At 43.2% G+C, this 53,767-nt stretch overlaps 1 protein-coding gene, 1 long non-coding RNA gene and 1 pseudogene across 2 annotated transcripts; 1 reads left to right on the forward strand and 2 right to left on the reverse strand.

The window, feature by feature from the left end:
- Nucleotides 1–9,117: 9,117 nt before the first annotated feature.
- LOC102371220 lies at nucleotides 9,118–11,291 on the forward strand. Its single transcript, XR_323968.2, has 3 exons — nucleotides 9,118–9,207; nucleotides 9,414–9,489; nucleotides 9,810–11,291. It is a non-coding gene; the product is annotated as an uncharacterized LOC102371220 (long non-coding RNA).
- Nucleotides 11,292–15,276: 3,985 nt separating this feature from the next.
- On the reverse strand, nucleotides 15,277–42,988 carry LGI2 (leucine rich repeat LGI family member 2). Its single transcript, XM_006024815.3, has 8 exons — nucleotides 42,792–42,988; nucleotides 41,722–41,793; nucleotides 38,112–38,183; nucleotides 33,313–33,384; nucleotides 32,576–32,647; nucleotides 30,790–30,959; nucleotides 22,133–22,297; nucleotides 15,277–17,127 (listed from the first exon to the last, which is right to left on the reverse strand). Exons 1-8 carry the CDS (start codon nucleotides 42,986–42,988, stop codon nucleotides 16,310–16,312), a joined length of 1,638 nt encoding a protein of 545 aa, XP_006024877.1. The 3' UTR covers nucleotides 15,277–16,309.
- Nucleotides 42,989–50,198: 7,210 nt separating this feature from the next.
- Nucleotides 50,199–52,304, reverse strand: LOC112547864 (annotated as a pseudogene).
- Nucleotides 52,305–53,767: the final 1,463 nt, after the last annotated feature.

Raw genomic sequence — 53,767 nt, forward strand, 5'->3', positions numbered from 1 at the left:
ATCCTCCAGTCTGGTCACACAAGAGGCATCCTGATTGTCCAACTTATTTGGCCCTGTGGGCCAGATCTGGACTTCACAGCATTTCACAGGTGAGACAACCAACCTGAAGTGGCAGAAAGCAGCTTGTTCGTGTGGCTGCCAGACCATCTTCTTTGGCTTGGTTCCAGAACCCAAAGGTTGAATGCTGCTGCTGCCACTTGCCCCTTGTTCCTTACTGCTGAGTTCAGTTGCCATTAAGCACTTTATTTCTCTATGGTTGTTTGGGCACGTGCCACTCATTCTTTTCCTGTTTGAATCACCTTGTTTAATTTTCCCAACAACTTTGTGTTAAGATAAGGCCTGCATGTCAAATAACAAACTAAAATTAAACTTCAAACAAATTATCTTTTAGGATTTAGAAGCATCTTATCTGGTTAGGAATTAATCCATCCTCCTTGTTTCAGAGCTTTAGTGGGCCATAGGGGATTCGCAAAAGGGAACATTTTTTTTCCAGTTTGCTGCACAGCTACAATGCACAATAACTGTAGCCACATGCGTAATCCTCTGACTGTGCTAAAAAAAATTGATGCCTAAATATCTGAAGTATAGCTCAAACTGATTGCAGGACAAATGCAGCTGCTGTACGTCATCAGCTGTCACTGTCAAAGCTGCAATCTTGTGACTAATGCCCCTGCTTGCTTCATTTTTGTTCATCAGTGCAATGCTTAAACAACTCGGTGAGCCTAGTGCTTCTTCCTAGGCTGTTTAGAAACTAGCCACTGCACCCGTGTGGTTGTGGGAGATGATGTTTTCTGAACTATTTTTCCTCCATAAAGAGGATTCTGCAACATACTCCCTGCTGAGCAAAGTGATGAGAGGAGCCACTGGAGCAGTGGGTCCCTGTGGGGCTAATTTTGTTAAAGAATGAGAGTTTAGCCCAGAGGTATCAGAAAGAAGCCTATGACAGAAGGTGTTTCTTAAAGGGAATGGACAGATACAGAATAAAGGGCTAGTGGCTTGGGGGCTACAGACCATGAGGGGCCAGCACGCAACCTGTGGCTCCCTGCAGCCACCCCTCCCAGTGTTGTATGGTAGAGGAAGGTCTGGGAAGGGACATGTGCTGCCAGTGCTGCCCACGTGACAGGGGAGGGGGAAGTCTAGGGACTATGCAGCATGTGGGAGAGAGAAGAGTCCTGGAGCCTCCCCCCACATCCTATGTGCAGCCATGAGCTAAAGCATGACTTGTCTGATACACCAACTAAAGGTGCAGGGACACTCAATTTATTTCAGAGAAAAAAATAGAGCAGAAACAGGATGCACAGGGACAGATCCAGAGGGGGTACCATGGCATTATCTTACCTCTGTTTCAGACCACACCCCAAAAGCAGCTTTTTTAAAGTCCCCGAAGCAGGTAAGAACCCCCCCCCCCCTAAATTCTCCATGCTCATATTCCCTTCCATGCTCCCCTCACACTCCCTCTTCCCCTGCCCACAGCTGTTGCTGCCCACATTGTCCCAACAGGCCCCAGGGGCAGAGGGAGCTCCAGAGCTGCTCCTGCCCCCTACGAGCTGGGGTCAGCAGCAACAGCAGCAATGGTAGCAGGCAGTTCCTCCTTCCTGCCCAATCTCCCTGGGTATTCTCTATCAGCCCAAGAGCAGGCAGGGACCAGGAACCTGCCACGACTGCTGTTGTCTGTGGTTGAGTCCAGCACCCCATAAAGTACAGATAGAGCAGGGCAGGAACAGCAACCCATATCCCAAGGTCAGTCAGGGAAAGTAGCAGTGGCAGGCAGGGGGAGAAAGGACATGAGAGGTAAAGGGTGGTGCTGCTGAGCATGGCAGGGAAGGAAGGGGGGACTGGCACAAGGGGCATACATGATACAAAAGTCCCAAGTACTGATACAAGGGGCATACATGATACAAAAGTCCCAAACTAAAGCTCCTGTGGCATGATCTGCAGGGGTAGGCTGGTGTGCAGCACCAGTCACTGCATCCACACTCCTCTCTACAAAGCCCTGGATCCACCCATACAAAAGTCACGGACACACAACATTCACACTGAAGGAAATGCTGCTCTCTGATGTTAAGATATTGCTGGGAAAGTTAGAAGCAAATTTACTCTGGACAATGTACTCTAGTATATGTGTCTTGTAACTCCAGTATACGTGTCTGGTGCTGCTGGCAGTTTCACTCCGGAGCCATTTTTTTGGTGGCTGCCCTGCTACCTCCTGGGCAGGCACCGTAACAGCATGAGCTGCATTCCAGAGTTCCAAAAGAATTGGCACTTGAAATCAGAGATCTAGAAGCAACTCTTTGTAATAAATCCAGCAGGGTGGAGGTGGTACCTGCTCACTGGAGACTATCAAATATAATACCTACACTTGAGAAAGTGAAAAAGCAACCTGGACAACTGGAGCCCTGCTAGTCTGTTGTCAACAATGACTACAAGCCACCAATGTTTATGCTGTTATGAAAAATACAAATGTGTTTTGCCAGGTAAGGCATTTCCAAGACCTCTTCAAGGCACTGAAAAGGGCTCATCTGGAATACTGTTCTGGTTACCCATTTTCAAGAAAGACACATTCCAAATGGCACAGGTGCACTGCATCCCTTGTATGATGGTGGTAATGGTGAGGCTCTGATGAGAGACCAAAATAGCTTGGCATAGTTAGTAAAACAAAATGAAGGCTGAGAAGATATATATTTGCTGTCCAGGGAAGGGGACATAGGCAGCGGAAGCAGGAGCTACGGGGGCTCAGCCCCCACAAATGCAGGGCAGCAAGTTTAGCTGCAGGGCAGCCCAGCCACAGGCTGCTGCATCAGGGGGGTAGCAGCCTGCACACTCAGATACCCTGTGCAGTCAGGATCTCAGCTTCGGTGTATGGCTGCCCAGCATGGCAAGTTTCAATCTACTTTCTTGAATGGGCTTGGGTGGGGGTAGATCGAGACCCCCAAAGTGCAGAAGGGAGTGGAGCAGGGGTGAATCATTCATCCCTGACCCTGCTCCACTCCCTCCTGCACTGTAGGGATTTTCCCATGACCTGGCCCAGCCGGGGCCTCATTCACCATGAATGAGACCCCAGGCGGGCCAGGTTGTAGGATAGTTAGAGTCCAGTGGCTCATCCAGGGATGCAGGGGCGAGGGGATGGTGTTCCTGCTGCTCAATGCACCATGGAGAAGCCAAGAGGTGGTCACATGCCCCCTTCCCCCCTGGATCTGTACACGGGGCAAGAGTGGGCTGCAACGCCACGTGTGTCCCACCGCTGGCATCATGCCACTTTGAAAGCAGTGGCAGCAAGGTACAGAGGCAGGGAGCAGAGCCCAGGCTGCAGCGCAAGCCTCTCCTTGCCCTGCACACAGATTGGGGGGGGGTATATGCCCCCCACTTGGCTCCCCCACAGTGCACGCAGCAGCAGGGCTCCCCCCTACCCCCCCCATGCCCCTGGACAAGCTGCCGAGTTCCAACTGTCCCACGACCCGGCCCAGTCAGGGCCCTATTTATGGTGAATGGGACTCTGGGCAGGCTGGGTTGTGGGACAATCACCACAGTGCAGGAGGGAGTGAGGCAGAGGTAGGGATGACTGATTCACCCCTGCTCCTGCCCCACTCCCTCCTGCATTGTAGGGGGTCTCGATCCCCAGCCCCAGCACCACTCCCTTCCTCACTGCCATGGGGAGGAGCAGATCAAGGCCCCTGCACGGAGGGAGTGGGGCACAGGCAGGAGCAGGGGCTGAGGTGGGTGGGGCCCTGACAGGGCTGGGTGGTGGGACAAGTGGAGGCCCGGGGGGCACATGCCCCCCCCCCCCCCAATCTGTGCGCAGGGTGGAGGTGGCTGCCACTTCATGCTGCATTTTGCTCCCTGCTGCAACTGCCCCAGGAAGAGTTGACACCACAAGCCTGCTGCCACTGGGCTGCACCGCACCCCTGCCCGCCCAACGGTGAGATGCACATGGCATTGCACGGCTCTCGGGGTAGCAGGGCTCAGAGTCCAGTGCACAGTGGCAGCTGCCTCCATCCTGTGCACAGATTGTGGGGGCACATGCCCCCTGGGTTTCCACTTGTCCCACCACCCAGCCCGGCCAGGGCCCCACTCACCCCAGGTCCCGCTCCTGCCTGTACCCCGCTCCCTCCCTCACCGCTGCGGCCTCAATCTGCACCCCTTCCCCCATGGCCCTTTCCCTTCCTCCTGCCACTTCCCCCACAGACTTACCTGCTGGGGGGAGGTGTGTACCCGTGCATGTGCGCACATGCACTCAGCCCCCTCAAATTATTTTTTCTCCCTCTGCCTATGGGAGGGGGAGAGCTATGGAAACTAAAAGACCATATAGTCATAGGAACAAATAATCTATAAAGGGACTGTGAATAATTTGAGCTGAAAATTAAGAGAAAGTTTCTTATCATTAGGGCAGTAACATTTTGGTACAGGTTTTTAAGGGCTAGTGGAGGCAAAAACCTATCTGGTTTTAAAATGTAGCAAGGTCAATTTATGAATGCAAGCTTAGGACATGGATGCCTGCACTGCAGGCCCTGCAGTACCAGAGGACTAGACTCAGTGACCTGGGAGTTCCTTTCTAATTGCCAATTACTTATGTTCATCCACTGATTACAAAATAGGCTACAAAACTTCCAACTTAAAGGAAGAGAAAGACAGATTACTCCAAGAGGACTTCCTCTGCTAGTCACACTAATGGCATCCAACTCACACTGGGAATTTCTGGTATCTTCTAAAGAGCAGCCTCCATAGATTCAACTGTCATGCACCAAGGCACAGGCCATCTCATCTGACTAATGATTTACACACACCATTAGCTGAAGGTCCAAGGGGTAGCCAGGGTCAAAACCAGAGGATCAGCATCCAAGCTAGGGCCAAAACACTAGGCATAGCAAGGTCAGGGAGCAAGCCAGATGCTATGAGGGCCAAATTCCAGCAATCCAAGACACAAGGCAGAGGCCCAAGAAGGGTCAGCAACAGGTGATCGCATCTCTATAAGCAGGGCACAGATGCAAGGAAACAATAGGGTGGTCCAAGGACAGCAGAAACCTTGCTTTCCAAACAGTTTCCTCAGAAACAGCTACCCTTATATAGGCAGGAGGATCCAATCAGGGGTCAACACTAGAAGGCCTTTCCCTGGCAGGGCTCCTCTCCCTGCCATTCTGCCTTCCTTCACAAGCTGTGGCCTGTTGAAGGGCTGAACTAGTTCTTAATCCCTGAGCCCCAGGATGGGAGGTTTGGGATCAGGTCTTGACATCAACTTGCTCCATACCTCTATCCCCTTCCCAAATACAGTAATCAAAAGGAGTGACCCCAGCTGTCTTTCACTTCCCCTGACCAAGGATGCAGTGAGCCAAGGTCAGTCACTTGCAATGCTCTGGATGCTTTCAGTGACACTTTGCTTTCTCATGTTTGCAGTGAATTGAACTGCCAGTTACTAAGTGAGGCTGGTTGGAAAATGCTGACTTACTAAACCCACTAAAACATCTTCATTCTGACAAACTTTCATTGACTGCAGGGCAGTGTTCCCACAGAATCCCACCTAGATCTTAAATGGACCCTGGGACGTTGGGGTCACTAGCTGTGGGACAGGAGGACTGCTCCAAGCCTAGGGCACCTGGGATTGCACAGTTTTTGGTTCCAAGGGAGCTAGCCACACCAGGACTTCCAGGCTTTCTGCCATGTAGCCAAGAACCAGAGACCTTGGGACACCAGGCAGCTGCTTGGTAAAATAAACAAGACTATCAGTTTTAGAGCTGGTATTAGCTGGAAAAGTGACAATAAAGCAGCTGCAGAGTCCGAGAGTGTTTGTTTTCACTGGAGAAACACTGTGTCAGTGTTTCAAAATTGACATTCTCCTGGAATTTCCAGTTGATGAGAACTCATGAAAATGTTTGGTTTTAATCAAATTAAAACTGAAATTAAACTTCCAAAACCAAAATTCTTGTGAACCTGAAATCCTGCTGTATAATACCTCTATTGCCGAGTTGACTTTTCTGTATTTATAGAGTCAGGAAAAAACAAGGGTATCCGCATCGCAGGGGTATCATCTGGGCCCAGAAGACTGAATGACACCTCAGACACATGCTGACAAAAGAAGTTATTCAAGCCCAGCTGACTAAGCTTAGCACTACGTACTGCCAGCATTACCCTGAGTCTATATATTCATCTGCACTAGAACACAACAGCAAGGTAGGACATCCTAAAGCAGAGGAAGTGGTTTCATCCCATGGTTTCCTGAAAAGGGTAATTATTACCCCACTGTCTCCTTTAATATTCAGCAAAGCAGAACCAGACAGCATTGCCAGTGGAGCAAGTCAGTGTCTCATCCTTAATTTGGTCAGCAAGTCATTGCTGATTTCTACAAGACACACTCTGTCCTTACCATGCCCAAAAGGAATATGTTACCTCAGCAACACTTCAAACATCTGTTGACTGGGAGAGTCAAACCAGAGGCAGAAACATAATTCTCTTGAATTTCCATCTAAATTTCCTTTACTGCTAGAAAAATAGTTTCTTATGTCTGATTCTAATGGATATTACTGATGAAAATCCAGAAATATTTATTGTATTTCATCACCACACACCACTGCCCCAGGAAGAGTCGACACCACAAGCCTGCTGCCGCTGGGCTGCACCGCACCCCCTGCCCGCCCAGCGGTGAGATGCACATGGCATTGCACGGCTCTCGGGGTAGCGGGGCTCAAAGTCCAGCGCACAGTGGCAGCTGCCTCCATCCTGTGCACAGATTGTGGGGGCATATTGTGAGGGGAGGAACAGCATATTGGTGTTAAATTCAAACACTCTTGTAACGATAAATACAGTCCAAAGCTTTGTATTTACTTCTAGGAACTTCAGTGAATATCCTGCAGTTTCTGTACTGGTAGGTTGCCCATAACCTTGTGTGTTATTGAGAAGAGCTTAAGTTTGGTTTGATCCTACATTTGCCATGACCCTAAATATTGTATTTCACCACACCTGCAGAAACTGATCTGATTTTTTATGTGCCTGCTTGATAAACAATCAACATCTGTGTGCAAAAGAGTGTGTGTTTTAGGAGAGAGGAGAAATGGTAAGTAACAAGGGGAGAAAGATACTTTTACTAAACATTTTGCTACTGATCTTCATGGTACTGTGATAGGAGAGAGCATCCGACAGTGAAACTGTCTGGGGAAAAAGTTAAACAGAGGATTTTTTATTTGATTTGCTGACACTAGAATAGAAGTTCAATCAGCAAAATGTGGTACAGGTCAGTCGCATCTTACACGGGGGTTAGGTGCTGAAGTCAGCGCGTAAAGCAAAAAATCGCATAAGGCAAAAATTGGTGACTATACGTTGGCGGGGCAGGGCTTGAGTTTGCACGCGGCGCCGTTTAAAGCTGTGTGGCTGGCAGCAGTAGCACAGTGCGGGGTGGTGGTGGGGATGGCTGTGTGCTGCCCGGCTACCACCACACTGCCGCTACCGCCCAGCAGCCAGCCACACAGCTCCGGGCACGGCTCCATGGCGACAGCGGGAGGTTTTGGAGGCAGTGGCCGTCACCGCCGTAATGGGCCTTCAGGTAAGCAGCAGTGCTGCGTGCAAGCTCAAGCCCTGCTCCCCCTCCCACCCCGCGTATAGTTGAATTCGCGCAAGTTAAATGCACGTATGATGTGACTGACCTGTAGTTATCAAAGTGAAAGACAGACCCCCATACCAAGGCTGTATGCTCCATATGAGGAGGGAGTAATAGGCAACTCTAACTTGTCAGCAGTGGGAGGCCTTTGGAGTCAGCCAAAATATGAAAACATATTTTCATATGTAAGTGTGCAACTGGATCAACCTAGATCAGGGGTGGACAACTTATAGCCTGCAAAGTAGTTGGATTCAGTTTGCAAAAGTCTAACCTGGCCTAGGATGACAAGGGATCGTGGCAGAACACCGCTGCTCCAAACTACCTGTCACCTCTGCAGTATCCCTCTCTGCAGCCCTCCCTGCTGCTGTCACCCTTGCTGAAGAGGGTATCTGCAGTGAGGGCAAGTACAAACCGCTTGTGGTGGGGAGAGGAACTGGGGGCATAGGTGACTGATAGGGGGTGCACATGCCCCCTGATGGGGCCAGTGCCACCCCTGATGGCCAACACTGATGCTGTCAATAGAGCTGGCACCCCACCTGACTGGGCCGGTGGCTTTTGCGAGTGCCCCCCATATTCAGGAGGCACCGGTCACTCATGGCTGGGGGCAGGGATTTGCAGCAAGGGGCTGTCACAAACTGGCTCACAGCGGAAAAAGGTTGTAGACAGCATCAGCAAAAGACAGACTACAGGAGAGCACCTTTATCATTAACCAGCTGCCCACTTCCCAGGGGAGAGAGAAACATAAATGCTTATTAGCTGCAGCAACACCTGCAAAGGCAGTTGTCTCACCTGTGTCAGTAGACTTCCTCTCATTTCCTACATGAAATATTTCCTTTTGTTTTGTTAAATTCTGCTTTGCTAGGAATTCAGCTCTCTATGGGTGCTCACTCAGTTGCAGTCCCTCTCCATGTAGGGGGAGCTACCTTAGTAGCTCTTGGTCTCTGGAGCAGCTCAGGAGATGAAAGGTGTTTGGTCCTTAACACCCTACCTGTTTGGGAGTCCCAAGTGTAGCTGGCTACTTCCAGAAGCAGATGCAGGATTTTACAAAGGGGGGCTCCTGAATCCCAAAGGCCTAATCAACTGTTGTCCTGCAGCTGACTATTCTGCAGCCCATTCATAAGTTAGGCATACCCCTCAGGATGCCTCTCTTTCCCCCTGCAGCTCCCAAAATTCTTCACTTGTAGACCAGGACAAAGAAGTAGGGAGCAGCCAGGCCAGTGACATAACTTGGGGGGGAGCAAAACAAAAAGTTGCTGGTTTATGCAGCAATGATCAGAAATTGCTGCTGCCCCATACCCTGGATGCTCTGCTGCACTGCTACGCTACTGAGCCAGTCCATGATTTATTTTTTTTTAAACAAGGAGATGCAGAAGAATGCAGAGCCATCCTAGGTAGCTGGATGCTTGCTCCCTCCCTCTTGTGAGAGTGGTATTTGCTCCTCCCTCTCTTCACTCCCTTACCTGCCAATTCCTCCAGCAGGGAGGGAGAGAGAGAAAATTGTGCCTGCGAGTATCATCCCCAGTTGCCTCGCCCCAAGAGGGAGAGAAATAAGGTTCTGGCCTTTTGGCTGCAATCAAGTGTCTCCGCCTCTTGTGGGCTAAGATGGGAGTATATGAAGTCCCAGGGTGAGAGTGAGACAGGATGTTTGCTAGTTGTAGCACCCTACATGGTGTTTACAATGATTGAGTTCTGCCTGCTCAGTCAATATGTTTTTTGGAACGATTGAGTTCTGCTCAGTCAATATGATTTGCAACTGATTTGACCTGGAACATGAAATCCTTTTATTTATGTTTTTTATTAATATATTTCCTCTTATGCCTTGTTTATGTAGGTGGGTGGAGACTTCTGTTAAGACTTTTATAAGTGCTCTTGGCACTATCAAGACATCAAGATGTAACCCCTGTACAGTGAGTATGCCCTGAAGTAACAAAGGCTTGAACCATTGTGATTACTCTGGCCTCCAAAACAAAAACCTCCTGCTTTCTTTCCACAAATGATATCAAGTGTAATTGGAAATCATTGTTACCCAAGTGCTAGGAGCTGCTGGGGATCCATCAAGACCCCTTCCTGATGAAATTGATGACAGTCACATGCCACTAGTCAGAAATATTGAGATAATTTCCAATCCTGCTAGTTGCTCCCTTTCTCCATGTTGTAATCATTATCTCAGTCTTAACTAGATTAAATGTAAACCCTCATTCATGCTCCTTTATCCATCCTACTCTAGCTGTGCTACTTCCCTGGACTGACAGGACTGGAAGGGATAACACAACAATCCACCCACCATCTCTCTATTGTACATGTAAAGTTTGGAGTCACGTCCTTGACCAGTAATGGATGGCGAGTACTTTATTAACCATTGAACTTGCATTCACCAGAATGAATTGGAGAAATAATTACAACACCTGCAACTGGAGGATGAGTCAACCCTTGATGAGACTCACTTGCTGAGTGAGTTAAAAGAACTGAAGCAGCCCTTAAAGTTAGCAAATCATCACTTCTGAAACAATCTAGTACTAATGTGCAAACAGTAAATAGAAATGATCTTCAGAACAACAGCCCATAACTGTAGATAAACAGAAATGCAGGCCACACTACAAAACTGTTTCAATGTGTTGTTGCCCCCCCACACACCCTTCAGAATGCAAATTGCAAACAATGTAATCAAAAGGGTATTTTGCTAAAGTGTGCAAATCTTGCATAGCTTAACTAAGCATAAACTAGCGTGATGCTAAAAAGAAGACTGATATGGATTCTGTTCTCTATATGACCTCAAAAAAGGATAGAGGCCACTTTAATTAATAGCTATTCAGTAATAATACTCAGTAGGCTCCATCTCCAGTTTCTGTCACTCTGGAACATTTATCCATATTTAAAAAATACATGCCCTGTATATTCCCCCCACATCTCCTTTCTTACCAAATCTTGTTTTTTCTTTCTACATATTTAGATAATCTGATCCTTTCTTTCTTTCCCATTGTGTATAGCCTATAGTTATCTACTAAAATAGCCTTCTCTCAGGTGTCCCTAAGACCCAGATCAGTACCACTCAATTTATCCAATGATTATCTTCTTGTCTACTAATCAAATCATGCTGCTTCACACTTGAAAGTTCTCTGGAGGTATCAAGTTTAAATATGCCATCCTGTCAAGCCTAGGAACAGCCTCTCAGAGCCCAGCTGTTCTGCCTTGGCATTTTACTCTAAGCAGTGGTGCTACCTGCAACAATTCCTTTGATTGCTTGTATCACTCTGAATTTGCCTATTCTCCCATAGCATCACTTCCAAGGTGTCCCACTCCCGCTACTCTTCATTTAGATATTTTTTGAAGGCTTGTTCCTCAGTGAGTAAATAAAGAAATTTAAAATATTAATTAAAAAAACCCTTTAAAGCAGAACAAATATGAATCTCTGCTTTAAAGATTGTTTTTTGGATATTTGTTCTGCCATCCATGATCTCACAGAACATGACACCCTCCTTTACAATTGTGATTGAACAGCATACTTGTGGAGATGACAGTGACATCGAGCAAAAACACTAGGAAAGTTTTTGTACTTCAGCATGGTGTACAGCTGCAAACAAAAAAGAGGCTCTAGCACTATGTGACCAGCTAGGCTGAAGGTCCAAAGGAATGATTTCATCGGCTACTCTGACCCTCACCCTTGGCAGACTGCTGTATCCTAGGGGCACGTTGGAAACCACTGATCAAGTACCTCTGATGGTAACTCTTCCTGCTAAGTTTCTTGGTATGGTTGGGACCTTCTGCACCAGTCAAATGAGAAGGCAATGAGGGACAAGAGAAAATGCTTTTGGAGGAAGGCTTGAGGAAACACCAGCCAACAGGACCTGGGTCTTCGGGAAAGAGCTGCTGAGGCTTGCAAGGAGCCAAAGCAGCTGTGGTGTACAGAAAAAGTTGGTTTGATTTAACCTGATGTTTGATCTGTGATGTTGTTTAAATAACCAGACCTTAAGAAATGGCAGAGTTTGACTTCCTAGGAGCTGGTTACAAATTATGATGCCCTAAGGGAAAATGAGGCAACAGGAGATCAATTAAGTCTGTTACCATAAAGGACATTTTTGACATTTTGAAACCTGTGATCATAAATGAACATAACTGGAAACCAAAAAGCGGGGGAAGGGGAACAATTCTACACCACTGAAAGCAAAGCTAGAGTTGTCAAGGATTAACAGTAAGATTTTTTGATAAAAGTTATTTAATGATGATCTACCAACATTTTCTCTTGTTATTTCTGAGAAATTTTGAAGATGAAGTAAAATTCAACATATCAGAGGGGAGTAGATTTCAGATCTAAATATCCAGGTAATTTTAGAATCAGTTACTACTTACCTCCATTATTTTTAAATTTAAGACATCTGCCTTTGGGTTTTATAGGTTGAAAAATCAGAAACTTAAAAAGGAGGATGAGTTCTTTTAATGTGAGCTGAATAGATCAAGAAATAGTAGCGGCAGTGTTCATATGATGACACTAGAGGGGGTGTGAGGAAAGAATGAAGAAAGAAGGAATAGAACAGAAAGACTTGAAGATCTTACTTAAGTAGCGTTCAGGTTTCTTGTACTGATTATATCAGTCAAAATAACCCCTTAGTGTTTTCTGCTTTATCCACAAAAAACCCGAACAAACCAAAACACCCTCCCCCTCAAAAAAACAAACAAACAACCTGAAATCAGTGGTGGAAAAGATCTATTAGATCATCTAGTCCATCCCCTTGAGAATAGAAGACAGTTCCCTATGGTCTCTTGATTTCTCCATTCTTGCTTTACATATTTTCAGTCCTAGTGTAGATGGGGCTAACAAGCCTCCCTTAAGGCATCTCTTATGCAAGGTCCGTTACATGCTTCTCAGCCCTGTGTATGCAAACAAAAGCAAGAAATAAATCTTTATTTTAAGAGCAATTGTCATCAGTTGCTCGGAGGTCTCCCGTCCATGTTTTTTCTGGCACATGCTCAGTTCGTCCATTCAAACATCATTATTTTGGGTCAGTTGTACTCAGAGACACAATGGAGGGTTTGGCCTCAAGGTCTGCAGTAGATGATGGTAGTAGGGAACAAAGAACTCTTTGGCTGATGTGAAGAATCACACAGAGGCTCTCTTCCCACTAAATCTGCAGAAACCCAACTTTTAGTTGGGAGTTCTCCTGTAAAATCTACCTAGGAGAGAGTTATTTCCACAGCTTTTAGTGGGTTATTCATCTTTCTGAGAAGAACAATCACCATTTTAACATACAATCAGAGTGCATCGTTATTTATCTCATTAACTACTTTTATTAATATACTTAAAGAGTACATATATGTGTTAGTAGCATAGATACTTCATTATCTCTTTACGAAAAAGAGTTTTATGTATATGCAGCCTCAAAATGCCTCCGCTGTAGCTTGCATTCTGTATTAAATGTCCTTTTATATAAATTACTGCATTTACATAAGTTTATGCATTTTAATACATAAAAACTGTACCAAATGGCATGTTATCTTTTGTCACTGTTCTTCCCAATTTCTGATAATTGCAGTGAAATTATGGGGTGTGCATAGTTCATTTACTACTCCAAAACAAAGTTACATTAAAGAGTACAAGCTAATAAGATAACACAGCTATAAATAATACAATAGCTGTATTTGGCTAGAAAGAAGAAAACTTGCATTGTAGTTTAACTAAGTTTTGCTCTTTATGTTTTAGATGCTTGATTACTTCACAATAACATTTAATGCCCTTTTTTCCCCCTGCCCATTCTTTTTTAATGTCAGTTGTCATGATTGTGCTACAGAGCAGTGCTTTTGGGTAGGGGTAATGGAGCTATGAATCATAAAGATCCTTTCCAGACATTGCCTTCATTTAATAAGGGGAGGCTTAATGTAACCCCCTTTCTTCAGCAACTGATTTTCTTTGACCTCCCTCCTAGTTGCTTTGATCTCATTACGTTGTTGGGCGCTACTCAGCAGAAAAGTCAGGCTGCTTTCCAACTATACACTTGCTGCAGAAGCTGTGAAAGGCTGCTGATCTCAGCGCTCTGACCAGCCAATCTATTCAGCAGAACATCAGTCCGCCTGCAGAATCTGTTTCCGTCTGTTAACTTCTCAGGGCCCATGTAAATGAACTAGCTCCCAGTAGATAGCCTTGCCCTATTTATTGTGCCCAAGGCTGTAGAGTTTACTTTAACCAAACCTGAAAGCTAAGCCTCAAATATTTCCATTCCCAGCAAATTGTGTCCCCTCCAAACATACTGTCCAGACAAACTCCCTCACACAGTATCCTCTCTTTTGCATTCAGATCATTTGCTGATCTGGTTTTCTTATTGTTTTCAGTTTTCCCATTCTCTTCTCTGCTGAGTGATAGAGATTACAAATAATGAGGTTTGCTATTTATATTTCAACAGTGGCAAGATCCCTGAAAGAATTAGCACACTGGGGATCCTCTTTGACTGCAAACAAAAGTGTATTTACATGTTCACACTGGATACAGAGACAGGAGTAGTACAAACATGTATTTTGAGAGATCCTGAGTTTAAAGAACCATCTCCCTGCTGGATGTACCCAGATAGTGCGTTAAGAGCCCAGACTTCATAAAGCAAAATAGAATAATGGTTGAAATCTGGTTGGCTGTCAGCCAGGTAGTTATCATATCTTAGTCACATGGGACTCATTAGCTTAATTCCAGGAGGGCTATTAAGAAAACCAACTACAAAAGATCTAGACTTCAGAATTGAAGGTTCCCATCATACAAGATGACAAACATCCTCAGTTAAATCACTGATTGAAATCACTGGGAATTGAGAGTTTTAGCACCCTTCAGGGGAGTTCAGGATTGGCTCCCTTAAAGTCTCAAGAGGTTTTGTATTTATTTAAAATATAACAAGGGATAATTGAATACATGGAAAATATTCTAAACTGAAATGTACCAATTAAATACAATTAGCTATATTTTGGCAGGACAGGAATGTCCTTGTTTTTACTAGGTTAGAAAATACTTGATTAAAACAATTATTTGCAAGTTCCAATGTGGGTTATTATTTCAAAGAGAGAAGTTTTCATGTATTTGCATCATCCTCTCCGAGAGTTTTGTTCACATGCTGGGCATGTGTTGTATGCCAAGAAGAGACAGGTAGAGTTGTAATAACTGAAATTTAGGTTCCGTCACTGCAACGAGACCATGATAATCTTGCTTATGAACAGATATTGACAGTTTAATTTGTTCTGCTTACTTTACAAAGCTTTATAAATCAGACAGGGAGAGAGTGCAGCAGAAACAGTTTCATAATGATATGGTAATCCAGTATGAAAATGTAATGAACCAGATTCTACTGGGGAATCAGAGAAGGGCTCTGTGATAATACAACTTTGTCTCATACACATGCTAAGAGCAGCTATCCAGCAAAAGACTCTGTTCACCTGACTGTGCACTGTTCCTCTTCCTCATTCTGAAAGAGTTTCTGTGCATGATGGAACTGACCCATTTGTGATGAATGAATGTTATAGTGTGCCTTCTCCTTAAACACTTTGAATAGACTGCTGAACATGTTTTAGTCTCGTGAGCATATGCTTAATCCACTAGAGTTTGTATAGTTTGGCATCCGCAAAGCCTTTTGTCAGCTGCAGAGTCTGGGGTGACAAGAGAAATTTTTTATTCAGCATCTAGAACCAGCATCAGTGCTGACTTGAAGCAGTCACAGATCCTTTCATGTCAATGGGGTTTGTTAGAGCAATGGAGAATTTAACCCAGTGAAGAATCTGTGAGATGTGCTGGAAGGAGAATTCTGTGGAATGAAGTTCTCTGTGTTTGCACAGAAGAGCTGCAGCACCAAGGCAGCCTTTCCTGTGCCTGGTGACCCAGCGTATGTTTCCATCTAATTTAAACAGGACCTCCACTAAGGGTGAGAGAACAGTTCAATTTCTGTACTCATTAAAATACTGGCCACTGTACGAGATTGTCAGTAAGGGTGTGAACTAGTGCCAGTTGTGTGTACTTGTTAAAAAAATTATATTCTAACTGGACCAAGACCAACTCAGTTCAGCTCATCCACCAAACTGCTAACAGCCATTTTCAGTTACTTTTGTCCCAAAGTTGTGATCTAGAGGTGAACGTCCATCCATTATCTGCAGGAGCATTTTTTTTTAATCCATACTTGCTCTTTAAAATAAACAGAAAAATGTCAAATTATTTTAATGATTTCACTTATCTAGCATCAATAGTCCATAAACCAGGTCCTTGATTTTATTATAAAGCACAAACAGAGATGCTGGACACCAATCTCAAGAAACCAAACATTTCTGAATGTGATGGTAACTTACAAAATTCCTCAATAAATACAGTATTTAAGACTGAAGTAACTCCAGGTTACTGAGATTCTATTTTAAGAGGAAATAATTGTTTCTGGGTTTGGCATTATTGTTTTTCTCTTCTCTCTTAACTCTGAGATATCCTGTCTAATCCAGTTTCCTGGGTAAAAGCCACATGGTTTTCTTAGATGTCAGAGTTGATCCTAAAGCACTGCACTCTCCTCTGAGTAATTACAGATTTTAAAATGTCTTTAAAATGATAAAATGAACATGTCATGCAGTTAACCAAGTAAATGCAATCCCTGATTAATATGCAAATTCTAAGGTTCAGAAAACTTCCTACTAATTCCACAGATGCACCCTATTTGAGGAGATGAGTAATTGGTCTTTTTCTGTTTGCAATGTCATTGTATGCAAAAATTCTTCCAGCAGCCTTCATAAACTCAAGTCAACAATTATATGTTCAAATATGTGTGTGTTTCCTTTAAAACTGGAAGCAAAGAAAAAATCTCTCCGATCTGTTGACACAGCTGTGAAAGAACGAGGTGCCTGCACATAAATTTCTTTAAATAATCTAAAGAGCTTCTTCTCATTATCCCACTGATATATTTGGGAAAATGTGTAGTCGCTTCCCAGAGCTAGGTAGTGATTATTTTTAAAGGAGAAAGGCTGCAGTGTCATGGCTCCTCGAGATGGCAGAGCCTGTATCTCCACAAACTGCTTGCTGTTCCATTTCATGACTCTGGAATCACCAATAAACCTTGTGAGTGTAATATACAGGGTATTTTGCATCTTAAAGCTCTTCACAGCCAAGACATCTTCCATGTTGGGTATTTCACCATGTGGGACAAACTTCTTTGTACTTTTGTTCCACTGTAGTATAATGGGAACCTGTGAGCGGCTCGATAGGATTAAATGAGATTTTCCGTCTATATCAACAAATTCGGCATCTGTGTCCCTGAACCACTCATGCAGAGACTGGTAAGAGTAGAATCCTTTGTTGTTCCATTTATAAATGGTAGATAAGCCAGCTTTAGAGCTATCTGCTATAACAAAAAACCTTTCGCTGTCTATCTGAAACAGCTCAATATCATTTGGCTTGGAAATGCGAGAGACTTCAATGTCTTGGAATTTGACAAACTTTGTCCAGCTTTCATCATACTTGTAAATGTGTGAGCCACCAAAAAGCTGTGCCACCACCACAAAGACCTGGTCATCAATCAGGATGGCTTTGCATCCCACTATGGATTGCCCTGTTGCTCAAAGAAAAAGCAAAAATGTTAGTACAATACAATTCAACCATTCAAACACAGAGAGAGATTTACCAAGTGCCCTTCCTTCCTCATCCCTTATTCTATTATCTTTCTGCTACTCATTTATCTTCCTGTTCTATTACATGGCAACATGCAGCAGTGCTTTCTTTTCAGACTGCATCAGGCATACTACATCTTTACAACAGCAAAGGAAAGGAAAGGCTGCTTTGGATATTAAGCAACAGCAGGGTTCTGAAGAAATGCAAGTGATGGTTTCCTAAAACGCCCATTTATTTTTATCCAAAACTATACTCCTTCCTCTGTCCAAACACCTTTCTAATACACTCTTCCCCACAGTGTCTAGCAGATCTATTGAGCCAGATTTTATAGCCCTAAAATATAAATTATCAAAACCAGTCAATTTATGGTGCAACAGAAAAATCTTCCACTTAAGTGATGCTACGTATTTCTTTTGGAAATATTGTGGGGACCTATTCAAACTGAACCAAGTGGAGTATAGCCTCTCTCTTCTCATTCCAAGCAAGTCTGAGAGTTACTTCCATTAATGCCAATGGAAATATATACATAATATTCGCAAACAAGAAGAGAGGCAAAATGATCTCTAAATGTTGAACTTGACACTATTTCTGTTGCTGTTGCTTTCATTAAAATGTTTCAGTCATTTTCTGTGAATCCAAATTTTGAGGACCCAGATACATCCTATGTTATAGGATATCCTCACCTATAATGATAAGCATAGAAACAGTAGAGAGTAAAGCAGAGACAGTACTGGGTATAAACTTCTAAAGAGTCCAAAAATCTTAATAGTTAAATTAAAGTAAAAATATTTAGGAATACAGTAACTGCCAGACTGGGTCATACTGATAAATGTTAAGGTGAAATACATAACATTAAGGTGGAGACCACCAAACTGATTTGTGGAAATGCTATACCTAGGGGGAAAAAAATACTTTTGTCTAGCACAGGGGTGGGCAAAATGGCAGATCCAGCCAGCAGCCAGACTCCATTTCCCAGCAGCCCCTGCCTGCATGGCTGGGGCTGGTCTCCATGAAGACCCCAACTACAGCTGCGCTGTGATAGCAAGGCTGGGGTTGCCATGGAGACTAGTCCAAGTCATGCTGGCAGGGCATGTGGCAGGACAGGGGGCTGCTCTGGAGCTGCCAAGATTTTGTGGTGGGGGCAACTTGGTCAGGGCCAGGGCAGAGCCATGATCTGCAGCCTGCATGCTGTGGACTGCAAGATCCTAACCTAAAAAGATCTGCAAGATCCCAGTGGCTCCAAAGCAGCCCCTTTCCCTGCCCTGCTGCACACCCTGCCAGCGCGGCTGGGGCCAGTCTCCACAACAACCCCAAAACAGCTAATCACACCGCAGCTGTGACTGGGGTCTCTATGGAGACTGGCCCCAGCCATGTGGGCAGGGACTGCTGGGAAATCGAGTCCACTGTCAGCTATCTCCAGCTCATGGGCCCAACTTTGCCCGCCCCACTCTAGCATGAGAGTCAAATAAACCACATCTACATGGACTCCAGCAATGGCTTTGTGGAAACTTGTTCACAAAACCCTTGCACTGTAATAAACCCTTCCACTGACACCCCACATGATATCCTTCTCATGGCTCTCTGGCTAAGTACAGACAGTCAAAAGGCCTGAGGCTGAGTTGATTCAATCTTTGCAGGTTAGTCTAAGCTGCATAGATTGAACTGATAAGCAAGTGAACAGACATTCACTTTTGATTCTGGAAATGCAGCCACATGCCTGCAGTGACTCAGACCAGAAGCTGGGGAGGGGCGGAGCACTAGAGCATACCCCCCTGCTCAGCTGAAGCAGACAGCTTGGGCCAAAGCTAGCCTGCCAGCCATTGGGGAGGGGGAGGGTGTTATGGGAGAGGTGCAAAGCATCCTGGGATGCTAGGGGACTATGGAGTTAACTTGAATCTAGAGGAGATCTGGGACAGAAGTTCAATAAACCAATTTAACCTAAATCAGTTAAGACTCATACTACATCTATCCAGGTTTATTTTAAACTGATTTTGGCCATTTTGAAAGAGGTTTATGTGACTGAACTTCTGTTATTTTACAGATTTTAATTGGTTTCTGATCACTTACACCAGTTTATGTGTAATTTCTGTCCTTAGCCCCAGAGATCTGATGACGTTTCATTATTCTTCCGGCACTGTGATACTGAAACACGTATAACTGAGCATGTTATTCATATTTTCCCATGGCAGGTCGTCAGCTTTTCCTTCTTCTCCAAGTAGATAGATAGTTTTGTCTGAGGAACTTACTTCTCCCTGGCATCCCCACTTCTACAGACTATGCACTACTTAATAGTAAGTAAATATTTTTTTTTAAATGTGATCTTTAAAAGTGCTAATAGCTACTAATGGGAGGTCCTGCATCCAAAAACATTTATAGTGCTCATGAAAGCCAAACAGTGTCTAAAACAATTTACTTCAGGCTCAAGAAAAGGAGTTATCAAGCACCTTTGAGTGCAGACATATGTACATTTGGACCTGTTTCAAAAAAGCTGCAGCTGTTCCATTCTAATAGTCACTTGTGGACATTTCGGGTATGATACAAAAGTAGCAGAACTGTTCCAATTTTAACACTAGATGAAGCTGTACTAAAATTGGAGTATTTTGCTACCTTTGTATCGTTCCCTGGCTTGAAATGTTCCCATTTTGAAACAAGGGTACATGTGTCCATACTCAGAATACTGTAAAAACAGCCACAGACATGGAGCCAGGCACCAGAGGTGCTAGATGAGATATATGGCCAATCCAGAAATTTTCCTAGTGCCAATACATGGGCTCAAATACGGGTTGAAAGCTGGTTATGCTGAAGGGATAAGCCAGCAGAGGCAATTGCGAATGTTATCTTGAGAGGAAGCAAAAGGATGGAGCTTCTTGGCACAGAACTTGCTGGAATGGCAGACTGCTGTTGTTTGTTTCCATTGTGTTTTAAGAAACAAACTTATGCACATTTTTGTAAGTAAAGAAGATTAAGCCATGAGTATACCTGACTTGTGGAAACAACCCTGAAAGGCCTTGAATTTTGACTAAATACTCAGGCAAATGCAGCAGCCTTTTAGGTTCTCAGACCAGCTTCCCAGTCTTGGTGGATTACTAGGCACTGGAGTGTGCCAAACAGCCATTCCTGAAAAAAAAGATGCTGCTTCCAGGCACATAAATTCAGTAAATGAAGGCAGCTGACCCAATGATCAAGAAAGCCTCTGAGGCATTCTCCCTCTGAGGTATTATCTCTTTTTCAACATTGTGAATTTGATATAGATATGCTGCTTTGTGAAGGGTTAAAACATTCTTTAGCCTGATACTCCTTTAGACTCTTTAGACTCCTTGTGCCTCTGCTTCTAGTACCATTTCTTTTTGCAAAAGTCCATGCTGTCCCCTAAAGATGTAAGGTCAGCAGAATCACTTAGGTTCAACCCTGGTATCTTCCAGAGCATGCTGCATAAAGCTGCAAGATAGCTTTGAAAAGTCCTCCCTAAAGGACAGATATTTGCTATACCTACATAAGGAAAACTCTTTCAAATTTGGGGAAATGCTGCTCTCTTTACCCCAGCAGTTTTAATGAGGTTGCACAGGGATAACAGAGAATAGAGTCTGGTGCTCTGTGTTTATTTTGCATATGTAGTAATTTGTATATTTGAAGGCCTGAGAGATTTAACAAGCATGTGATGCTGACTTAACCCTAATGTTTCTAGATGCGTGTACAAAGGAAAAGTCACATGGAACACGAAGGAGGTCAGTTTAGTCTCTAGGTAAAATGAATACTAGGAGGGAAGGCTTCCAGAATACTAGTACTTTACTGAGTTAATTTTAACCCTGATAGTCTGCCAGGTGTGCAGCCTCAGCACTCTGTAGCATCTAGTACTGACTGCTACTGGAGACAGAATACTGAACTAAATGAACCTTGGACCTGATCTCCAGTGTGGTCCTGGAGACCACAAGGTTCTGATCCTACACACTTTTGTACATGGACAGTCCTAGTGTCCCACTTCAGAGGAACACCACTGGGAATGCCAGGCTCAGCTCTTGCACAGTAATTGAGAGGATCAGAATCCACACAAGTCTCTCCCAGTAGTAGGGTGAACATATGTCCCAGTTTAGCCAGGACAGCCCCAGACTTTGGAGGCCGGTCCAGGCCAGCTGGTTAAAATGAGCATCCCAGAAATGCAGGGTTATGAGGCACAGTCCAGCAGGGAGGGAGAGTGGCATGGCATAGAGTGGCATGGTGCTCCAGGAAGGTGGGCAGGCAGGCACCATGCCACCCCACCCCACCCCACCTCTGCATGTAGCAGCACCACTGACTTAGGAAAGTGGGGTGGGTAGGGGGGAAGGAAATGGGACCGTGTCCCAGATGTCCCAGATTTCTTTATGGTCAGCTGACCCAATAGGCTATTATCAGAGACAACAGCTAGCCTTCTTTGGGTTTTTACTGAAAGAGAGTGCATTTCTAGGACAACACTACACTACTCTGAGCAATCATTCTGATTGCATTATGGATGTGACTGTATTGCACCCTTTGCCTAAACCTGAAGGGACACTCTCAGGCTTGCCCCTATCCACCCATGACCACTCATGTGCACCAAACCCAGAAATGCAACAGTGCAACTGCTCTGGGGGTGCCCTCTTGCAGTTGCTCTCAGGATCCTTGTGTGCTGGAAAGCAGCCACTAAGAACATCCTCAGAGCAGCTCTACTGCCAAATTTCTAGCTTTTACGCATGTGAATAGAAGTGGGCGGATGGGTCAACCTTCCTGAGACATGCCAGGGACACAATACAGATATAACCATCATTGACTTCAATGAAGACTCAATAATAATGAGGTAAGAGCAGAGAACAGCATCAGGTGGCCATTTCAATATGTAACACTGAACTTCCCAGATGAGATTTTTCCTTCTCCCATTACACACTGACAGTCCCACAAGTTAACTAATAAATCAGACATATACACGTGTATACCTGTGATGTTGTCATAACTCCTGAAATTCATTTCAATGTGGTCCCATTCCAGTACCATGCAGTTCTCCATGTTAGGTTGGGCAATAGCTACATAGACATCATTCTTAGAGTTGAACGTATCCACTGAAACGGACTGGTAGGGCAAAATCTGATGAACAACAAAATCTAGAAACATATGTTAAAAAAGCATTACAATGAGTCCTGTGCTTAATGCCCCACTGTTGACATGTGTTTTAAATTGATTTTAAATTGGTAACACTAAAAATGGCTTTATTTTTAAATCCTCTGGCTCTTTCTAATCAAGATTCATGCAGGGCACATCAGTGACAAGTAGGCATGCAGCAACAGAAGACAGAGCTTCTGCTCTATGCAGCATAAATTGCTCTTCAGAAGTACAGTACACAAAGGGTGCATCTACACGTGCACTTTACTACAGAGGTCACTAATTAGCTCCACAATAAAGTGTCACTATTTACATATGCACCAGTATTAGGGTGCAGTAAAATAATGAACTCTACCATAAGATTTTACTGTCACGGACAGCACTGTCTTAGAGTGGAATCATTTACTGCACTGCAGTGCATGTGTGGACGGTGACCGGGACAGCAGCACTTTGAGCTGTGGCAGAGCAGCTGTGGGCTGACAGCAGGCTCCGAAGGTCAGCCACACGGCTCCACAGTTTTGGCACTCATGCCCCAGCAAGCCCCTATGTTACCCATTGCCACTGCCTGGAACCCAGGCATTGCCACTGCCTGGAGCCCAGGCTGACCCACCAAGCCTGCTGCCAGCCCAGGTCTGCTCCACCCTGGCTCAAAGTGCTCCTGTCCCAGGCACACATGTAGATGCTGTGCCCAGGAACCATGTACTCTGGGGCAAACTGCTTTAGAGTTTATCATGTCACATTAATTGCATGTGTAGATGCACCAAGGAGACCAAGACAAGCCATTGTTGTTCGCTGCAAATTCTGCAAACTCTTTTTCCTGATATCTGTGAAATCAGATTACTATCTTGCCTAGAAAGAAAGATGGATACCATGCACTAGATTATTAAAAGAGTGTGTGAAATCTTGGTTCCATTAAGCCAGGAGAAATTTTACCACTGGTTCCAATGGAGTTAAGATTTCACACAAAGAAACAAGACTCTGTGCTCAACTGTAACTTTAGATACACAGATACTTATTTGCTCTGTGTGGCATCTTACTATTATGTAAACCTGAAGCAGGAGTTGAGCCCTTTGTCTGCATTTGCAACCTGTTATTTATTCAGCCTACTCATCTCTGCAATGGAGGCAGACAGAAAGTGAAATTCTTCTTAAGTTTATGTGAGGGCAAACCCATCTCATCTAGATCATACCTGTAAAGGCGAGATTTTAATCAATAGAATACAAATAACATTTTAAAGGGGAACTTTTAAGTAGTTTAGCTTAATATTTGACCTACCTTGACAGTGTCATGTGGTGGAAAACCTATTCTAGATTCTAAGCCTAAGGTGTTCAAATCAGCCTAAGGGAGTTAGGGGACCAGGTCCCTATAGGCTCTCTAAATTTCCTCTGAAAATTCTGCCTACATGAACATTTTATTCTAAAACAGGCCAGGTGAGTAGCTTTAACTGACTGTATCTGTGGCAAAGCTGAAAGGGCTCAGGTCTGAATTTGATACCTACTATGTTTCAGTAATAGTTTGGAGAGTCATCAAGTGCAGTTTTTTATGGAGGAACACATTAGTGACAGCTGCTGGCTGATAAAGAGAAGTGTGAACAGAGCTTTGAAGGAAACTGCGGTGGTAAGTTACAAGTCCTGCAGACAAGGAGCAGGAAAGTTATATGTACAGTCCTCCAGGAGGCTGAAGATTCATATAGACACAGAGATATCACTGTGTACTAGACTACCTATTCTATATTGTACATACTAACTTTGCTTAGTCAGGAAAGACTACTGCTAATGAATTTTGGGTATTTTTTAAATCAGGCCCTCACCCTGACCACTCCCCTCAACACCCGTTCTGTGCAGTTCAAAGCTAGGCAAAAGCATGACCTCTTCAGAGTGACCCTTAACTGTTTTCAAATTTTGGAGGTGTTTACACCCATGCTTGCATACAAGGATCACTTGGAAGGTAAACCAGATGGCTAAAATTAAATAAACAGAAAGTTCACCACCCCATAGCTAAAAAAGGAAGAAAGAACCTCCTTTTTTCTGGGGACTACCAGAACTAAAGCATGGAGCTTTTTGGAAAGCTCTCCTGCATTATTTAAGTAGCAGATCCTATTTCAAACAGGGTGAATTATCTTCAACTCCACTGGAAAAATGAAGACTGGGGAAAATCGGTAGCAAAGTACATGGAGGGAAATAAATACATAAATCATAAAAATTCAATTAAGGGTGAAACATTAACTCTAGTCTTATCAATTTTCAAAATAGTCTTATCAAGTATCAAAATATATGAAAAATGTGTGATTGAAAATGGGGAAGAGAATTTATCAAAAATCTATCACTGACAATGAAAGGTTCTGAGGTCTGTCTTGACCTCAGAACGATATTGAAACAGCATCAGGTCAAGTATATGAAGCTGGTAAATTAAGTCAGATAACATGGTCCTCAGCCTATTCAGCAATTATACAGAGCTAACCAAGGTTTTTGATTTACAGCTGACACAGGGTTCCTTTTGTTACTGGATCAGTAATAGTGAAAATCCTACTAATCATATTTTCATTGAAATCAGTAGATAAATAGCATTAAAAGATAAAATGAGTTGACATAATACTTTTACTGCATATTGAAAATATTAGACTATGGGACATTGTACTTCATATAGAGTTACACTGTAAATAAATGCCAACAGGTGAAGTATATCCCTAAATTTACACATGATGGGCCTGTTTTTCATTGACTGCTCTAGCACTCTACAGTGGTTTCCAAACTGTGTTCTGCAGAACATTGCAGTTCCCCAACAGGTTATCAGGGGTTCCTCAAAGAGATTGGTGGTAATGGTGAAGTGGGCTGGGAGGCAATGTATTGCCATTGTTGGGCTGGGCTGCCTAGCCCTGCATCAGCTCATAGGATAAGGGTAGGGATTGTGTGGCAGAAGAAGTTATTTGAAAGGTTTATGCAACTCTAAGAAGTTTGAAAACCACTGGTTTAAGAGAGTCATAAAGTGGAAGAACAGGAGCACACTCCTGAAAATTCACTAAATTAAATCACCTTAATTAAATCACATTACACTTCTGTGTGGACATGCTTAGTCACAATTAAAATAGCCTTAATTTGCGTTAGCCTTAGAGTCACATGTTTAATTAATTTGAATTAACTTTCCTGAGTGGCCCTGTGTAGGCAAGCCTTTAAGAATTGCACAGACAAGCAGATGTAAAAGCTGTTCTGCTACGCCTTGCTAAAGGCTTATCTACATGGGGAATTTACTGCAAGGTAAGTTTGTGCATGACTTCGTGGTGCTGTAACTGCTTAGCAATGACACCCCATGTGAATACTCTCAGTAAATATGATTTAAATTACTCCTGAGTGGTATTCTGGAGTAGCAATGCTTTGGAATAAGCTGTTTTATCCTTACTATACTTGAAGCGTGTTTACACAGGGACATAGTGCAGATTAGCTATTATGTGAAAAATCATACCCTAGCATACTTGGCAGTAACTTTCCCATGCAGACATGCCCTAAGAGTACCTTTTCCATACAATTTGGAAGTGGATTAAGTGCAACTTTACTCAGCGTGCAACAAGTATGTTCACACAGGATTCATTTGGAATAGGTGCTGCATTTTAATTTCACATCTTCTCTAATTTCCAATAGTTAGTCCTAGGTATATAGCTATATTGACTTGGGACAGATGTTCAAAAAGCCTGAGCCTGAATTGATTCAATCTTTGCACACTTGCCTAGGTCTAACTTGCCTAGGTTAAACCAGTTTGCAGGTGCACAGACATTCTCTCTGAACAGAGGAAATGCAGGCACATGCCTGCAGTGGCTCAGGCTAGAAGCTGGGGGACTGTCGAGCAGTCCTCCCTTCCCTCCCACACTGCTGAGCTGAGGCAGGGGACATGGCCAGGCCCTGGCAGGATGCTCTGATTAGGGAGAGGTTTAAATCCCTACCCTGCCTGCACAATCCCAGGCTTTTCCCTGCTCACTGTTTAAGGGCTGGGCGTGTTGCCATCCCCCAGCCCCTGGCTAGCACTCTAAGGCAAAGCAGGGGTGTGGAGTGCATACATCTGTTGATGATACTGAGCTTTTCAATCTCTCTCTCCCTGCTTCCTTATACTGTCTGCAGCAAACCTAGCACACAAGGGAGCCATCAGGGAGCTGATAACACAGCATTTAGCAGCCCATTAAGAATACAAAACCCTCTCTCATTAGTTCAAGGTCTTCTTAAACAGCTTTTTCCAAGGAAGGAACAGAGGGACATTACCAGCTGATCTGTTGATTAGCTCCAAAAAGTCCTAAGCAGACACTGTCCTGTCTGCCTTTGTCCTGTCCCAGTAAAATTGGAGACACAGACACCTCTCAGCTTTAGCTAGCATACCACAGGCTGGCTATGGTCCATGGGGTTGGGGTCCATGCTGTGGGAGATGGGGGAAGGGGAAGGGGGGAAGAATCCCTGCTTTAGCAACGAGTGGTGAGGGGGTGGGGCAGGGGGAAGCCAAACAGACCCTGCTGTGCCAGATGTCTCCGCCAGTGCTCTAGCTAGGGAGCAGAAGGGCAGGGCCAGCCCTGGTCTCTGGAGCAGACAGCCCAGCCCAACCAAGGGCTGCAAAGCATCTGAGATGCTGGGGGACTCTGGTTCAACTTAAACCAGGAAAGGGTCTGGGACAGACATTGCATAAACCAGTTTGACCCAAATCAGCTGAGTCTGATACTACATTCAACCAGGTTTATCTTAAACCAGTTTCAGCCATTTTGAAACTGGTTTATCTGCACTGAATTTATGTTCTGTTACAGGTTTAAATCAGTTTCTGATCACTTAAACTGGTTTATGTATAATTTCTGTCCCTAGCCATTAAGAGCTATATACATTGCCAGACTTACACCTGTTTTAAGACTCATTTATGCTGTTGAAGCAGTGTAAAATGGTTTTAGTACCCATGAGAACAAGGTCTTATAAAAATAGACTTTTACAAAATCTGGAAGCAGTTTTTTAAAAAGAAACAAACATTGAGTGGAAACAAAAATGAAACTGATTCTTCTATTTTAATTGTCCTCGCTGTGAGAAATGCAAAAAAAGAAAGAAAGAAAGAAGCAAACCAGAGAAAAAATACTTATTAAATTCCTTACTGTTTTAATCATCTGAAGTAGTAGGAAGTGTGTTATTTAATTGTATAACATCTCACTACTGTTTTCATTGCATCAGTACACCAAGTTAGCCACTGTGGTGCAAATCCTACCAAGCAAATTCTTAATGATATCAAAGGTGTTTTGCGAGTTACCCATATTATGTCTGTAATGTTTAGCATAGATCATTGAAATGCAGGAATCACTGAAGAGTTTGATAAACCAGGCATGATAAAGAGGGAAAAGTGATGTAGAAGATTAATGTGACCAATTCTGAAACTGATCTGGACAGGATAGAGAAAGGAACAAACAGTAGAATCATCATCAGCAAGTAGGAAGGGAGAATAATACCTTAAATACTTCTGGTTTATACTGCTTTACACCTTCAAAACACCATACTAACATTAGTGAGCAAATGAGTTAATCCTCAAAGAATAAGTGTGGGTACATTCATTCCAACTTAACTTTTCTATCATTACATTTCCTATCTGTGAAGTGATCTGTCTGATGCCACACACAGAAAATAGTGGAGCCAGGAGGAGAACTCAAAAAAGTACCAGCCTTTGGCTCTGCACTCAGGGCAGGAGGCTGTCTCAGAGACAGCACATTCCCTGAAGAAACAGATTTCTCTCTCATTACTGGGATAAAGACTGTACCTTGCCAAACACCTCTTAAGGCCCTCCACCACAGCTCTGCCTCTTTAGCATTTTGCACTCATACTGTTATTAAAAACCAAAGCATTGTCATGGAGTTACCCCAAGACAAAATTAAGTGCTTCACAGTATGGCATCCATGGATATTCTCCTATATTAGGCTTGCTTATCTCTTTTTGTTGCTAGTGTGAAGCTGTTTTCTACTATCTCTGTGTTATAGGATTTTATATAATGTAATTTTGATGTATCTTCATATTTCAGCTAAGATTGTGTTAGTAAGGCAGTGATTAGCTTGAAACCCCCATGGTTCACACTTAGAAGAGTCAGTGGCTGAGAATTAGAATTTGACCTGGTTTGTGTTTTGGTCATGTGGTGCTAAGAGGCCCAGAAGCCTGGGTCTGGCCAGACAATGATATAGTTACATTTTAAGAAGCCTAACACCTAGCTGATCAAACTATCATACAGGAGAGACAGCATATCAGATTATCGTATCTGCATGTCTAAAAAAGATATCCACCAAATATCTCTGCCTATAACAACTATTTGAGTTTGTCTAATAAAATATATCAGATTTACCCAAAGAACCTTGTCTGCCTATCTCCTTAGACCAACATGGCTAAAACCTACATCCCTGGCATAGTGTGAGCCACTTAGAAATGACAGGGTGATATATGTTAATAACCATACTGGCAAAGGTACTTAATCCATGCTAGAAAATATGGCTTGGTTTTTAGTCTTGCCAGGCACAAAGGAGAGGCAGAGTCCCTCAGCCCAGGGGGCTGGGTAAGGCAAGCTGAGAGGGGGATGCAGGAGGCCCTGATGGGCAGGATCAAAGCCAGAGGTTGCAATTAGACTCTTGAAGCTGGCTAAGGACTGCATCTTTGGATTTAAGGTGTAGGGTAAGAACAGGTCAATGTATTTTTTGTTTGTTTGTTTACTCATAAATCTCTGCCTGTAACATATGGTTACTGGCTTCTTATGCTTGTTCATGTTTTTATAATAAAACGTTTTGTTGCCTGTGGAAGGAGTAACTTCTGGGCAAGTGATATTCTAGGCTAACCTTCTCCACAGAGAGGGGGACCTATATTTTTTTTCTCTCATACCCCAAAAGTAGGGGCCACTTGAGGCCAGCAGAGGTCCCTTATTGCAGCTGCAGAGGTCCCTTTTTGCTGTACCCATGTTAAGGTTACAGGAACTGAGGTGCAGGGATATCAAGGATATGGCCAGCAGAGGTCCCCTATTGTACAGCAGAGGTCCCTTATTGCTGTACCCATGTTAAGGGTACAGGAACTGAGGTGCAGGGATATCAAGGATATGGAGCTATATTAGGACAACCTCAGTCTCTTCCTTGAAGCAAATGGCAGCTCAGTAAGAAGAAACTTGGGGGCCCTGGGGATCCCCCATGGATGGGTTTGTGACAAGCATATTGTTTATGAAGCCCATATTGGTGAGATGATATGCTTGTTCTTTGATCATATCAACTAGCAATCAAATGGCTTGAGGTCTGACAGTGCTCCATACTATATATAAACTATATAGTGTCTATGTACTACATAGTTCCAGTGTTTCTCTGATTACAGTAGTAGCTTATCAGTAAAGTTTCTAGGGTATGCTAATACAGAAAATATAGAGGCTACTTCCACAAACATCTGAAACAGAACAGCATGTTTCTAATGTAAACTCCAGAGCATATGAGGTCAGATTTATCCCTAATAAAGAAGCATTGTGGGTTGATGGGTTTTGTACAGTTCGCAGCCATGTAAATGTCTTCTGTTTTTGACATTGTTTTACCTATATAAGGGATTATCATTTTCCACATATGCTGCTTCTGATGTATCTTGGGGTTTTGATTTAGAGTTCACTCTTTTTCCTTTTTGTATGTTGTGCTTGGCTTATATTTCAACCCTTTACAATACTGGTAATGAACAGGTATATTGTCTTTTAAACAAGACTTTAAGTGCTCTAGCACACATCTGACAGTTTGGTTTTGTGGAGATGAGAACTCAAATAATGCTAATAAGAGTGCACCATAGAGACTGGCAGTCTGTTTTCATTGCATACAAGAATAACCTAACATTAGTAGCAGATAATTTTAATAATATAATATATAGATAATTTGTTTAGTCTGCAGTACTCAGACAAACTTCATGCAAGTTTCTCTCCACTTTCTATTGATGGCATTTGCTATCTGAAATAAAAGCCAAAATGCTAAGCCATGCACTAGTATTATCCAATATTTCTCTCCATTCTTATGGAGCTGAATAATTAAATACTGGAAATAGTGCTGACACATATTTGTTATACTACTAAGCTGTGGCCTATTGAATGAAGATAACAGATACTTTAGTCTTCTGTTCATTGGCTTTCTGGGAAAATTAGATAGATTTCAGGAAGCTCTTCTGACATAGATATATAGCCTCATTCCAGACAATAGCAAAAATTCTGTGATGAACGTTGAGTCACAAAGTGAGTCATAATAAAGCCTTATAGAATTTGAAAACTCAAAGTTCTTGTCCTTTTTATTGCTAAATCAAAACAAAAACCCTCATCGACTTATTGTGGTCTTTAAACGTAACATTCTCAATTTTAAGTCTTGTTCATTTATTCTGAAGTGCTTTATATATAACCATTTCCTCCCTCCCCCAAATCATGCTTGCACAGTAATATGGGGTTAATCTAAAATTCTAATCTTTAATCATATGTAGTGTGCTTAAAATATATACATTCTGAATACCTGTAGTGGTGCATTCATAATCAAAACTTGTGACATCATTTAACTTCTTATCCTGATAGTCTGCTGGACCAATACACAGGACATCAGAAACAGTGGAATTTGTCATCTTTAACCACAAAAACAACCACTTGGCTTTGCAGTCACACTCAAATTTATTTCCCCTTAAATCTCTAAAAAGACACACAGAAATAAACATATTTGAAATGATTGGTAGTAATATGAAAACTGCAGAATTGTTAGCACCTTGACATATTTAATTGTTTTGAATTGATTCTGAACAGAAAATGGGAAGGATCTTCCATCTATTTTTCTGATTGTATTGTTCTTCACACTTCTGTCAAGTGTTGCTTACAGCAAATGGGCTCCAATCCTGAAAACACTGACCTATGTATTAATTAAATGGACTATTCATGTGTAAAGTCACTCATGTTCATAAGTGTTAGGAGGACTGGAACTATGATGTAATAAATCCTCACAATATGGCTGTCTACTGCAAGGCTGCTTTCCATTGTCTTTGAGTCCTACTGAAATTTATAAATTCCTTTGCTTTATTATACTATTCCAGGGCACAGTTGGTTGGCAGTAGTAGTCTTATCAGTAAAGCTTCTAGGGTAAGTTAATACAGAAAAGAGAGAAACTAATTCCACACGCCTCTGAAGCAGAACAGCATGTTTAGATTGGTAAAGCTTCACCATACATGCAATGTCTGGTTCATTTCAAAAAATGAGATCTCTGATGTCTCAGGTATGTCTCCTGCCCTGGAGCCACCTGATGATTTTTATAACCAGACTTTCCTGTTCTTTAACATATTTTGCTTTCCCTTGTTGCTATGTGAATATATAAGCAAACAATAGGGGAAACTGAGTTGACCGAGTATACTGAAAAAAATATTGACACTAAGGTCACGTCCAGACAAGTGCGAACATGCAGTTTGCAGCTCCTCCCAACTGTTTGAGGTGCCGCCAACTACATGCAGCACACATGCACCTGTTTGCCACACTGCTAATTTGCAGTGCAGCATCAAAATTTGACACCAAGAAATCCTGGTTTAAAAAAAAAACCTCCAAAAAAAAGTGGCATGGCACATATGGCAGTAGTGTGCTCCACCAGAAATGGACCTTGGCCATCTGGAGCTATGTTCTGACTGCTGGCTAGGCTCCATGTGGCCAAATTAGTGCTGCTGCTGCCCCAGGAGGCCCCCAGGAGCCAGGTAAGGCTGCTGGGGCAAGCACCAGCCTCCCCTACCCCACCTGGGACAATTTGCTGCGTGCCAGAGTGTGTGTACAGGGCATACTGGGGGCAGAAAGCAGCAGCACAAATATGAGACACTGATATTTGTGCCATAGGAAATGCAGATCCCTGCACATGTGTGCTCATCTGGATGCACCCTAACTGAGCAAAATACACGAAGGGGAAAAAACTGTTTCTCTCTAATCACTTTCAACAATCAGAATTTCAGGGGAGCCTTGGGTAATACTAATTAAAAAAAAGTTCAGACAAAGTATAGTTTTAAAGTTGATGGTGCCCCTTTTACTTTAAAATTTACATCAGAATCAGAAAATAAGATGCAATAATGCAGGTCCTGGCATTATTGTGCAAAATAATTCATAAAGCCTAATTTATAAGATTCTGTAGAGCAAACAATATTAAAATGTGAAAATCTAATGTGACACAATATGCATTTCTTTTTAATGTGAATATTTTAGCTACTAAAAAAATGAAATGTAAAGCCAGATTAAAAGTCTCATAACAATAGAAAGCCAATATAAAGACTTTAATTACTTACAGTTCAATCAGAGAATCTAAATCACTGAAGACATCCCTGGGCAGAGCTTTAAGTTGGTTGTTGGCCAAAGAACTAGAAAAGAAAGTTAGAACTCAACCTAATTATCATCTTGACTCCTACCCAGTCTAATATCACATAAATAAAGCTAATGATTTGACACGCCTAGCACTGATGGTAACTGCTGGAATCAAGAATGAGTTAAGTACTCAGCATGCTGTGGTTCGTGAAACTTTGTTATTGCCCAAGGACACAAATTGAAGCTGACTAGAAACAAAAGAGAAATAAGCCAAACTGTTTCCATCACCAAGGTGGAATGAAACAATGAAGCAAACAAGTAGTGAAGTTGCTGAAAGGAAATTGAATGTTAATCATTCTCTAATAAGTAATATCTAATGTGTTAATGAGAACTCTTTTAGAGAGCAAAGATTGCATGGTCAGGTCCTAAGTGATTTGAGCGTGTGTGTAAGACAGGTGAAAATTCTGTAGCACTACCAGAACAGTGATCATTTGTAAATGACATTTATTGCTAGTCACGTTTGTTAATGGTCCGAGTTAGTTGATATACAGAGATTAAGATGGAAATGTTTTATGCAGCATGAAAACCAGTTGTCTTCAAAAAAGCTTGGACTCTCAACATTAACAGTAAAAGCAATTACAGATGTGCCTTAAGCGCAAGTCTTGGAATACCCAGCTTTATTCAAGTATAAATGATTTGTAATAAGTGTTAAAGGACTTACAGATGAGTCAGATCACGGAGGCCATGGAATGCATTTCTTGAAATGGTTTCTATTTTGTTTCCTTCAATAAATCTATATAGAAAATAAAGATTTTTTTTAAATACCTAAAATTAACAATATTACTATTGTTTTAACCTGGAGCTTCCTAACCTCATAGGTGCTTTCATGGGTTCTTTTGTGCCTGAAGCAGGAGAAATCTCAAGCTAGCTACTCACATTCCCTCTTTCCCCCCTTATGAACAAACTGCAAGCAAGAAAACAAGTATTAGATAGAATGAGAGAGAGAATGGAAGTGAAAGAAGAAGAAAAAAAGATCACAGATAATGAGCATACACTTATTCAGCATTTCCTAAATAGCTAACCATCACCTCTGGAGCCTGTTGGCTATAGAAAACCAAGAAGAGAATGGTCTCCATGGCCCCTTGCAGTACCATTTGGGAACTCTAGTAATGTAAGGAAAGATAGGCAGGGTTGTTAGAATCTTCAGAAGTGAACATTAGCATGAAGTCCAGTTTTTGTCTCATAAGTTCATGTAATTTTTATTTACGTGGCATTATAAATGCATTTGGTGCTTCACAGAACATGTGCAGGCAGATCTTCTGCCCTGAGTAGTTACAGTCTAATGACTTGTCTACTCAGAGAAGTGTAGTTCACACAAACGTGAGACACACTAACAGCTACATATTAGATGTTACTATGAAGCCACGTCAGTAGCACCTGCTGTGTCTTTCTCCAGATGTCATCAGTTATTAGTCTTTGTTTTCTTATAAGCAGATCTGAGAACCTTGCCTTTTACTCAGCATTGCTTGCCATCCCAGTAGTTTTTATTACAATATTTCACCTCAAGGACTTCAATTCTCCCCAGAGGGCCAGGAGATCCATTCCCTATACAGCAGGCACGGAAGCCATAGCACAGTACTGTAGTGTAATACAGCTAGGTAGGTGCTGACTCCTGGAATGTACAGCTGGTTACACACCAGCATTTAAAAAAAGGAGGTGACATTTGTTCACCATGATGCAAGAGGGCACACAGGAAAAAAGTCCAGTCAACACTGATGGGGTGCAGAGCAGTGCAGGGTGGCAAATGGAAGTCAGTCAAAGTAGTGCATAGTAAAATGCTCCCACATGGCATGAGTATCTGCTAGCCTAATCAGCTTTCAAAACACAAAATACAGAATATGCACTATCTTACTATATAAATACATACTAACAATTTTGCTGCCCTAGTGCAGGTATTTTCAACAGTCAGCAACTTAACTTAATGTCAAGTAAATTCCCCTGGGTAAGAGAGGCTTAAATTAAGAACAAGACAAACAGAGGAAACAGCAGCATAGGGAAGAAATTGGAAAGGGATACAAAAACAGTGAGAATAATTAAGATTAACCAACCTACAACATTTTAACATCTGATCCAAGGTTCTTAGAATTGCCATGTGGTCATCGCTAACACTAGCCTGGGAAATTGCACCCTGTTCCTCTATCTAAGACCACACAATTGGAGTAAAAGAAGCGTTAGAGAAATAATGTTGGGTTTGAGCTTAGACACCAAACTCACTTAACTGGAATTAATCTAATTGTTCTTGCCTTTTCATCATCTGTTTAGGTTCTCACTGTAGTAGTCTGTGTCTTAATGATGGGAAACCCATTATATAGCCAGGGCACAGGAAAACATTCTGCCCATGTGAAAACAGCAGGATTTGCATGGTAATATATTTTATTGGATCAACTAGATATAGCATGTCATTATAACAAATCCCCATGATACTAGGAGAGAAGTCCATTAAAAATGGGTGTTTTCTATAATAGGGTTAGCCAATTTTCTGCATCATAGTACTGAATTGCTCTTGAAATTGCTAAAAGTGGGAGTTTATTATAAACAGGGCTTATTATAATGAGGTTATATTGTGTTTGGGAGAGATGTTAAACAGATATTCAGGCACAAAATGCCCTTCCTCAAGTTTGACCTCAAGCAGCACATTTAGTTGTGCCCAAAAGCTTATCTAACATCTCTTTGAGTCATCTAGTTCAGGGGTGCTCAATCTCCAGCTCACTGGCCAAATGTGGCCTATAAAGCTATCACATCTGGCCAGTGGGGCTCCTTATGCATGGATCAGGAAATTTGGCAGTGGGGAAGCAGTAACCATTAATATTTCCCCCCTCCCTGCTGCCAAATTCCCACACCCCAAGCCCCATGCAGTGTGGGCTGGGCTGGGCTGGGCCAGACTGTGACCCCTTCCCTTGTGGGGCTGGGCCACACCTCCCTCGCTTCTGGGTTGAGGCTGGGACACACCTCCTTCCCTCTATGGGGTTGGAGTTTGGGGCCTGGCCATGCCCACTCTCTCTGCAGGGCTGGGCCATGCCTCCCTCCCTCTCTGCAGGGCTGGCTGGAGTCTGGCCATGCCTCCATCCCCCACTGGGCTTGTCCATGCCCCTTCCCACCCATTGGGGCTGGGTCATGCCCCTTCTCTCCCATTGGGGCTGGGCCATGCCCCCTTCCCTCCCTGTGGGGCCAGGTTGAGACCTGACCCCCCACACCCTCCCCTCTGCTGGAGCGAGGTCACATCCCCTTCCCTCTCCATGGGACCAGGGCAAGCTCTATCCCCTGAGGAGCTGTGATGGGGCCTGCCTAGTGCCTACCTCCTGCCCTTCTCCATGTGCCCAGATGGTACCTGCTGTGCCTGCTGCCTACTGCAGGGAGAAACCTGAATCACTGAATCGTCTTGAAGTAATTTTTCAGTACGGCTGCACCTATCAATGCTACTCAGTAATGACAGAAAATATGTAATCCAGTCTCTTTTATGGAGCGTATTAATAGTATAAATATTAAATATTAATCCAGAGATTCATATTTCAGTTATTTTAGAAATATTTATACGCACGTTGTTTGTAGCAGAGGTGCTCTAGAGCTATTTTGGCCATCTGCTTTTGTTGTCCTCCTCCTTGATCTCTTCTTTTGTACATGGAGAAACTATTTCTTTCCCTTTTGTCGCAGGGTTTCCTTATTCTGTATTGTGGCTTGGTTATTGATATCTGAGAAAAACTGAATTATTGAAGTAATAATTATGCTTAATGGAGGACATATAGCTGTGTAGGCTCAATTCACATAAGGTGGAGGTGAGGTTTCTTGGTAGGAAGAAACATTCTGAGGAATTGGCAGAGACAATGACCACAGCCTCAGCTGCCTGGCAGTTGCTCACGGGGGAGATTTGGGGTCTTACAGAACTTATCTTTGTTTCTTGGTTTCCAGTAATCAACTGTGGACCAAAATGCTGCCTTTTATCAATGGACTAAGACAGTGGTTTTCAGCCTTTTTGATTTGCAGACCCCTAAAAAAATTCAAATGGAGATGCAGACCCCTTTGGAAATTTCAGATGGATATGTGGACCCCCTTTGAATTGTGTGTGTGGGTATTCACATACTTTTCATTGATCATAGTCATCTTATGTGGACCCTTTAGACAGAGCCTGTGGACCCCCGGGGGTCTGCATACCACAGGTTGAAAACCACTGGATTAAGAGACCAAGCTGTTTTCTTTTAAAAGTAGACCTGACTACAGTTATCCCTGCATATCTCTGTGTCTATCACTGAAAACATAAGCTGTACCTTGGATTCCTCATGAGCACCTTTTGCACATTTAAAGCAGTCTGCACCATGCTAAGATGTGAAGCTTTGCAAGCTCTTTCCTTCCCCAAGTATTTTACATTTTACCTGCAGCACTGATGAATGTGCAGACAGCCCTTGTCATCACTGAAAAGTTCAGGGCAGCAGAATCATGGATTGTAGCATATACTGTTTACTATATAATCTACTAAATTCCTATTCTGTTAATTTTAAGGCTGGCTGGTTCTCTATGATAAAGTAGTAGTTCTTTCCAAACTGGTATCATCAATTGCCTTCAGAGTTGCAAAGATACTAGCAAGGTTTAGTGCTTGTAACACTACTCCTTTCTTTAGGCAGGAATATAATGGTAAGAATCTATACCAGAGAAAGGTTGTCATTCAGCTCTGAAAAGTAATTGAAGAGGTATATCTTTTATCCAGAATGTGGTCTGCTGATTTCCGATAAGAAAGCAGATGAAACTTGGAAAATTCCTTTGAATATGAATTGAGAAGAATTTGGTAACAGCATTAATATAAAGAGAAAGAAGGGCATATGGGTACATTGGAGATAAGCAAGGACAAATAAGTCAGAAATAAAGGGAAGAAGTAAACTATGTTAAGAAGGCAGGGCAGGGTGCCACCTTAGCGACTAACTCATTCAGAAACGTATAAACTTTCATAGGTAACAGCACCCTACTTTGTCAGATGCTATGAATGGATAGAGGACAGGGGTACTAAACAGAAAGGAATAAAGTAATGAAGAATGAATGAAAAAACCCCAGCTCTGGATGAGAGAAGATACTGTGGCCAGTGTGGGCAGTCACCCTGGCATGCTGTGCTTCACCTGCTAGGTGTTATCAGAGAATAATGAATCATTTATTGAGTCTCCGAAACTCAACACAAACTGGGCTGGCCTGCAAATCTAGCACCAGTTCTTGCTCAGCAGCACCATTTCAGCACTGGGGTTTTTTTCGGAGTCTCACCACATTCAAATACATTTCACATATACTCTGAAACCACTGGAAAAAAATGGTAGGCAGCTGTACAAGACTTTTGCACAGGAAATGGGACATAATCCTTCCATTCTCCTTGCCCCTAAGAATTACAGTAAAGACTGTTTCTCCAAGGCAGGAGAGTCTTGGCAACTCATCGAACCATTTGATTCATAAAACGCTAGTGAATACATAAAATATAGAACTCACAGGTATTCTAGATGGAAAAGACCAGCAAAGGCATCATCTCGTATGACGGTAAAGGAGTTAGAGTTCAGCAAGCTGAAAATGGAGAGAGATATTAGGAAAGCTATTAAAACCTGGCACACAGGATAATGCCAGTTCTGTTTATTGACCATGACCAGACTAATCTTACTGACTCAGATCCAGATTGTCCCGTCAGTGAAGCACGCATAAAATATTATGGAGTGTCCTGTAAAAAAAAGAAGTATAATGACCCCATTTAATGTTTCCTACTCTTTCAAAAAGATGCCACATGTATCATCTGCCTTGGTTGAATGAACCTAGACCTAGATCTTCTGGTTTTATAAAGCTACTTCATGCCATATAAAGTTATGCAAAGTGGTTCTAAAGGGGCCAGGTATAATCAGTGGAGATTTCCAACTGTGTGGAGAGACACACTCCCAGCACAAATCTGACAGCATTGGCTCTATCACATGCTACACAGGCTCCCTCAGGAACCTTAGGTTGAGTTAGTGATGCATGGGAGCCCTTCTAACTTGTGCTGTGAGAAGTTGGGGAGCAGAAAGGTAAAACCAGTTGCCAGGAAAATCCCGTCTCCAATGTGTCTGAGCTTTGGGATGAAGAATCTGCCCTGTTATGCTTACAAATCACATACAAGGAAGTATCCAATCAAAAATATTCTCTTTTTTATTCCATTGATCAGAATGAACAGAAAACCCCACTCAAAGGAAATAACACTTCCAAAAGCTCACCAGGGCTCTCAGCTCTAAGTGAATATGTCGGCATTAATCACTTATTATAACCACTTATTAATCTTCCCTTTGTACTGTTTTGGGCATTTTACTAAAATTAATTTGGAAAGCTAATGAACATGAAATGCAAACTTTCCCTATGATCCTAGGCTATTATGCTAATTCTAGACAAATACTCTTTAAATTATCCCAGAGAAATCTGAGAAAGATTCAAATTGCAATTAAAAATAAATCCTTCTATTTCTATTTTAGCTTGACTCCCACCAGATGAGATACAATACCAAAGACTACAAATATTCAGTTAATAATTTAAGCTATGTCTCCCGTATTACTTAGTTTCTCAAAATTACAGCATGCAATCAGAAAAAAATTGTCACAAGGCCAAGAAAAGTGGCTGGGGATTGCAGTGAAATGCCCTTGCCAATTCTCATCTCCCCAGTAGCATCAGCCAGCTCACCAAGCCACAGCATTTCCTCCTCCCCATGTAGATAGTCTGTCATACCTACCCGATTGCTGCTGGCAATCCCAGCACTGAAAATAAATGGGTTCCCCTCTCTACTCTGGCTCCCTGCCTCTTCTCTCCCTCCTAATAAGAAGGAGCTGTTCCAGCTGTCAAAGCTCCTATTTTCCCTCCACTTCTGACCCTGGGTCATAGACATCTCTGCTTTTCACACACTGGCCTTCCAACAGGGTACAAGCCCATAACCTGCCAGCTCCTTGAAATGACGGGCAGACCAGGTCCTCCCTCCGCTTGTCTCATCTTTCCCCTGTGTGAGCTCCTCAGGTTGCTCTTGAAGTGTAGGGGAACTATGCACCATGCTGAGCTTATAATCAAATTTTCTTTGGTAAGACTCGTACTACCCCAAAGATGTCTGATAAGGCACCTGGTGAGCATGCACTGACCTTAGCTCTGCTCTACACTCTTAATGAAGGGAGGAAGCCACCAGCTTTGCCTTCTCCTGCCTTCGACCTATCTATAGCAGAGAAATGCTTTATGTTAGAAAACATGTCACCTAATACAATGTTAAACTTGTTTACACTTGCCTACATCACTTCTCTCAGTGCAGACAAAACCAGTGGTATTTTAGAGGGTAGTAACTGATTAGTTACCATGTTTTCTAATCCAGGACATTTAGAAGCCATTAATATAGTCAAAGTTCCTGCCAAACTCCTCCAGATTCTCCCTTTCCCGACTATACTGCACGGTACCACATGGACTTTACTCCATGGTACCATGGTCCTCATCCCCCATTTCTTTCTTCTGCTCCCTAGAGCTCTCCCTACTGTGCTGCTAGAAAGAAGGCAGAAGCAGTGGCAGGGATAAAGGCAACTGACACAGTTGTGTTTATCCGAAAAAGAAAGAAAGGAGACTTAACAGAGGCCTGTTACCTCCTCGTTACATGGTGCCACTGGAGAGCATGGGCACACAGACTAGTTGCCACAAGGCAGAAGGGTAGCTGCTCCACAATAAGATACCATGGGATAAAAGCATGCACGTGACAAGTACCACAGAGCACCTAATAATCCCCATCCTACACCATTTATCAATAGGTAACTAGTTGGTGAGCATACACCCTCAGGTAACTACAGTTTTAACTGATCTATTTATGGTGGGTTTTTTGGCTTCCATTCCTATAGTGACTTACAGTCTCCTAACATAGGGGTTTTCAACCAGGGGTACACATTTCAACCAGGGGTATGCATTGGGGGGACAGCCCCCTCCCTACCTCCCACAGCTCGCCAATCGCTGAGGGACTCCTTCCTACAGCACAGGCATAGCAGAGTGAACCAGGTGAAAAGCAGGGTGGCCTGCCTGTCACTGTTGACTAGCCAACTGAGTGAGCACTACAGGTCCCCAGTGGGCTTGTCCCTTTCACTTCTATGACCATTCAAGCCAGCTACATCGAAGATAGCTGGGGTATGCCTAGTTGTACTACAAGCAGACTCCCAATCCCGGTGGAGATGTTCCCTGAGTGACCTGCATGAGGTAACACAGGAAGCTACACTTCCCAACCCTTAGGGAGACCACCCTTCCCACAGAACAGTCAGCACTTTGGTGGAATTTGGACCTGCAAATTCCCCTCTCCAATGCATATAGATGATCTGGACTCCAATCGTCTGTTCTCCTTCCATGTGCACTCAAGTCACCCCCTGATACCAATAAATCTCACCATGTTAATGACAGATTCATTAGCACAGGAGGAACACAGTGCTGGAGTCCCATTGATCATGTGACTCCAAGAAGGGATGATGCCCTAAACCTTTTCACTATTTTTTTTTAAATATAATTTGTATCCGAGGCCAAATTAGTCAACACTAATTCCAAATCCAAGAGTCCAGGACCATAAGTGGCCCTAATACCGGCAAACATCCTCCACCTGCACCTGTGGCTTCAGATGTTTCCAAAACCTTTGCGGGCATTCTACTTGCAGGCCCAAGCCTGGAGGCTTGGGATTCGGATGCGCCCGAGTTTTGTTTGCCTTTAGCCATAAGGCCTTTGGAGCAAGCAAGGGAGGAGGCTCTCATTTCCATAAAGTGGGCTTAAAGCTGCTGCACCTCGGCAGGTATTGAACCACACTAGAAGAGCAGTTCTTCTGCAAAGCAGTTCAGGAAAACTGCCTTCTTGGACACGGATACATGGTATTTCCCCTGCCAGGTTAAGAGGCCACTATGTTTTATCTGAGCCTTCAAGAGGCTGATCTTTTCACTATGGATTTTTAACTAAAAATAATTTAAAACATCAGTAAATTAACACCTAGGGCAAAATCAGCCCTGGTGCATTGTAACATCCCTGAAGATAATGGAGAGGATATTGGTTACCATGTTAGTTAGAGATGTGTTTTGTTCAGAAGTGCAATACTTACAGGAGCTGCAGAGAAGGCAGATGGGAAAACATTCTGTCCTTGATTTCAGAAAAGGTTCCATTCACCAGGCTCCTAACAGAAAAAAAGTAGGAAAATCCAACAACTAAACAAAACCAATTAACATCACCTCTTCCGTTAGCCAATATCCAGTACTCTCTCCCATTGGTTGGCCCAGCCTCTTTTTATGAAAGTCCAAAAAAATTAACGAATTGTCATGTTTAAAGCATGTCTAATCCTGTTCCTGCTCCTGCTTTCCTATGCTACGCTTTGACACTGTATCCCGTCTCACCGTATCCTCCATCAATCTTTAATAACATGTACTTTCTGCCCCTTGGCAACCTCCCTCCAGAGAAAGGTTGGGGCGAAGGGGAGGGTTGCTTTGTCTACCACTTGTATTTTTGGATTTTTACAGACAAGAATGAAAGGAAAAAAAAGGAGGATGGGGAAAGCACATGAGAAAAGAAAATGAGTATATGTGTTAAATAGGATTAACCGAGACTGGAACTTAAAGCCTCATGAGATTTAGAAGTAGCATGAGTTAAAAACTCCATTTCCAGTTTCACTCACATTAGAAATGCAACGAACTCTCAGTCAAGTTCCAGAAGTCCGTGCAGTCTTTTCTCCCAAGGTAGGAATGCCAGATAAACTAATTACCAGGGAGTAAATCTTTCTCTAATTCTACACCACTTTAATATGGCCACTTGCCATCTCCCTAGGTATTTCAGATTGACACCATGGTATGTATGGACAGACACACATACATTTTCATTCCTTTGCCTAGCTGCTGTAAAAAAGGATAATCAAGGATTCTCATTTTAAAAGCTCTTTCAGATTTAAAAAAATCAAACTCCTTTGCAGCTGCCTGGCAGTACAATACTTCAGCAATGGAAAACACTGCCACACACTAATTACACTCCCTATTACTGGGGTATGGACATCTGTCACGGAGCCAGCTGGGAAGCTAAACCCCCAACTTAAGGAAAAGAAACACAAAGCACAAAGAAGGGAGGTGGGGACCCCCTGCAAGCCTGCTGCTCAAGAGAGCTCTGGTGTATTAAGATTTAACTTACAAGGAGCTGATGTCGCTGGGAACGATTCGTGGCACACCAGGGGATCCCACACAAATAATGGATTCTTTGGTGCAGCTGCATGTGGCAGGGCATCGGACTGGCTTCTTCACCTGGGCACGCTGCAGTAGGCATGCTGCCGCCAGAACCAGGAGCCAGAGGGAACCACCGCTGCAGCCACTGCCTCGTAGGAGAGCCATACTGTTCCCTCCTCCTCTTCCTCGTGGTCCCTTTTTGGCCCTGCACCCTTGGCCCACGTACTGCTACTGCTGCTACTGTGGAACAGGAGCAGGAGCCAGGCAGCATGCTGCACTCTTATGCTCAGGCTGAATGTCTCTCTGCAGCTGCAGCAGAAGCAGCAGCACCAGGGCTGCTGCACTAAGCTCCTTCCTCCTGACATCAGCACTTCAGCTGCAGCCTTTTCTGTCCAATGAATAATTTATCAAAGGCTCCATTGCGAGGGAGAGTTTAAAAATAATCCCCCAAGTAACCGGGGCTCAAAGGACTCTGTTTCACTTTCCCATCCTCCATCCCTTGGCTTCTCCTTGAATGCTGGAGCGGGGGGAGGAGGAGACTAGGTGACCTTGGGGGATATATATGCCATACACGCAACTAGGACCAAATGTTTGTTCTGTTTGCTACAAGGGGTGCAGTGCATCCCTCTGCTGCTCCCACTGACTTGGGACAAGAGGGGAGCTCCAGGCTGCACAAACAGACATGTTTTCAAGCAGCTCCTGTGTGCAGGGATAGGATGAAGTGATCTACTTAATCATGAAAATGACCCACCAAATCCCAGTCTTAATGGAAACAGCACTAATGCCACTGGCAAACCTGAGACACTTTTCAGTGATTCCCTCAATTCTTTTTTTTCGTAATAGCCTTAATGCTGACAAAATGCTCCATGCTGTGCAATACCCAGGCATGACAGCAGCCCTGCCCCAAGCTGTCTAAATGACTGACAGTCACAAGATAATGTACACTAGGATACTTGGCAGTGGGAAAATAACCTAGGGGATTATCATTTTACACTTCAGCCTTATTTCAGTTTCATAGCCAGTGGGGCACAGCAGAAGAAGTGAATTTACAGTAAGAGGAGGAGTGAAAAAGCGATGGTGGGAGAACTCAGTGCCCAAGGACTGGCTGTGTGGGGAATTGCATGGAGAAAGTGGAGGACAAAGAAAACAAATGGGACACCACTTGTGGAGCAGAGCTCCACTCAGGAATATGATGGGAGAAAAGGTCTGAACTAAAAGTTCAGGCAGACACACTATGACCTCTAAGGTGAGAAAAAGAAGCCACTCTCTTACTGATGTTACGGATCTGCTAGATGTTTTAGCCACACAAGTAACAGCATCCTTGTCCTTAGAAGTAAGACTAGGGTAGGGGTCAGCAACGTTGTTGGACAGAATGCCAAAAACACCCACAACCTCAATTTGTAAGATTTTGGCGTACCATGGGCAGACAGTGGAGGAGCCACAAAGGGGCCTGGCCCTTGTTGTGGCAGTACAGCCCTGGCTCCTTCCCCGCTGTCCTCCCTGAGGTGCATGTGCCAAGCAAAATGCCTTTACATGCCACTCTCTGGCACCTGTGCCAGGGGTTGCCTACCCCTGGGCTGGAGGCTTAAAGGACAATACAACACCATGAAGACCAGTCCCACACATGCAGGCACAGCAGAATGTAGTCAATAAAGTTGAAACACTTCAAAGAACAGGAGTTTCTTTGTAATGGTTGACACTTTACTACTGTACTTTGCCCCTTTTCCAGTCTCTGGAGCACTTTAGCTGCCAACATTCATTATTTTTCTCTCCTAAACCAGTAATGTGGTCTCAATCCAAGAGCAATGCTGTCTAGATAGTTTCAAATGGAGGCTAATTAATGTAGCTTACTTGCATGCCCCAAGGTGCTTGAAGAGTTAATACAACAGATCTCACTGAATCTAGGAATGGTGCTGACTGTCATTCTGGGGTTATTACTAAAGGAAATACTTTTCTCTGATGCTACCACATGTACCTCTCTGTGCCCCTGCCCATATCCTCACCATGAAGGGAAAAATGGAAGATTCCCCTTCTCACCTGCTCTTTGCCAGCAATAGGAACTGGTTTTGTATGGCATGTAATATGAATCTTGGTATTCTAGGATGCTATACATATGTCTGAAGATTATGCCTGATTAAACAGAGAAGATCAAACAGCTTACTGTTGAATGTAACACTATTACTTGGTCATTGTTACTGACAACTGCTTCTTTACTGCTGAAGTAGTAGAGGACAAAACTTGAAATTTAACCCATTTTGAATTTCAGGTGTTTGAATTCAAATCCTGAATTGTAATCTTGATGTAGAAATTTAGGGCTAGTGAGCACTCAAAATTGAAAGAGGTCGATTTTTTATGTTTAGGGTTAGAGCTCTGCAGATAACAGATTTTTTGGCTTGCTGGCAATTCTAAAATATCCCGAAAAATCAGCTCGTCTTGGCAAGACAGGAAATGTTTTCAAAACATAAATTGAACCAGCAAGTTTAAAAGGCACATTTTGTTCAAATAGAATATTTTGTTTGACATAAAATTAAACAGTTTATTTTGGATTTGGGTATTGATAAGGAGTATCTTTTAATTTCTTGAAATAAAATTGGGTAACATTTCTAAATCAAAACTAATTCCAAATAGCAAAACTGAAATACTTGTTTTGAAAATATCAGAATGAAGTCTTTTGAATTTTCAAACATGTTTAGAAAAGTGTCAGTTAAAAAAGTTTTTTTTACTTGGCTGTAGCTACAAAAGGCTTGAATCTCATTACATTTCTACTACTGAGTGACAAAAATCTTTCAAAGTCAACTAGCCATGTGGATTTCCTCCTTGGTTTGTTGAAATCTCATGCAAAGAGTTCATTTTCATTAGTAATAAATAGTAAATTAAATAATATACTTGCACTTAACCTAAACTTAACTACAAGTATACAGTCAATCTGATTAGCTCTTCAACAAAATCTTACACTAAACATCATTCAGATCTGAAGTCTTTTAAATCTTCTAAGCAAAATTTCTCTTAGTCATTTCCACAAAAATCAATAAATTAGTGGATGTTTGAAAAAGCCATTCAGAGTCTGGCCCCAATAGAAAGCAAAATTCAAAGCACATATGTGCATGAAGTGACTGACATGTCAGCGCCTCTGTGCTCTGAACAGGTGCAGTATCATTCCTAGCATTTTAATCAGCCACACATCACACCAAATGTACAAGAGCTATATAAAAGGCATCCTGCACTTAATTCAAGAACCACATTTACCTCAAGATATTTCTTTTATTGATAAAGATATTGCCCTTATGATGAAACCCATTACAGAACGTGAACTTTGTTTGATTTCCTGTCAACTGGGTCATGGTTGTTTTACCTTGAGCTCACTGTAAAACAAGGAATAATTTCATAAGAAAGGTACAAAAATAAACAGCTACAACACTGATTTACTAAAATAGCAGAAAAGCTGCAATGTTCTTGTGAACCAGAACAAACAGAAAATGTCCCTGTGAAACAAAATCACTGTGGCTTGCAGTTTCTAAATGATGTTTATTGGGATGATCCTGTTCAAGTCTTTAACTGATAGCACATAGTCTGCCAGTACTGGCATACCAGGATTGAATACTGCTGCAAGATTTTAAATGTGTACACATTTTATCTTGGCATGCGATATCCAGTCAGTGGATGATACCCCCTTTTGTACCAGGACTAAATTTCATTGGCAGACTGAAACCTATTCTGCCCCAGAGACTTGACAATCCAAGGACTCAGTCCCGACACTTTTTCTTATACTGAGCAGTCTCCTACTTTGCAAGTTGCTCCACTTCTATCAGTATAGAGGTTTAAGGACAGCAGGTGCCAGGAGTCTTGGGCAGTTGTAAGGAAGCTGGAACAGATTTCTCTGTCTTGTCCCTCCCGTATTAGCCTATCATTTGCTCAGGTTTTTCTCCTGTCATCCAGCTGCCTCTCTGAACCTGCTTGCTTCACTCATTACTAAGGCACCTGTGCATCCAGTGACTGCAGCCCTCTTCTTCTCCATACTTGCTGGTAATACCAATATGAGGAAGAACTAGTAGGGTGTGGGGGCCGAGGGGGATCCGGGAGAGGGTCAGCTGGGTTGTGGCCACAAACCCGGCACATACAGATGGTTACTTTCGACCGCTGGAGTAGAATTAGGCACAAATGCGTACTGGTTCAAACAAGGATGGTTTTACTTACACTGTCGAGATGTACAGCGTAGGAAGAAAGTTAACTTCAAACTTCAGACTTCAGTTACAGTTTAACCGAGGAGCTCTGATTCAACGAGATATCTTTGATACGAGCATGCAGGACACGGGGGTACGTCGGGGTCGGTCGGCGACGGGGAGTCGTCAGCAGTTGATCAGTCCGCCACGTTCACTCCGAGATGGGTGCGGAGTTCTCCAACTTGGGCGGAAACTGCTCCAACCTTTTATACGGCTAGTGAGCCAATTGCTAGTCACCACGTAGGAATAATTTAGAACCGGCCAATAGTGTTCTCCACCGTGCTGAGAAATTCCCTCATACAAAATCTCACCGTGCCTTGTGCTAGAAAGTTCCACTGTGCCGAGGCACTCAACCACTAAGCTCTGCTCTGACAGTAGGGGAGCATGGGAAGTGGGCCCTCAATACTGCTCCTCCAGTGGTAGGAAAAATGAATTACAGGGAACAATTCTGCCCGTTTTATATGTGATGGGGCTGCTGTATGAGTGACTTCCAGCAGTCTTGTATATGTTCCCATCTGGTACATTATGAGGTAGCTGGGGACATGGTGGGAAGAGAAAGTTTGGGAAAACCATATACTCTGTAGGGAGGGGATCGTCTCTTTTGTTATACGCTTGTCTAGTGCCCAGCACAATGAAGCCCTGACCACTGGTTGGAGCTTTTAGACACTGTCACAATAAAATAATAAGTAATACTCCAGGGTCAGCCCATGCATGTTATGAATTCAGGCCACACACCTGCCACCAAACCAGAGGAAGAAATTTCATTTAAGTCAGCTGTTCTGAGTCAGAATTTCATTTCCTCCTAACATGACATGGCGTGCGATGGGGGTATGGGGAGGCAGGGCTGACCTTTACTCAGGTTTTGTCTCAGGCCTAAAAATCTTTTGGGCTCAGGTTCACAAATAATGTATCTGTTTTTAAAATTTTCCAAGCACAAAAAACAATTACATGTACATGTAAAGTTGTTGTTAAAGCTACATATTTGCTTTTTTTTATTGAACATCATATCATTCAAAAGGTTGCTCAATTGGTCCAGTCAAGAAGAAAACAGCTCCACTGAAAGATTTAAATGGAAATGTCATTACTTATAAACAAAAAAACTTGAGTGCTGGATTGAACACTATGGAGTTATATAATCCAGTGAGCCTGAAATCAAACATGAAGTGCTCAAAAGATTACCAAAATTGGAGTTATGATGGAATTAGGCAATGAGCCTACATTAGAAGATTTGCAGAAAGCCAGTAAATTGATTCCCAGGAACAAGGCATCCAACAACGATTGTTTGCCTGCTGAAATCTACAAATGTGCCAATGACTCAGTAGTTCGAAAGCTTCATGAATTTTTACCCGCTCTGTTGGAGAGAGGAAGCAGTACCACAAGATTTCAAAGATACTCACCTTGTACAGTCATACAAAAACAAAGGGGATAGAAGTGACTGTGACAGCTATAGATGTATCTCCCTGTTGAACATCATCAGAAAAATTGTCATTCGTATCACGCTCCCTGAGCTGCAGTCTCTAAGTGAAAGAATCCATCCTGAAAGTCAATGTGTTTTTTGCTCATGACGTTCCACCACTGATACGATATTTTTGGTCAAACAACTGCAAGAGAAGTGTAGAGAAAAATGAATACCACTATACAGAGCCTTCATCAATCTGACAAAGGCCTTTGATACGGTCAAAAGACAGGGACTTTTTACTGTTCTGAAGAAACTGGATTGTCCCCCCAAATTGTTGAACATCATTTGCTCATTACATCAAGGTATAAAGGCAACTGTAGAGTACGAAAACTGATATGTTGTGAGTTCAGCAACAATACTCTGGACACTGTGTTGAACTAACAGTTATCTATTATTACAATTCTCTGGAATCATATCCAGGTGGATCTTAAGAGTTGCCTTCAACAGATGTATGCAGAACTTATACTTGCTCTGCCTCTGACTTGACCCAGTCCTGTCCTGTGCAGGGAGAGGAACCAAGAATGCCTCTGGCTTCTCATGGCAGAAAAGGTGGAGTCCCAGTGCTGCAAAACTGCCACAAAGCAAACTGAACCCTGCAGTGCTGAACAAGAGGGCTTTGGCCTTATGGGGACAGTACAAGGAAAACACAATAAGACACAACACCCCTTCCCCCTAGACAGAATAGTCAGCCAACCATTTGGGAGGACTCCACTTCCGCTGTGGTCTTCCCATAGAACTGGACTCAGGGAGGGGTTCAGCGGAGGCTGACAGGGCTGTCATATCTGGAGACTCAACAGCGATATTACCTTCTGATGGTGATGGAAAAGGGTGGTGGAAACAGGTAGGCATTTCCCCAGTGAATCCATGTCTGTTAGTGGTGGATTGGTGCTTGGAGATTGCTCAGGTGTAGGGTTATCAATAGAAGAACGCCCACACAGCTGGTCCACATGACGTCTGCAAACTTGTTCATTGTCAGTCTGGACTGTATATGATACGGGTCCTGTGGCGCTTACAATTTTAGATTGAACCCGCTGTGGGCCTGTCCTGTAGTTCTGAGCAAACACAGTCTCCTGTGGAACAAAAAGACGTAAGGTACCAGATGGCAATGCAGAGTCCAACTCCTTTTCTTTCTGAAACTTCGTGTCTCTCACAAGGTCTGGGTTAACACGGTCAAGGCATATCTTGAGACGACAACCCATAAGAAGCTCTGATGGGCTGGACCCTGTTGTAGGGCAAGGAATTACATGTTGAGCAAACAGAAATCTGGCCAGTCTGGTAGGTCAGTGCCCTACGACAATCCTTTTCAGTGCATCTTTCGTAGTCTGCACCATTCACTCAGCTTACCCATTGGTTTGTGGCCTGCGAGGTGCAATGATAACAGTTTGAATGAGGTTGCAGCTGGCAAAATCTTGGAACTCTAATGAGGTGAATGCACTGCCATTATCAGAAACGATAGTGTCAGGCATCCCGTGGATTGCAAACAGCTGACAGAGAGCTGTTATAGTGGCACTTGATGTAAGAGTTGAGACAGTAATCACTTCAAGCCATTTTGAGTACAAATCAACAACAATTAAGAAGTTCTTACCTTGAAAAGGGCCAGCAAAATCAATGTAGATGCGTGACAAGGGTTCCTTTGTTATTTTCAAGGAAATACTGGTGCTGTTGGTGGATTATGATGGGTTGCTTGACAAGTGCTTCACTCCTTCACAACCCTTTCTATGTCGCTGGCCATACCTGGCCACCATACATAACTTCTAACCAGTGATTTCATCCTCACAATGCCTGGGTGTGCTGCGTGCAGTGTTGTCAGTATGATTTGGTGTCCTGCTTCTGGAATGATGGCACCATTTCCCCACAAAAAGCAACCCTTGTGGGCAGACAGCTCATGCTGACATGATGAAAATGACCTGAATTCCTCAGCCAATTTGTCTGCAGGGGAGCCCCTCCATACCCAGTTGAGGACACGGGCAAGGATAGAGTCTTTTTCAGTCATCCTTGCTATCTGATCATCCTGAAGAGGGGCTTCTGGCATGGATTCCAGCATGAGGACTTCCGCTGGCAGAGGAGTAGTACAATCAGGTATTTGTAGTGGTAGGCGGCTCAATGCATCAGCATTTGCAATTTTCCCAGGTTTGTACATGAGTATATAGTCATATGCATTTAGCATGATGCTCCAGCGTTGCATACAGGGAGACAAAATAGGAGTTGGTTTGTCTGTAGTAAAAATTCTAAGAAGGGGTTTGTGGTCTGTTCGGATTTTGAATTTGCGGCCATAAACATAATTGTGAATTTTTTTAACTCCTGCAATGATTGCCAATGCTTCTTTATCAATCTGTGCATAGTTCCTCTCGGTTGAAGTCACTGTTCTAGAGTAAAAAGCAACAGATGTGTCTGTGCCATCAAGCAATGTGTGACTGAGGACAGTGCCAACACCAAATGGTGAGGCATCACAAGTAATGGACAGTGGCTTCTGCTTATCATAGTGAACAAGGACAGAGTCTGATGTCAGCAACTTTTTGAAGCCCTGGAAGGCTTCATTGTGCTGGCAAGTCCACTTCCACTGAGCTCCTTTATCCAGTAAGCGATGAAGGGGCTCTGCTATGGTGGCTTTGTCTTTCAAGAAGATGTGATAAAAATTGAGAAGTCCTAAGAATGCTTGAAGATCCTGATTGCATTTTGGTATAGGAACATCATGTATTGCTTTTACCTTGTCTTCAACTGGGTGAATGCCAGAATCATCAATTTGATAGCCCAGCAAGTTGATACTGGAAACTCCCAGTTGACATTTTTCTCTTTTTACTCTGATACCTGCTTTATCAAATCTCTGCAAAACTTCTCTGAGTCTCTCAGTGAGTTTCTCTCTAGACGGCCCCATGATCAACACATCATCAAAGTATGGAACAACCCCGGGAATTCCTGCTAGCATTTTTTCCATGAACCGCTGGAAAATTCCTGATGCCACAGAAATTCCAAACTGGAGGCGCCTGACACCGAACGCTCCCCGGTGTGTAATTATTGTTTGGCCTCAGCAGCCTTGTCATCCACTATCAATTGCTGATAGGCTTGAGAGAGGTCAAGTTTGGCAAAAACCTTCCCTCCTACAAGAACAGACAGTAACTGATTAATGGCAGGCACTGGGTGCGGGTCCTGCTTCAGGGCTTTATTAACAGTGTACTTGTAATCCTCACAGATACGAACGCTGCCGTTAGGTTTTAAAACAGGAACAATTGGTGTAGCCCAGCTTGTATGTATGATTGGCTCGACGACCCCTTGCGTGATAAGCAGACCTAATTCTGCATCAATTTTTGGCCGCAGTGCAAAAGGTATGCACTCTTTATGAAGAGTCCCAATTTCGACTCTTCATAAAGATAGGGGCTATCGCAGGATCCATTTGGAACATCACAGGTGGACCAGAGTAAGTTCCTAATACATTGGAGAATACCTGGGGAAATTCCCTTGCAAGCCTTTCCAGACTTTCTGTGCAGAGACTGTGTACACCTTGAATACTGATTCCCAATGGTGAGAATCAATTTCTCCCCAGAAGGCTTTTGCGGGAACCCTTAATGACAATGAGGGGTAGACGCTGTCTAATAGATCCATACTGGACATCTACACTGCAGCTACCCAAAGTTTCCATACTCTGTCCATTGTAGTCACGCAGGCGACACTCAGGTTTCAATAACTTGAAGAGAGGATACCATAACAACTGGCAGAATGTGTTTTCATCTATAAGAGAGACTTCCAAACCTGAGTCTTCTTCCACTTTGCACTTCTTTCCATTTATTACTACAGTTGCAATCATCTCAGAACCTTGAGTTTCAACAACACCAACATTTTGAATCAAATATAGTTTTTGTACCTCACGTTTTGGGGAGGACTCCAATCTGTGAGTGGATTGGGAGTGAATACATTTGCTACAGTCTTTTTGTCTCCTGGAACTGGCCTTCAAGTGGCAAACCCTGTTTATGTGGCCCTTCTTCTTGCATGCATGACACTCTGCTTTCCTAAACCTGCACTCCCTTTGTCTGTGTTGTCAGCCACAACTCAAACATGTCTGTGGATTAATTGGTTTACGTGGTGAAGTTGGTGAGGGTATAATCTGCTGAATTTGCTGGTGATGATCTGGTTCTTGATCTTTTTGGAGTAAGTGGACATTGCTGGAGAACGCCTGGTGAATTTCTCTCACATTATGGGATGCTGCTTCCGCGCGAAGGCTTTTTCTTGTGCGGTAGCCAAGGTCAAATTTGGTTCAGACAGCAGGCAGTGTTGGATTGCTTCATCTTGAACCCCACAGATAAGACAGTTGCAAAGCAGGCCATCCAGGAGATCCCCAAACTCACAAAATTCGGCAAGGCGATGAAGGTCAGTCAGATAATCTGCTATGCCTTCATTGGCATTTTGGGTCTGTTTAAAAACATGAAATCTCTGCAGGGTAAGAGATGGCCTTGGGCAAAAATGTGCCTTTAGCAGGGCAATTAGTTCAGCATAAGACTTAGTGTTTGGTAAGGCAGGTGCTGGGAGGGAACAAACAATGGCAATGTTTTGGCACCACAGACTGTCAGAAGAATCGCGTACTTCTGTGCTGGGTTTTCCACTTTGTTGGCTTCCAGGTAATAGAATACCCTTTCTGCATAAGAGTCCCAAGAAGCCGGCTGGCTCACATCAAATTCTTCTATGTGACCCATATAGCCATCTTAACTAACATCAGCCAGAATAGAGAGAAAAAAAGAAGAAGAAGAAGAAAAAAACTTCCCTCTGATCACAAAACACAGCCTGGTCTCAGAATGGTGTCCCACAATCTAGGGGTGTCTTTTCAGCAAAGTATCCCATCCTGGTCGCCAGATGATGTTGTGAGTTCAGCAACAACACTCTGGACACTGTTGAACTAACAGTTATCTATTATTACAATTCTCTGGAATCATATCCAGGTGGATCTTAACAGTTGCCCTCAGTATATGTATGTATAACTTATACTTGCTCTGCCACTGACTTGACCCAGTCCAGTCCTATGCAGGGAGAGGAAACAAGAGTGCCTCTGGCTCCTCATGGCAGAGAACATGAAGTCTCCAGTGCTGCAAAACTGGCACAAGGCAAGCTGAACCCTGCAGTGTTGAACATGAGGGCTTTGGCCTTACAAGGACAGTGCAAGGAAAACACAATGACACACAACAAAAACAAAGAATCAAATGCCTTTGACACCAACAACAGGGTTAAACAGGGGTGTGTCTTAGCCCCATGCTTTTTAGCATCTATTTTTCATTCCTG

The sequence above is a fragment of the Alligator sinensis genome, unplaced genomic scaffold (assembly GCF_000455745.1).
Source record: "Alligator sinensis unplaced genomic scaffold, ASM45574v1 scaffold745_1, whole genome shotgun sequence".
NCBI lineage: Eukaryota > Metazoa > Chordata > Crocodylia > Alligatoridae > Alligator > Alligator sinensis.

Bases quoted from the DNA above. Each gene is read 5' to 3' on its own strand.
- LGI2 (XM_006024815.3), bottom strand. From the start codon at position 42,988: ATGGCTCTCCTACGAGGCAGTGGCTGCAGCGGTGGTTCCCTCTGGCTC. The intron at 38,184-41,721 runs GTAAGTATTGCA...CTCCATTTTCAG, and splicing joins CTGCCTTCTCTGCAGCTCCT to CTTGCTGAACTCTAACTCCT. The intron at 30,960-32,575 runs GTAAGTAATTAA...GTGTCTTTTTAG, and splicing joins TTAGATTCTCTGATTGAACT to AGATTTAAGGGGAAATAAAT.